Below are 72,089 nucleotides of genomic sequence, written 5' to 3'. Positions count from 1 at the left end.
CAGGCAGAATATGCCATTTGGGTGGGATTAAGATGACACCAAGAAATAACTATGAAATTTAGCTATTTCTTTTTTTAATCATCATTACTACCAGAGCATGAACATAGGCTCCAACAAGCACTTGGTAAGTGTGACAAGCCCCTCAGACTAAAAAATGACAGCTGAGATGTACAGACTAAACAACAACCACAGGAAAACCAACCAGGTAAAGAAAAATTCAAAATGTTGCCATCTTACATCACAAGGTGCAGGGGGCATGGCCTGGAGCTGAATATGGCGATTTCATTGTAATCTAATGAATCTGCCAGGTCATGTTACAGTGACAGTAAGTGTCTATCACTGATGACTGCAGATGTGTTTTAATCCTGTTGGTTGTACAAAAGTGACTTCACCCTGCAAGATGTCCTTGGAAGAGTGGCAGTGACCTTTAGGAGTGAATTTATATTTGGTAAAAATATCTTGGGGGCAACTATCAAGTAAATCTATGATGGATGGACAAGTGGCATTTCCTGATTTTATTTTTGATGCTATACAACTCAAACTGGGTCAAATCCCTCTTCTGTTGTTTCAGATTCATTCAAGATAGCCAAATCCTCACTAGTTTTCTTGCAAATCTTCCTCCTCCAACTGTGGTTCTTTTAAATGCCTTGCCATGGATATTTGCTTTGACAATATATTCATACATTTTTTATTTCAAAAAAACAATATTTCTATCCCCTGACTCTTCGAGGCACTCCACAACAACAAGTGCACAGCACACACACACACACAGATATTCTCACATACAACAATGTAAGGTCAACCCTTCCCTCACTGATATTCCAGATTTTTAATTGGCCGTGATGTACTAGTGACACCCCCAGAAAACAAATCACATTGAGAACAGGTAAAAAACACAGGTATATTTAAAATATCCTCATTTGCTGGCAAGGCCTGGGCCAATCCTAAACCCCAAACTTTCTCTCTCGCATTTACTTTGAATGTGTAAATGTGTCATAACACTGGTGTCCTGCTGTTGTTTCCCAGGTCATTCACTGCAGCGGCTACCTGAAAGTTCATCAGTACATGATTGACATGGCGCTGTATGAATCCTGTTATCAGACTGTGGGTCTGGTGGCAGTTGGTCACTCCCTACCCCCAAGTGGTATCACTGAGATAAAACTCCACAGCAACATGTTCATGTTTCGGGCCAGCCTGGACTTTAAACTCATCTTCTTGGACACGAGGTAGGAGAGGCTCTTGACTAAGTGGGTGGATACATAGATGGAAGCCATGATGTCATGATATCTGGACGATCCCTGTATGGAACATAAATCATAAAAAATATCACAAATAATCAATAGAAACTAGAATTACTGCCTCATGGTTGTATGTAACAAAACCTAATCAGTTCATCCTTGAGTCCAAGTGGACATTTGTGCCAAATTTGAAGAAGTTCCTTAAAAAAGCTCCTTAAAAACCATTTGTAATTACAAATAGGCTTTTCCTATAACACATGCTTACAAAAACATGTGATGAATATAAAATATGTACACCACATGAAATAGTTAGCTGTTTATAAATATGTGGACTGCTGGATTGTTATCTGAACATTATGATGTACATTGATGCCTGTGCCCTCTCTCCTGTGTGCTGGAACCAGGGTGGCAGAGTTGACGGGCTATGAGCCTCAGGACCTGATAGAGAAGACTCTCTACCACCATGTCCATGCCTGTGATGTTTTTCATCTACGCTATGCTCACCATTTATGTGAGTCATTGAAATCTTTAACTAGTCTTATGATGGGATTGTTTGTATTTTATACTTAACTAGAATTACCTCGTGGTTGTATGCCTCCGCCACTTAGACTAGTTTCAGGTTACATATCCGGAGTCATATAAAATATTAACCATTTGTGTGAAATTTTTATCATAATTGCTGTGTGAAATCTTGAGTAATGGCAAGTTTTGTGAGGTCACACTGACCTTGATCTTTGACCACCAAAATCTAATCAGTTCGTCCTTGAGTCCAAGTGAATGTTTGTATGAAATTTGAAGAAATTCTCTCAAGGCATTATGGAGATATTACCTTCACAAGGCCAAAACCGTGTTTAGTGAGGTCACTGTGACCTTGACCTCTGACCACCAAAATCACTTCTCCCTTGAGTCAAAGTGGACATTTGTGCCAAATTCCTTCAAGTTCCTTCAAGGTATTACTGAGATATTGCTTTAACAAGGCCAAAACCGGACAGAAGGAAGGATGGACAACCTGAAAACAACATGCCTCTGGCTCTGGCTGTCGCTGGCGCAGAGTCATAAAAAACAATGAATGTTGTGGCTGCATTATATTGTTAAACTTACAGTCAGGTGAGAAATCTTTGCCTTTTCAAGGAGCTAATGCACAGTGCCTTACTGTGTTGGATTTGACCTTTTTTCTGATCTTTGTTTTCCCTGTAGTACTGGTGAAGGGGCAGGTCACCACAAAGTACTACCGCATGTTATCGAAGCATGGAGGCTGGGTGTGGGTTCAGAGCTGTGCCACCATCGTCCACAACAGCCGCTCCTCCAGACCTCACTGTATTGTCAGTGTGAACTACGTCCTCACGTGAGTCAGCACCCTTCTCCTGTAGTTCTCCATATAAAACCTCCAGTAAAATCAGTACAAAGATATGCAGTGTTTGTCTGTTTGCACACAGTGACATCGAGTTCAGTGAGTTGCAGTTATCTCAAGACCAGAGTCGAGCCACTACGCCTGGTCTCAATCTTACTTCCTCTGAGGACCACCACAAACAACTGAGAACCAAAGCTGTTAAGATGAAGACCAAACTTAGAGCAGCTCCCTATCCTGAGGTGGGACTTCCACTTGGCTTACTGATAGGAAAATGTTTTGTGACCCTGTTATTTCTTAAGGAAAATACTATACTGGCTGTCATACATACATTCACATTTTTTGTGTTAAGGGTGCAATGTGTAAGATCTGGCCAAATCTGGCCAGAATTTTAGTTTAAAATGTTCAAAAAATGAACTAACACCATCACTAGTATGTGAAGGAGCCACAGTGATGATGTCATGACCAAGACCACCACCTAATGTATTACAGAGATATCTACTGAAATGAGGATGCTAACCAACTAGCCGCGTCCCGGACTGTGTTGTAATACGACCCAGACACACTAGATGCTGTGTGAGTCAGTGTAGCATCTAGTCTGCCCTCAGCCCCACGGGGAAGGAGAGCTTCCTCCTAAACTTAAAGCTATGCTACAGCTCCCGACTAAAAAACAAAAAAAAAAAGCTGCCAACATCATCACAGAAACGCAGAGATGTCTGAAGTGCCTAGAAAGTGATCTTTATCTCCATCCCAAAGAACCGCTCCGACAAGAAACCACGTTCAACGGCAAAGAAGCAAAACACAGGTAAAGTAGATGAGACTTTTCTTTTAGACTGGTGAGTAACATCTAATGTTGGTCTGTAGCGAAAAGTGTCATCAGTGCAAATGACAAACCGTACCAGCAAACACTTCAAGTGGCATAAATGTATGATGTTGATGTTTTAGTGATTTAGTAGAATGTAGCCTGTTCCTGCGGCTGTTGTCCAGCTAGATGCCTCAGTAACTTTTTTTAGAAGTAAGACAAAGAGACAGTTTGATCCAGAACCAGCAGGTTCAGGATCCACTGCTTAATACTGTATTTATTTTAGCATATTCATATCTATCCTTACTATTTATTATATACACACAAAATAGACCTAACATGTTTGATTATTAAGAACTTGTATGATCTAAACTAATTGTCACATGTTTGTCTGTATCAGGACCAGAATTTCTGTCCAGTCCTCCCCAGTGATGGACCAGCACCCTGCCTTTTCTTCTGCGTCTGGCCTCAATCAACAACAACCACATTACAGTAGCACCCTGGAGAGAGTTTTGTCAACACTTTTGTACATAGTTTTTTTCATTGTTTTATTTTTTTAATTCGTGTATCTATGTATATTTATCTTTTTGACTGTTGCAGTATTTTACCTTTTTATTGCTATTTCCTGTTAATATGTTTATTGGATACTGCACCACACACCAAGCCAAATATCTTGTAAGTAAAAATCTACCTGGCAATAAACCTTATTTTCTGATTCTGCCTTTGTGATGATGTCATCATCCCTTCCTCATGCCGCTACAGCCTGACACCCATGTGTCATGCAGTATCCCGTTGCCTTTATATTTTTATAGGTAAATAAAAACATACTGTTTGTATTACAAGTACTCATAATTTGTTTCAGTGCTACAACAATCAACAATAAATGCACATATAAATAATAAATTATAAGGAACATGGGGTAACCAACAACATGATTAACTGGACAGGGGCAAAGAGGTGAAACAACCGTCACATGAACGTGTAACACTGAGCCAAAACCAAAAGTCCAATAAATAGTACACAGTGTTGTGCCAGTTCACACTTAAAAAGAACTTGTTCAAAGTTCAGTTTATAGAGATGAAAATTAACTAGTTCACATTCATATACCTTTTTTTTAAATTTTAAAGTAAGTTCACAGTTCCAAAAATTAACTAGTTCACGTTCATTTGTCCCGTTCTTTTTTTTTTTAATAAATTGGCTATTTTTCAATAGAACCTCCTTCTACCCATCCATCACAAGCCCCAAATCATTGCCACTCCTAAACTAAATGAATTATTGTTTACCACTGAAGAATCACAGACATGAATTACATTTGAAATCCATACATAAATATAATCCATCCGAATCTTCATTTGTTTGTTCATAAAACTGCTTCAAATGGTCAAACAAACTGGCTTCAGCAGTGGTAGATGCGTCTGTACCGCTAGCAAAAGCCATGCTGGGCCGTGTCTATGGAAACGGCATGCGGCGTGCCGTAAAACTGTCATAAAACGTGAGCGCCGTTCTCTTTCGCTTTAGTGCACGCTGCTCACATTCACATTCATCATTTGTAAACTGATTTGTTCAGTTCAGCGTTCACAAAAAATATGAACGTGGTCAAAGAACGCCATTCATTGAACGCGTTCATGCACAACAATAATAGTACATATGGGCAAATTAGTGTCTTGAAAATGTGAGGATATCCTTTAATATGAGTTTTTCCCTGTTTCCGCTCTTTGTGCTAAGCTAGGCTAAACAAAGAGATCATCAGACTGACTTTGATAGCAAACAAGTATTATATCCCAAAACATGAGACTGTTCCTTTAATAGTCTATAGGCTATATCTTACATTTGACTAAAGAAGGATATAGAGGGAAAGCCAGTAAGAGGAGCTATTTGTAAGTTTTGCTATTGCTACTTATCCAAGGTTAGCATAAACAGCTGTTTACTTTAAGAAACATTGCGAGTTCAGCATCAAATGTCATTCCTTTACTCGCCAAGAGCTGTTTCCAGCATTGGAAAAGAACCCTCTTGTTTTTCTTCTATTTCTATAACCTCTTTTCTTCTACTGACATTAGCATGCTAACCAGCTAGCTCTGACCTGGCCAGACAGTGCCATCACTTTCCAATACCAAGTCACTGTAACGTCCAGGCTGCCCTGAAGAAGTAGCTGCTCAGAGGACATATTATAACCTCTTCTATTATAAACACAACAATGGCTGAAGCTCATGCTAATACTGGCAAGTGGATAACTGTTAATGCTTTAGTTGCCTATGTAGCATTAGCAAAACTTACAAATAGCTCCTTTAATGTAACATTTCTCCAAGGATGCCTGCTACAAACTGCTGCAAACACTGAAAGAGAAGTGTGATTTTGTAACATTATGTGTGCTGTTGTGTGTTTCTGGATAGCAGCAGGTCACTAGGCTTTTCCAGTCAGACTGCTTGAGCTGCTCCCCACAGAGGGAGCTGTTAAAGGAGAGACCGCCATACCCGGTGACCCCCTGCAGGGAGAAGAGCTCCAGCTTGAGCCCTGAAGCAAGCCAGACGTCTTGCAGCCCCACTTACAATCTGACCCTCCACTACCCCAACAACCACCAGAATCTGGATGGTCAAAGCCAGCTGCCTAACTTAGTTCCCTCCTCTCAGCTGGCTCAGCAGATCATCGGCTCCCTACACAGCAGAGGGCCTGTTGGATGGAACATCAGCAGCCCCCCAGCACCAAAGAAATACACAGGTACAATTTATCTAACAAAGTTCCCATGATAAAACCTCATTAACCTCATCTGTTTAAAAAAAACAGACATCAATACTGTAAATGTCTTATTATTTCAGCTGTCATCGCCTCTAGGGTCAATTAAATTATTGTGTGTTATATATCTCAACCATTTTTCCCATCTTTCTTCAAAGATATGAACTTGATTTCTAATCCTCATGGTGATCTTTTCCATTCCATGTATCTCGTTTACAAGGTCCATCCATTTCAAAGTTTTTATCTTTTAACCAACTTCTCGTAATTTGTTTAATTATTGCTACCCTTATTATTAGGAATAAGTGCAAATCATTCTTGTTGATCTCTTCTGGTATTTTCCTAAGTAATGTGACTAGTGGGTTTTTGTCTAAAGAAATACCAAAAATATTTGACATTTCTTTAATGGAATTTTCACAGAAGCCCATTATCACTTTACATGACCAAAATATGTGACTGTGGTTTGCCATCCGCTCACTGCATTCTCTCCAACATTTTGGAGTAGAATTTTCTTTATATTTACTTTGAATTTGTGGTGTCTTAAAGTATCGACTTAATACCTTCTGTGAATATTCTTTCCAATAGTTTGAGTTAGTTTTGCACATTTGTTCCCTATCGACTAAAGATATATTACATGACAGTTAATTTTCCCATTTTTTTTTAACATTGACATAAATTTGTTTATCTTGATGGTTAACATGTATTAATTTAGCCATCTTCGTAAAGAGTTTTGTTTCAACCCCACCGTCACACATTTTGAGCATGCATTTTATCAATGGATTTACATCTTGAATAGATCTCTTTTTTAAAACATCAAAAAGGTAGCTTCTCACTTGGAAGAATCTAAATAAATGGGAATTAGGTAGACCATATTGCAATGACAGCTGTTCAAAAGATTTCATTTCTTTATCCCCAAACATCTGTCCAAATTTACACAAACCTTCAGAAGCCCACATTCTAAAAGTCACATCAGTCTTGTTAGGAGGAACGTCTGGATCAGTTGCAATTTCTTTTAAGAAAATTAAATCTTCATTCAGTTTTTGATTCTGACAGATTTCCCTCCAAACTCTTTTATTAGTGACTACTATCTATTGTCTAGATTCTCCACATATTATTTTTTGTATCTAGAGAAAGGTAGAACCGTTAGTGGTATATCTCCATTATTTAATTCAATTTCTCTCTCTCTTGCATGTGAGCTTTCTAGCATCCACACTTTCGCAGATTTGGCAAATTTAGACCACCCATTTCTTTTGGCAGATGAAGGTATTTTGTTTTTATTCTTGGTTTCTTGCCATTCCATATGAATATCATTGTAATCGAATCGATAGCCAAGCAACTGGGCATCGAGCTGGTTCCTCTGCCTGAACCCATTCTGGCACGTGCGCTTGATGGCCATCTGCTGGGCACCATCACTCACCAGACCACGCCCTTGCAGATGCTTATCTCAGGGAACCACCATGAAACGATCCAGTTTCACAACATGCAGTCCCCCAGTGCACCTCTCATCCTGGGTATCCCCTGGCTCCGGTGGCATAACCCCAACCTGGACTAGGTTACCAGTGTCATCCAAGGGTGGACCACTGCCTGTCATCAAGTGTGCCTCCAGCAAGCCTCTGTTCCCTGCTCCTCCAGTCCAGCTCCTGACATCCTTGGGGTTCCTGCCAACTACCATGACTTCCGGGAAGTATTCAACAAAGCCAAAGCCACCTCTCTGCCGCCTCATCACCCCTATGACTGCGCCATTGATCTTCTACCTGGGACCTCGCCTCCTCATGGCTGCCTCTACTCTACTCCTTCGAGTACCTCCATTCTGCCAAGAGGCTGAATTCCCGCCAGGCCAGATGGGCCCTGTTCATTGGGCGGTTCAACTTCACTCTCTCCTACCACCCTGGGAACATCAAACCTGACGCCCTCTCTCGACAGTTCCCGGACAAAGGAGGAGAATCCGCCCCTGACACCATCCTTCCCCCCCTCCACGCTCGTGGCCTCACTCACCTGGGAAGTGGAGGAATGGGTCAAGTCAGCCTTTGTGGATCAGCCTGGGCCCAGTTCCTGCCCTCCACACCGTCTGTACATCCTTCCTGATCTCCGGTCCGATGTCCTCCAGTGGGCTCATGTTTCCCATCTCGCCTGTCACCCGGGCATTCAACGCACTAAGGACACCCTTCAACGACGGTTCTGGTGGCCCACCCTGGATGAGGACCCAAGAGGGTTCAACGCCTGCCCCATCTGTAATCAGCACAAACCCTCTCATCAAGCCCCAGCTGGCCTCCTGCTTCCATTACCTGTCCGTCGTCGCCCCTGGTCTCATATCTCCATAGACTTTGTCACTGGGCTGCCTCCGTCCAAGGGCCAGACCACCGTTCTCACCGTGGATCGATTGATTCAGCAAGACGGCTTACTTCATTCCCCTGACCAAGTTGTGGCAGCCAAGGAGACCGCTGAGCTTATGCTGCAACACGTCTTCAGTCTCCATGGTCTGCCGGCCGAGGTCCCCAGTTTGCTTCCATCTTCTGGAGAGAATTCTGCTTGCTTATTGGGGCCACAGCCAGCCTGTCCTCTGGTTTCCACCCCCAGTCCAACAGCCAGACAGAACGCAAGAACCAAGAGATGGAGACGGCTCTCTGCTGCATGGTATCTGTTCATGAGAGTCCCTTGGTCCCGGCTGCCCCTGCTTCTCTTCCACCTTGGATCGTCGAGGGAGGGCCCACCTTTATGGGTCTGCCGGCTCCTCCATTCCCGTTGTCGAGGGAGAGGTCTCTAATACCTGCTCGTCACATCCTGGACCCTAATCCAATCAGGGATTTCCATCACCAGCATCCTGACCAACCCTCCAAGACCCTGGTACCTGCCTGCAACCAATGTTGCAGGGCAGCCCCTCTTTTTCTCGATCCACCGGAAGAAGTTTCTCCCCCTGGAGAGGATCAGTCCTCGGCCGAGGAGGAGGACTCTCTCTTTGGAGAGGCACCGGCAGCCCCGGCCTCCGGGTCCACGAACTTTCTCCTGTCTGTGTGTGTGTGTGTGTGTGTGAGCTCAGTCACCAAGCTCCACTCACCTGACCCACGGCTCTCCAGCACCAGCCCCGGACCCCTTCCTCTATCCCCAATTTCCACCTGTGTGCAATATCTCTGCTGGTTCATAAATAAAGGTCATTACAAACTATATCCAGTTGTGTGCTGCGTTTGGGTCCATACTACACCCCTTTCAATGATGGGCCACCTATTTAAATCTTTTGATCGTTTGATTTGACTAATTTATTCTCCAAAGTTTTTTGAATACAAGTTGTCCAAATTCTTTGTTATATTAATTCCAAGACATTTAATCCTTTCCACATCCCAGTGGAATGCATATCTGTTTTTATTTCATCACTGATTGTACAACTGATCACCATTACTTCTGATTTATTTACATTCAATGTATACCCTGAGATGGCCCGAAATTCTTCCATTACCTTCATTAACACTTCAATTGATTGTTCAGGCCTAGATAAATTTGTATCATCTGCATACATCGACAGTTTATAATTTTCTCCTGCTATGTCTATACCTTTTTTATTTTTTGTTCTATCCTAATATATTCCGCCAATGGTTCAATGCATAGGGCAAAAATCAAAGGGACAAAGGGTCCCCCTGTCTGGTACCTTTTGAGATTTTAAACATGTTGGACATTACCCCATTAACTTTAATTCTGGCATTTGGCTGTTTATACATAGTTTTCAACCATTTTATAAAAGTGGTGTGAAAACCAAAGTTCATTAAGGTCTCAAATAAGGCCAAAGGACCTTATCAATGGCCTTCTCTGCATCTAAGGTAATCATTGTGACAGGGAGATTGTTTCTGAGCTCCTTCGATAATATTTAGTGTTCGTCTCACATTATCGACAAGCTGTCTTTGACCAATGAATGCTGTTTGATCTGGATTTATCAGATGTGGTATCATTTTTGTTAATCTGGTAGATAATATTGAAGTTATTAGTGTATGGTCTGTATTTAAAAGACTAATTTGCCTATATGGCCATTGCCCAATTATAAGCTTTACATATAAGTGGAACAAGATCATCCTGGAATTCCTTGGAAAACTTGTTGGTATATCCGTCACTTCCAGGCAACTTGAGTAATTTAAGCTTTTTAATATGATTATAAATCTCCTCCTCTGTTACCGCCTTTGTGAGTGTGATGTTCTGTTCTTCTGTTACTTTGGGTAAGTTTAACTTTTGGAAAAATTGCCTTAACTTATCTTTGCACACATGATTTTGGGCAGCATCATAGAGACCATGGTAGTATTTTGCAAATTGATTTGCTGTCTCATTTCGGCCCCCTATAATATTCGTGTTTTTTTCCTTTAGCTTCACAACTGTTGCCTTCTTTTGCTGTTTTTTGAGTTTATATGCCAACACCTTAGCTGCTTTCGGACCACCATTATATGTTCTTTGTTGTAAGATGGAAAGTGATTTTTCCACTTACATATTTAAGAAATCATTCAATGCTGCTTTTGCCTCTTTAAGATTCTTCAATACAGAGGTTTCCCCATTAGAAGTTCTGCTGTAATTTCAGCTTCTGAATATTGTTTTCTTCATCAGGCCCCATGCTGGCAGCTGACCGCAGGTTCCCTGATGAGATCTACCATGATTGTTCCAGCAACACGAACCAGTATTCTCCCAGCAGGCTGAAGAAAGAACCCTACAAACATTACACGCTTGTCCACAGCGAGGTGTCTGATGTGCGTCCACATTCTCATCCTCATGCCACCAAAGACAGTAAGCCTTCAAGCCAGGATGTCCTACTTAATACGAGAGGTACTGAGGGACTTCGAGGTGACCGAGACCTGGCCTGCCCTTTTCTCAGTGGCCTGGTACTGGGTAAAGGTGAGCAGGTTGGCTCGCTACAGCAAACAGCATTGAGCCAGCCTCTCCCTGTACAGATGGTGATGGAGCAGAGGAGGAGGCTGTGTATGATGGAGGCTCCCTACAGCCGCAGAGCTGCAGGATATCCACCACCTGCTGCTGGTAACCAGCAGCGTGACTCTGCCGCAGAGCTACAGGCCAGGTCTGCTGAGGACGACAGGAGAATGTTGCTAGGTATGGGGGTTGGGATGGGACTTCCCCAAGCTCCATACATGTCTTTGAACTTTCATCAAGTCTTAGGCAAACCTGGTTCTATTAAACCCCCCCCTTTTACCACACTGAGCCATATAACAGACAGCCAGGTTTACCATTGTAAAGACACAGCCTCTTACAGCTGCAACAGCCAGAGTCCTAGCTCCAGTTCATCCCCTGAGAGCCACAGAGAGATCTCACATTACATTGGCACATCAGTCATTATTACAAATGAGAGGTGACCCAGGAAAGACACTCAGGAGACTCCGAGTCCAGTCAGGGTAATTTCTTTTATACATTTATCTGGCACTCCTGCCGTGCTCATGTTGTCCATCATATAAAAGGTCAACTAGAACATAGAATATATATTAGATACAGCTTTTGCTAGAGTATTATTAACTTTTTTATTATTATTCAACCCAATCCCAAACTTAGGACCTTAACATTGTATGTATTTTGAACCTCATTTTGTACTGTATAACAGTCTACTTTTCATAGATGAACAGGAGGAAACTTCACACATCTATTCAGTGAGGCAGGTGCGTAGGAGAAGGTTTAAACATGGCAAACAAAGAAATCCAGCATACTGTCTGACAAACAGCAAACAATTAAATTGCGAAATTTTGGTCTTACACCTTCATCAGGCAAATTTGCCTGATGGAGGTCAGGCAAATGCCTCCTTTTTTCGTTTCGTTTTTGCAATTGCATTTTTGCTGCTAGTCAGATATTGTCTTACAAAGATTGCCTGAAATGTCTTCATTTCCCTGATCAAGGTCTAAGACCGAAACATCGCAATTAAATTGTTTGCTGCTAATCAGACAGTGTGTGGGATTACTTTGTTTGCGACTTTTCATACATGGAAATGCCTTGTCTAACTTGTAGTGAAAATCTGAAGTGTTTATATTATGTAAGTGTGTGAGAGTCCCACACAGCCTGTACAGGCTGCATTTGGAGGGCACACCTTGCTTGGGATATGAGTATCAGCAATGTTGTAATATAAGAGAAGTTTTGAATGGAAATGAATGTTTCGTAGTGAACTGAAAAATAAACTGAAAAATCTCACAAAACCTCTATTTCTGTTGAGTTTTTCAAATTTAAAGAGCTGTGTCATTTTTGCCCAACAAAGATTGAAAAGATTTAAACCCACTACCTAGACCTGGTGCGTTGTGACTCTGTGTATATGTTATGAGTAGAGACAACCCTTCACTATGATAAGAAAGGAGAGGAAAACAGGTAACAGACAAAAACCTAAAAATTACACATTATGATGCAATAGATTCTCCAGTTCTCATACTCAACTCTGTGACTGAGTTGGCATATGGATACTAGAATTGGCACAGTATCATGGAAACATGTCTGTCGAGAATAAAATGAAGCTTAGTCTAAAGTAAAACTGGTTTATTACAACTTGGGTTTATTTCCATAACTCTGGCCACTGAATCTGTTAGCTATGATAACGTCACAGTTATCATGCTAACATCTGCAAACATGGTGACATCACTAAAAAGAAATCAGACAAGTCAAAAACACAAGCACTCAGATGATCATACACATTAGAAACAAACTGACTGGGCAGATAAAACAAAGGTGAACTGGAAAATTATTGGAAAACATCCATTACAGTTTCCAGAGCCACTTCATGCTTTCAGATGCATTTATGGTATTGTCTGTAGTTATGCACAGATTTCTTGTGTAATGAGGGATTATTATTGACTGTCCAAGTGCACTCACTTTCACTTTGGCCTACAGATGATTTTTTTTTCTAATATCACCTTATTCCCAGATCTTCAATGTTGTAACTAATGTGTTGTAACTGATGGAACCAAGCGCTATCAAGGTAAAAGTCAATTTGTAATAAATTGTGTTTTACCTTTAACATAAGCACGTTCGTTGACAATCATTTCATGCTGTCTTGCATTATTCAGTTAGACATTTGACAGAGCAGTTAGCTTTTCCCCTCCTTGTTTCCTGTCTGTGCTTAGCTAAGACAAACAGCTGCTGACAGTAGCTTCATATTTACCATACAGTGGTGAGAGTTAAATAATCCTAATTTATAAAGAGAATGTAAACAATCAACAATAAGAAACCCTTGTTATATCAGATTACCACATCATTAGCCAGCTTTTGGCTAAACTTTTAAAATCAACTTTTTGAAGGTGCTACATGTAAGTTTTGCTATCACTATGTATGTAGATGATGTTAGCATTAACAGCTCTTAACTTACCAGTCTAGAAGAAACATTGTGAGTTCAGCATCAAACTTAATTTCTTAATTCGCCAAGAACTGTCTGCAGAGGTGGAAAGCAACGCCAATGTTGGGCAGCATAGCTCAGGAGGTGGAGTGGCCATCAGGTAATCGTAAGGTTCCTGGTTTAATTCCCGGCTCCTCCAGCGAGTATGTTAAAGTGCACATGAGTGAGACACTGAACCCCTTAACTGCAGCATCAGTGTGTGAATGAGACACACATTACAAAGCAGTGAGTGGTCATTAGACCAGAAAAGCTCTATTTAAATTTAATCGATTTGATTTAACTTGTTTTTCTTATGTTTCAGTTTCTATCACCTGTTTTCTTCTACTGAAGTTAGCATGCTAACCAGCTTTCCGTTCAATAATACTAGTGAGTCACTGTCGTTTTCTGTATGCCCTCAGTTCAGCATGAGAGGATGAAGACAGTAGTGCTGTTCAGTGGGCATATTCTAAACTCTCTTGACCATTATTCAGCATCATTAACAACTTCTCCACAGTCTCACACTACACAATAAACTGGAACAAATCTCTGAAGATGCTTGGGATTCAGGATGCCCCCCGCCCCTCCCCTTCACTCAGGCAACATAAAATATTTAGGTGTTTTTGCTTTACAGACACATAGCTACACTAAAGCAGTAGGTCATGGGCCAAATCCAGCAAATCCGACCAAACATATATGGCCTCTTTCAGTTTGCCTCAAAATGTTTGCATAACTTTTTCACAAATCTACTGCAGGTAACAATGTAAATAACAAGTTTGTGTAAATACCAATAAACATGTAACAATAAATATAATCAATAATTTAAATCTCAAACATTAGGGAGCAATCTAATACACATGTTGTGCGGTGTATAAGATGCAATTATTTTATTATAACATTTTTAATTAAATTAGATTAAATTTTATCATAACATACATTACCTGAAATCTGTTAATAGAGTCAGGTCAAGACCAGACAGTTCCACCATGAGCAGCACCTGGTGACAGTGAGGAGGAAAAATTCTCTTTAACAGGAAGAAACCTCCAACATAACCAGGTCTGGCTTGACCGGTTCGGTTGAGAGGAAAGAAATGGAGGAGAGAGAAGAAAGAGACCAGGAACAGCTGTTGATACGTGAAAATAATAGTAATACCCAGAGTTGTAATGGTGTTAATCTTTTCTTTTTACTGTTTCCTTCTAGTTCATCACAAAGTCCTAAAATGGCAGTCCACTAATCTTAGTAGTACATCAACAGTGTTTGTCTGCAGTCTGTTCCTGAGTGGAGCGCCTTGTCTGAAGGTGAGTCAAAGAAATCTGCTCTTCCCCCAAAGAGGCATGGAGCTGTGCTGTTAGGAGAGTCAATAAGACCCCAGCAGCCAGCCCACTAAAATTGTTTAATAGGATGTTGGGAGTACGGCACATATGGATCCACAGTGAGCCATTTGCTTAATCACCTTCAGACTGTTTTTGGCACAGAGAGACATTTTTACCACATCTGTAAACCAATTTACCCCCTTGTTGCTTAGCTGCAACTCTGTCTCCTAGAAATTATGTTTATATACAACTAGATAGATAGATAGATAGATAGATAGATACTTTATTTATCCCCTAGGGGAAATTCATGTATCCATTAGCTCATTGTTGATAATAATAATGATAATAATAATAATATTTAAAAAAAAAAAAAGAGTTAATAATAAATAAACAATAATGATTAGATTAGTCCACTTTAGCTGAGGTGTTGTATAGCTGCTTCTCTGTCCTGCCAGAATGTTTTGGAGAGGATGGTTGGTATTGTCTAAGATGGCCTCCATCTTACATTCCTCACAAAATTTGGTCTACATCATCGACACACAATGCTGACAAAGAATTATTTAAAGAATTTCATTTTGTCAATCCGTTTTGAAATTATACAATTTTAAACCTGTGTCATTAAGATCAATTTTACACAAATGCTCATGAATCAAAATTGGCAAATGGTATTGTAACGAAACACACACACACAAAAGAGTCTTGGGATATTCTGCCTCTAGGGGGCGCTACCAATGAAAAAAATATATATCTCAGAATTGGCTGCATGGAAGTATGAAACTTGGTTTGCACTATTTCTGGTCATTACTCAGTCCATGCATAAAGTTTGGTAATGACTGATTAAAGTTTGGCTTATTGACCTTTTACTAAAAGTATAAATTACTACACATTGAACCTTTTTAAACTTCTAAAAATCACAATAAATCACCTGTATGTCCTACTGAGCTGAGGTTTTTTCAGCACATCCACTGAATGATGATGAAAGTCTGCTTCACTGTAACCTATGGTCAATTCAAGTGCATCACTATATTTTTCTAAATATGGAAAATCAATTAACATCTGTATCTCCACAAGTCTCCATTCAAATGCTACCAAAATTGACAGACATTCTCTAGATGGTAGATTTCAAGTGTTTCAAGATCGAACAAACGTTGGGTTTGCAGCATTATTCATAATCTTGATGTAATTTGTATACTGTATGGGCAACATTTTCTTTTTTGCTCAGTGTTGGATTCAAAGTCACCAAAATATTTGATGGTACTACTGAAACCAGTAGAATGATGTGTGATTTTTTTCAGGACTTTCACACCAACATTTTGACCGTTTTAAGTGTTTTAAGGTTAAACAAACATAAATACCCCAGTTTTGCATGTGATTTCATTGCCTCAACTTGTCTGAAGAAGGCATGTGTAACACATGGTTAGCTAGTGGTGCAACCAGTAAGTCACCTTCTCTGGGAATACCAAGGTCGGGGTTCAATTACTTTAATGATAAATGATACAAAACTTAAGTCCAAACAGAAGAGAATCCGCAGTCTGGCAGGGATGGGGCAGGAAGTACAGGCTACTCTTATTATCCCGTAACATCCAAATCCTGATTCGAGTAGGGTTTATAAGATTTTAAAAACTTTTTACATTTCTTCTAAACCCTATAATCCAGTTCTCAATAAATACAAAGTGAGAATACCAGGAATCATATTCAGTTTGGAAGCGTGGTAAGAGTGTTTTGTTGTCCCTCAGCCTCTGCTTACTGCAGAGCACAGCCACTTTGTCCTCTTGAGATCAGAGCTCAACTTGTATTACTTCTGGGCCCCTCACAGTGCATGTTGATCAAATCCAGCACAGGATCATACAGGAACCTCTGGAGTGAATAGAGTATCTGGGCATTTTGCTCTCCCAGATTTCCTTTCCATTGTTTCAGTTTTAGCAGAATGTTGTCTGATATCCAGGTCAAGATTATCTTGAACTTACCTTTCTCTTTTTTCTCTGTTTCAGTTCCTCTCCATTTTTAGCAACCGTCATTACAAACGTTCCACTTTACAGTCCAGGAGTTTTAGTAGAGACGTGTCCACCTCACTCACTAATCTGCGATTTTAGTCAGCCTTCTCTCTGTATCTGGCAAAAGGTTTGTATATGAGTGTGTTTTCCAAGTATTTCTCTGTATTTGTATTTTCAGTCTTTAATCAGCAGCTGCATGTCTGATGTTCAGTAAAACACAGGACAAAAAGTTATGTGGCTCTGGTGCACACACACAGTTTCCACCATGAGCATGTGTGCATTTTGACCAACAACATGTGATCACCTGGTCAGGTTATAGCAACACAGTTTAGTGATGTTGTGTTTCCTGTTGCTGGTGGAGATTAACTCCAACATGATACAGGAGCTCAGTCATTGTCACTGTCCATATTTCACATACTTGATGGATGTAAGCCCAACCCCTGTGGTGATTATGCACCTGGCTGTGGCTACTTCCTGAAGCAGTACTTACCAGTGCAGACCCAGTATATATTTAAATCGTTTGAAAACTTCTATCTACACTGACTCTGCCCTTCGTGTTTGGCCGCTCAGGCAGCAGCTCCAGTCCTGAGAGGCTGAAAGGACGGGTGCCACAGACTGTTCTCACCAGGCTCGGTAATAATAGAAATGCAATGGAGCAGTGGAGAGTGGGCGTATTTATTTTAATGCTATTCTTGTCTGTTTTTTCTGTCACTGTACAACTTACACATTTAGATATGTTTCACAGCTAAATAGCTGTGCATTCAGACACCTTATGAGCTTGTCTCCTATAATATTTTACAGGGTGTCCTGTAGTATTTTCTGTAAGAGAGAATGTGTGGGTCCTGCTGGATAAGATCGAGACTTGCCTCATATAACAGCAGCAGTTCAGTTACTGATTGATATTGATGTAGTATAGTAAACTGTAAGTATTTGGACAGTTACACATTTTTTGGTCTTCATGCTCTGTGCTTCATTTAATTTGAAATAAAGTAATGGATGCTGCATTGAGCTTTAATGTGATAAGGTGCATATCAATATATAAAGAAGTCTGTGGGAGATAAAGCCCAAAATGTGGGGTTTCAAAAGTAACTGGACGCAGGTCTTCATCCACAGACATTTCAGGACACTAAGAAACTGTCTTTTTGACTTCATGCCATTTTCCCGTTGATAATCAGGATCTTGTTGTGACCAGGTAAGTGAACAAAACTTGCTAGTTCAAAGAAAAGAGGAAATATGTCTGTGGGAATCTTTATTTTGCTGAAAATCGTCAACAGCAAAAGCTGCAATGATCACTGCTGTCAACAGTGAAATCAGGGTGGATGTTCAGATGATAGGTAGAACATTTATTGCTTCCAGAAAGCAGAACAAGTTGGTCCCTAACCAGCAGGTCACAGTCAAACTGATGTACAGTATGTGCTTTTGACCCATCACTTTATGAAGCTGCCTTTAAAACCACTTATCATCAGGGGATGTCCAACAAATAACTCCAGCCAGTTCAAATGTATGTCAGGTTAGCATAAGGAGAAGCTAATGAAAATTCCTCTCTAAACCAGTAACACATTTAGTGATGTATTAATCAGTTTGAAAACCTGGATACATTCATTTAGCTATAAAATTTTCTAACAGACTAAATAACTCAATGCGTTGAGATGATTCAGTAGTTTGTTGAGTTTGGTCCTAGCGCTGCTTGATGACCACCAGGTTCTTCAGCATGTCAAAAGAGTTTCCATCAGGCTCCAGTGACACCACGCCGTGCTCCTTGCTGTGCACTTGGAGGAAGCCATTGTGGTCCAGACCCACCACCTCAGCCTCCGGTCCATCCTCACTCCAGAGATGCACCTGAGTCCCACTGAGGTCAGAGCACAGAGAGCAGCTGTCACAGTTCTGCTTCAGGATGCTATTATGGGCGTCAGGAAACTTTACAAGACTCTGCAACTGAGAGCTTTAAAGACCAAGACTACACACCACCTTCATAGCTTCAACCCTTACAGAAAAAGACTCCGCTCGTATAACCCAGACTCCACTCCCTGTCCTTTGGAACCACCAACTGCACTGCACTAATCTCTAACAGTACTGTGCAAAAGTTTAGGGCACGTTTGGATTCGTATCCCCACTGGGAGTGGTCCCAGTGGGGATATAATCAGGATTATAATGACACCAGAAATACAGTTGGAATCCTCCTTGGTGGGGGTAGGGGGTGGTGGGTGGCTTGCCTAAAAAACATCAAGCTACTCCAGCTATCTCTCATGATACAACTATTGCTGTTGTACATAATACACCAGGTTACCTAACTAAAACGTATTATTCCTCTGACATCCACACAGTGAGGTAAACAGACTTTAAATTTGGGACAACAGCGTTGGTATTACATGGGTACTTGCAATCCACAGATATCCTGAATTGAATTATCAAAACTGGTGCAGAAACACTTGAACAACTGCACCAGAACAAATTCCTAGTATGCATATAGCTGCTGAATCAAGGTTCTGATTCTGATTGTAAATGAGAGGTAAACCCTGAATCCAAAGCCCAGGGGGATGTTTGCAGTAGGCTACTCACCTGTGAAGCCATCTCTTATAGTAGGTGGGGAGGATGGCGTCTGGGCCTCCTTGTTGGAAGCTGTCGATGAGGAGCTCCAGACAACTGACGGTGCGAGCAATGAGCTGGGCACAGCTGAGCGGCTGCAGACTGCAGGTATGCTGTTTGTTGTGCTGCTGGATCAGGTCATTGATGCAAACTGTTGGGTTGCTGTTTGTCACATTGAACCCACAACCTGTTCAGCACATCATGTTCAAGAAATAATACAATGTTATTCTCAAACAACATGAGACTGGTGTATGTTGGATAAAATATTGCAGAAGACTGTACTATTACTATTGTTTACTATTTGTGACACCCCTTATCATAAATAGAGTAGGTGTAAGGTGATAGAGCATTACATTATTACCTAAGTATTTACCCGCTTTACTATATCGCACCAAAATCCTCACTAATAAAGCCAGCAGGTGGTGACATTCCCTCACATGAGCAGTCTGTACTGAAGGAAGGCTAAATGGCTAAATCGAAAAGTTTTCTAAAAGAAGTCTGCGCAGAATCCACATCCTCTCATCCTTGTCACCTCCAGGTGAGTGTGCTCTGCTGTGCTTGCTTACCAGCGGTACCTACAGTTTGCTCTGTTGTTCAGTCAGCCCACGTGAGGGAATGTCGCCACCTGCTTGTGCAGGTAGTAACTGCTACTCACCTTTGTGGATTTCTTTCTTAGTGAGTTGTGTGTATTTGTAAATCGCTCTGTATATTTGTGGATATGACTTAACATACCACAAATAAAACATACATGTTTGGGGATAGTGAGATATTTGTGGAGCATGGTACATTAGTGGATTGTCCTCTATGGGTTACAAATAATAAAGTCCAATAAAAACTTCCATCAACAACTTCATCCTGGGGCAACAGTTTAGGATTTATGGTTCCCCAATTTCTGAACAGTTCAACATGACAGTTGATATTTCCAGAAGAGCCACCATTATCAAAGATAATAATCAACCCAGAAGTGGTGTGTTAGTTCAACCATGTGAAGGAAGGGTGCATGGCGTATTAGTGAAAGAGACCTACCAGTTTATTAGCTGTAATAAAGGGGAGGTTGTTACCTATGAGCAGATGAAAGGTTGTTCCTATTACAGTGGAAGTCACCAGTACTCCCCCGAGCTTCATCAGATTACTGTAGTAGATGTCATTGGGCCATTTCACTGTCAGGTCTATGTCCTGATGAAGGTTCAAATATGTTCAATCATCAGCAGTGATTAAAATAATACATCTTCATTCATACTATCACTTTGTGATACAATATATTTTGATAGGACAGACAACTATTTTAATGTTCAGGGTGTATACAGTGTATGACGCTAATACAAATCCATAGTGTCGAGAGAGCTGGTATAGGGAAGTGTGTGGGCTGATACCTGGTATCCAGGCAGAGTGCGAACAGCCTCCACTACCGCAAGAGCAGCCAGATGCTGGAGGAAGGGAATCCTCTGTCCGAGTCTGGAGCTCAGCTCAACCTGGACCCCCAGAGTGAACATGGCACAACCAAGAGGGCTGAGCCAGGCGTTCCTGCCCCGACCTGAAGCAGAAGCAAACACAGGAAACATACAAGGGAATGGTAGGTGGTACCAAACACCAATAGCATACTTAGCATACATTAAGAGAAAACTTTGGTGTGTAATGAATTTGAGGTATAGTGGGGTCCAGAAGTCTGAGACCACTTGGACATGGGAAAGTGGGAATGTTGTGTATGCAGGTAAACAGTGTGCTAGAGCACTGACCTCGTCCCTGGCTTTGTCGACCAGCTACTGCTATTAAACCCACATCCTTTGGTAAGTGCAGAGACAGTCTGAAAGGAGACAAGAGAAATGATTATTACAATGATCATGATTACTACTTTCATAAGGAAAGAAATATAAAATTTGTGTAACAAGCATTTGAAAAGTAAAGTGAGCCGTCACTGCTACATTGCAGAGAAACAAGAGGACGACTTGTGACTAAATTTGAACCGAGGATATTGTGGTCACAGGGTATGTGCCTTAGACCAGGTTCCCAACCTTTTTGGCTTGTGACTTGTCCGAGAACTCTTGGTTAGGAACCACTGTCTGAGACCAATAAGACACCAGGACAACACAGGTTTTGAGACAGCTACGGCCACTTAACATTGAGGTCTATATATAACCAGCTTATTAACTCTCATGCACTTCACTGAAGTACTGTATTTCACAGTAAAAGGTCTGTCTCTGTGATGGTAATTGGACTTGCACTTATATAGCGCTTTTCTGGTCTTACTGACGACTCAAAGTACTTTACAATACTTTCACCCATTCAGTCACACATACATCACAATCACACACTGATGGAACATCCATCACTGTCCTCACTGCAGCTGTGTCTGAAAGGTGAAGGTGATGCAATCACTTCCTTCTCATGAAAAAGGCTCTAGAGCTGAAATGCTTAGTTGATTAATTCATTAGTTGATGAGTTGAAAGTTGAACTTTGTGTCTTTGGCCAACATTAATACATTTAAAGGGCAGTTGTGGTGCCATGACTATCCTGCAGGTTTTGATTATTAACCCAGTGTGTCAGTCAACATTTAAAAAAAGCTGATTTGAGAGTTGCAGGCTGTCACTACTGGAAACCAAAGAAAAAATGTTTGCACATTTTCTCATCTCCAAACGTAATTAAAGCTGATCCTCTGACCAAAATGCAACTGCCCTCTCTTGCTTAGTGAACAAAGACTGTGAGGCTGCCAAAGCAAGAGAGCAGAGCCTTTCTGCTATTGTGATGCAAAGCAGGTCAGTGATAACTCATCTTAAATGCAGTCCCAGTGTGAGGGAGCCCCGATTCCGTCCAGACAGAGCTTTGTAACAGACACAGGGACAGACTAACAGCTCAATCTAGATTCTGAGCACAACGGATGTTGCTGCGCAACACTATTAACTTTGTACTCAGTTTAAATCAGTGCTGAATGTATTTATCCTTAGACAGGTTAAATACAGGTGATTAGTAAGACTGATTATGAAGAGATGGCTGACATAGGCTCACAATCTTTTACATTTGCCTTTCATCCCTCCCTAACACCCTTACACTGACAGAGATGTGACATAAACCCACAGTCCTCCTCTGGAGCAGACATGTATTCCAAAACTGATCGGACTTATTATTTAACTTTATTTACCGAGTTAAACATAAATGAGAATCACTGTCTGACTCACTGAAGTGGTGGACGACTGAATGCTAGATCTTCGTTCTAACTAGCCCCTCTGGAACGGGAACAAACCAGCTGAGAAGACTAATGGCAGCCTACTTTAAGATTAAAGTCACACCTAGATTCTTTTCAATACGTTTTTAAAATGAAGTAACAGAATCAGGAGCAACACACGATTTTCATATTTGTGCCTGTTACCCGATCTGAATGATTAGAAGACAAACAAAACTTTTAAACCACTCAAATCAAACTATATGATGATGACAGAGATGCAGCACAGCTGGAGCACAGTGCAGCCAAAAGCTGTGCACAATTGGCTTTAGTCACATTTTTCACATTCACACACTAATTTTCTCTGGCATGAATGAAACATTCATACTGCAGAGGCATGGCTGAAGTAATTATGGGTAATAATTCCTCACTGCTCAGAAAATAAGTTGGCCCATAGTCTGTTTCATTTCAAAAATGTGGTGCTTGGGATAAAGAATGGATTAATTTAAAGGGTTTTCCACTGCAGGAGCCAGTTATGGACAGTTGATTACTTTCATTTCATTATCTTCATATGAGCAGACGACTGGAACATTTAGTTATATTATCTAAATTTTATCAAGGCAACTCAACTGGACACTTGTTTCACATTGAAGAGGACATACTTAAAAAAATGACTAAAATGATTAATTGATTAATACAGTAGCTGGTGATTAACTTTCAGGTGATTCACCAAGGGAATCTACCAAATGTTTCCCTGAGTTGTAGAAAAGTTTGTAGCTGTGCAACAGGAAAACGGAAAAGGCAAGCTGTTTGAGAAAGGTGATAAAAAAAACTACAGAAAAGAAATGTGTGATGTTTTTCTCCATTTCATCTCTTCATTCAAAAAAGACCAGAACAAAAGACAGACAAGTAGCAAATCTGCCTTCAAATCCCTGCTCAGGACTCTTTGCTTTAAGGGGCAACTAACCCACAGGGGTCACCATCCCAGGCACAGAACGCCAGAAGGATAAACACCCACCAAGCAAGTCATGTGTGAGAGAGGACGAGGAGGATCAATGGCCATCTGCTAAAGGCATGTGAGCATCCTTCTTGCACACTCACACTCACACTTACACACAGCAACGACGCAAGTGAAGGCCACAACAAAAAGAAAAAGATGCTCTGCTTTTCTCCCAGCATCCATGTCACTTGTCAAAGCCTGAATCAAACAGAAGCAGCAAGGTGTCTGTCGTTCAATTCTATTTATAGACGGATGTAAAGCTACCGATCCAGCACAGAGTGAACTCAGACATTTCCTAACATATACATAATCTGACTAACCAAACGTTGGATCCGATGTGGTCGATTAAGATATTATTTTTCTGAAAGCCATTTATCTCCCCTACCATTCTCCCTCAAAAACCCTCTCACTTCCCAGATTAAAATATCTCAGATTAAAAGATTATTTTTGCCATCGATGCTCATTTTTGAAACAGGATTTGCCGTGCATAAGCGCGTTTGCATTGATCATTCAGCAGCATCAAAAGGGATGATCAATAAGCAAGGAGCAACTAATCTGTAAATGTGATTAATTGAGCTAATCCTATTTACTGAGAAAGAGAAGAAATTATAATTTCCAAATAGCACTATTGGAACTGATCAATAAGAGAGGGCTCTGTTACCACAGAGCAGCTGAGACTCCAATGAATGACCTTGCTTTGCTAACAGCTTGTCTGGACCGGGCCTGTCTGGTCTGAAAGAGGGACTGGACAACACAAAATCAGCCATTAGACCGACCACACACTTTCACATGTCCAGTTTCTGTGTTTCTGGCTAAAGCTAAAACTAAAGCAAGTCTCCTCCTCTTAGTGATGTCACAGCCTCTAACAACATAAAACCATGCGTCCCTGGTCCATGCCCCCCCCCCCTCCACCATGTTTGGTGCAAATCGATTCAGTATGCTTTGTGTAAACCTGCTGACAAACAAACAAACAACACACAGGTGAAAACAGAACCTGCATGGTGGAGATAACAACGGCCAAACCTGTAACAATAATGTCCAAGTTGTAGTAAAAAACGAATTACTGCCTGTCTTGAAGGTGATTTAGAATAATATAAGTTTTGTATCAGGCTGTATAAAGGCAGCTGTTGGTGTATTTTTGCTTAAACTGCTTTCCTCCTTCCTCCTCTCATCATACTGAATGTGGTCTGTGGCTGTGAACGGATGAAACTGCTCCCGGCAGGTTGGTGCAGTCTTGATGAAGCTGAAATGAAAACCTCTGGACCCTGCATGACTTTCCCATCATGGTGACTCCAACACAGGACTCTAGAGTATAACATACCTTCCACTAGACATAAAAAGTTCATGTCGAACACTGCACCATATGTTCCCCAGAATAAGAAATGAAGACGTTTAGGCATCTGCTTACAATCTTATATAATTGCAGGTGGAGCATGCAAGGCCAATTGGGCCAATTTGATTTTTATGGTCAAACCTGTTGCCACGGTTGTGAGGAATTCATTTTCTCTGCACCAAACCCCCATGTATGTCCTGTGGTTTATATTTTTCACAGGAAACAGGGCTCTAATTTCATACAGTCTCAGCTTGGATATTGGATTGCTTGTGAAAACAAACAGAGGATGCCGGGGCTTTAGCCAAACAACTGGAACAGCTTTAAGCAGAAGAGTCCCTTGTTAAGGTTGTTTTTCTATTCAGATTAGTATGAAGGTGTTGCACTGCAGTAACTGTGTCCAACTCTGTTTGTGATCAGGCTCTAAAATATGACTGTTTTCATTTTAAAAGTAATAAAGACTCAGTTTCTTCATTGTCATGAAATTACAACTTCTATGTCTGAGTGTTTAAAAAACTGGGTAAATCCCAAAAAAACTTTCCACATGTGCAGAGACCTGGAAAACAGAGCCTGCATTACCCTAAGTAGAAGGGAAAATAATCAGAATTACATTTACATCCACTGATGCTGCTTTTATAAATCTCCTGATTTGAGGGAAAATAAGTGGGAGAAAGACACAGAAGTAAAAGTGGGCCTTTGGGTTTTCATGTCGAAGCCTGAAGCTCTTGGAAAAAAAAGTCAACAAGTAGGAAGTGTTGCTCCAGGCGCAGGGATTAAGTTTAACAGAGCAGGAAAAGAATCATTATGCTCTCAGGAGCAGCCAAGTGGTGTTAGAAAAGGACCTGTAGTCTCTTATCCCAACTAGTTCACCAATAAACACGTCCACACTGTTAACAGTCCTTAAGTAAACACCACAGCCTGTTCACTCACTCACTCACTCTCACACACACACACACACACTCTAAGAAAATACTGATATTCCATATGTGAAATATAGCAACATGTGCACAGACTGGGAGACTGTTTATACTTACAGAGCTATACATGGACACACCACCTACAGCAGGTGAGCGCGGTTCGTCTCCTCTGGATGTAACACATTATTATGAAAGTTGTTACAGGCCACAAGAGTAACCTCAACATGTGTGTGTGTGTGTGTGTGTGTGTGTATGTGTGCTGTATGAACAGTGCTGTATTTGAGTGGGACAAAATGATATGACCAATTCTTCTGATTGATTAATTAATAAATACTATATACATATATATATATATATAATAGTTAATATAATAGTTTATTTTGTCCAAAACTCAAATATAATAATTAATATACAATTAATATATATATTTAATATATTTGAGTGTATGTGTATATATATATATACATACACACACTCAAATATATTAATTATATATTTTATATTATGACCAATTCTTTATATTCTTTTATATTATGACCAATTCTTCTGATTGATTATTAATAGATACTATATATATATATATATAATAGTTAATATTATAGTTTATTTTGTCCAAAACTCAAATATATTAATTATAATATAAAATATATAATTAATATATTTGAGTATGTGTCTATGTGTGTGTGTATATATACAGTTATGCCTGAAATTATTCATACCCCTGTCAAATTTTGACTTAAAGTTACTTTTATTCAACCAGCAAGGTTTTTTTTGACCGGAAATGACACAGGCTTCTCCCAGAAGATAATAAGACGATGTACAAGAGGAATCATTGTGGAAAAAAATATTTCTCAGCTTTTATTTACATTTGAACAAAAAGTGGCATGTCCAAAATTATTCATACCCTTTGCAAACTGTCACAGTCTATGGGAAAATCCAAAGTTCTCTACCATTCCAAATAGTCCAAGCTGTTCTAAAGCATCCTAATTACCCTTATTCATTGGGAACAGCTGTTTTAATCAACTTAACAGGTGAAAAACAGCAGCTCTCTGCAGTTGGTTTGTGGACAGTCATGGCTAAGACAAAGGAGCTNCCATGTTTGACAGTGGGGATGGTGTTCTTAGGGTTGAAGGCTTCTCCTTTTCTACGCCAAATGAAGGATACATCATTGTGGCCAAACAATTCAATTTTTGTTTCATCTGACCATAAAACAGAAGACCAGAAGTCTTCTTCTTTGTCCAGATGATCATTTGCAAAGGCCAAGCGGGCTTTTGTGTGCCTTATCTTGAGAAGTGGCGTCCTCCTTGGTCTGCGTCCGTGGAACCCAGCAGTGTGCAGTGTCCGTTGGACTGTCTGCCTTGAGACGTTGCCACCAGCAGAGCCCAGATTCACCCGGATGGCCTTGGTGGTGATCCTTGGATTCTTCTTCACCTCTCTCACTATCCTCCTGGCCAGCACAGGTGTCACTTTTGGCTTCCGACCACGTCCTCTAAGATTTTCCACAGTGTGGAACGTCTTGTATTTTTTAATAATACTTTGCACTGTAGCCACCGGAACATGAAAACATTTAGATATGGCCTCATAGCCCTTTCCTGACTTGTGAGCAGCCACAATGCGCAGCTGCAGGTCTTCAGTGAGCTCCTTTGTCTTAGCCATGACTGTCCACAAACCAACTGCAGAGAGCTGCTGTTTTTCACCTGTTAAGTTGATTAAAACAGCTGTTCCCAATGAATCAGGGTAATTAAGATGCTTTACAACAGCTTGGACTATTTGGAATGGTAGAGAACTTTGGATTTTCCCATAGACTGTGACAGTTTGCAAAGGGTATGAATAATTTTGGACATGCCACTTTTTGTTCAAATGTAAATAAAAGCTGAGAAATATTTTTTTCCACAATGATTCCTCTTGTACATCGTCTTATTATCTTCTGGGAGAAGCCTGTGTCATTTCCGGTCAAAAAAAACCTTGCTGGTTGAATAAAAGTAACTTTAAGTCAAAATTTGACAGGGGTATGAATAATTTCGGGCATAACTGTATATATACACACACACATAGACACATACTCAAATATATTAATTATATATTTTATATTATAATTAATATATCTGAGTTTTGGACAAAATAAACTATCCTTAGACGTGTGTTTAAGATCAATCAACGCTGATAGATAAAAATATTTGTCAGACTGTTTGGCAGGAGTTAAACTTTAAAGGACAGTAACTGAGGCTGTACTTTGTAATTGCTTTGTATTGTAACTGTCTTTAGGGCCACAGTGGAGGAACAGCTTCATGTTCACCTCCTCATGTGTTCATTTACCAGAGACTCTGGAGGGCTCAGCTCAGAGAGCTGTAGAGATTAATGCCCAAGATGAATAGCCCCAACACAGAAAGTGACATCCACTATTTTCTTTTAAGATTAATAGAAATAGATAATATAAACTTAATGATTGACGCAATGTCAGACGCATCTGAAAATTTGTCTCACAGGATAAATGTACAGGACAAAGCTCCTTGAAGTTGCCACCTCATGTGATTTGGATATGAGAACAACTATTTTGATTCTTTTGCACAACTTTGTGCAGGAAAAGGAAAAAACTAGTGCTGGCACCATTTGAGAAATACAACATCATATTTTTAAGCACAGACTTGTTTGTTTCCACTAGTAATGCATCATCAAACTGTGATAAATGACCAATATTAATGTAAGTGGATACTTCTCATAAGATGAAATGACACAATAGCTTCAGGAATAATTCAGAATTTTGGGAAACACACTGAGCAGTGAATTTGTAAAATCACAACATGTCAACATCGGTGAGGTGCTGGATTCTGTTACTGGTGGAAAGAGTTGGCTTTGTTGTTCCATCTGTTTCCAGTTTTTAACTAAGTAAAAGTAAGTAAAGTGCATTCTCAACATGACTGACTATTCCTTTAACAATTTATATAAAGCCACTGAAATGTAGTAGTTGATGGGCCGACACAGATGACAGAGCCTCACTGTGTCTAAAGGTCTGCTGAGTGTGAAGCTGCTCACTACAAAGCCCTGAGATTCCAGTTTGGTGTGAGAACACTGCTGATCCCAGCCAGACAAAGCATTAATACCCTCAGCAAACACAGTCTGCTGACCATTCAGCCTCTGCACTCAGCGGCTCAACCTGTGTTTTCATGAGCTCCTCAATTTCAGGCAGCACTGACCTGCAGGCTCCTTCAAACCATTCCTGTCTCAATGCTTTATTTATCCGCAGACATAAGAAAAGCCCAGTCATTGTCATTTCAAGGCACTCTAATCACAGACTCATCTGGAATTCATCATCCATTTGACTATTTACTTATATGATTAACCATGTAACCCTAGTTATCAAAGCAACAATATACTTTGGAATATTGTAATTCTACTTACTTTGCTCTAATTGTCTATGAATATTTATGTCTTTTATATAAAATTATAAATATGACCCTGCTCTGCCAGACACTTCAAAGCCAAGTGAAGGGTTTCACACTCTGAAGCCACTGACTCTGTATTTTACTGCTTTTTGCATTGGACGCAAATGACCTTGTTTTTAATTTGCCTAACAAAGATTTCTTGCTGTATGTGATGTATTATTATGTGTCTGATACTGTGTGTATGTTTTACAAACTGAATTCATCTAGTTACTGCTCAATAAAAGAGGAGCTTACTTGTATATTTCACCACTGTTATAAAGATGAGAAGCAAAGTGAGTGTTGACAGAAGAAGCCATGACCTGCAACAACAGAGCCTGCTGGACTGGACAAGCATTGTTGCAGCTGATCACCAGGTCCAGACGCCCCAGTTCACTCACATTTTAAGTCAATTCAAGCCAGTCTCTAAGGTCCTGTAATCAGGTTTGTTGGTTGTTCCAGGCTTAAATCTGAGGGAGACTGTGGAGGCTTTTAAAATCAGCTCAGACCAAGAACTGCCTGTTCAGACTTGTGGGGAGCTTTTCATTTGTTTCTACTGGTGTTCTTACCTTTTTTTCAGTCTTATTGGATATCACAGTGTGGAGACAGAGGAAATGTCGATGTGGGGGGAGCAGGGGAATGACAAACAGTGAATGGTACAGACAGCATTGAGTCCAACAGGGGACTCACTCACGCCATTTGCACCAATGTGGTAATCAAAGTACTAAAAGGGGGGTAAACCTGGACCACTGTTCTGTGACATTATTATAAGAGGATCTGACGTCAATATAAGGACCAGTTTAAACTGTTCATCTCCACTCTGTCTGTCTGAAAAACTGCCTGACTGCTTAGTCTTGATGAACTTGAACGTCACTGGTGGAAGTATTCAAATCTCAATTCTTTAAAATGTACTATAATACAAGTCAAAGTCTTGCAGTATTTAAGTTATGAAATAATAGACAATGTGAAATAGACACAGTCAGTTATGTACAAGTAAGAAGCTTAAATAAGTACAAAATATATTCTAATATATTTCCACTATTGAAATGACACAAAAACTAAATAAAAACTTTGAAAAAGGAAAAATAGGACAAAATGTATCTCAATTTTTCATTAGTAAATAAAATGTGATCTGTAGAGAAATGAACAGATGAACTAATTACTACTTCATTGCAGTCTTATTCAAAGGATCTGCATTTGTGTATAATAATGTTACACTGTTGCTCCCGTTTGGTCAAACACCATCCTCTATCACCAGAAGCTCTCTTTACAGCTGACTGAGCTGTTTGAGCTTCTCCACTAAGAAGCAGCATCTTACATTTCAGTAATGACATGTCTCTCAGACAACAGTGAGTTTGTTTGGTTTATTATAACGTCAATATCGCATTATTCAGGTATTATTGCAAATATGTACTGTAAGGTTATCCTTAGTCTTATAATAAATGTTATAATAAACCAAAGAAACTCACCTTTAGCTCATTTTCAAACACCACTATAGCCGTCTTCATAACTTCAAAAGTCAAGAAGCATTGAACAACAAGTGAGCCCGGGCCGGGTCCGTCACTTTTTTGTGTCCCCTGGAAACACGCCTTTGTGTTGTTAGTTTTTGTTGCGCATGTGCTGTCAAATTGATGATGATGTTTTCTGAAATTGCAACGCGTTTGTGTATTGGCATGTGTTTTCATTGTTAAGTTGCAGTGTGTTGAGCTCTCAGGGCCACCACAGACTGTTATATTTCTCTGATATAAACTACTACTTTGCCTGTGAGTTTTAAAGTTGTGTGTATGGACTGGGCAAGCTGTAAAGGAATTGCCCTTCTTTGGATAAGTAAAGTTGTCTGAATCTGAACTGACCACACACACAACATGGAGCATGGAGTGCATGCCATGGACACCACAGAGGAAGCTGCTACTCTCCAAAAAAACATCATGGACCTGTAGTTTGTCAAAGAGCAGCTTGACTCTTCACAACACTATTAGGAAAGTGTTTAATGGAGTGATGAGGTTGAACTGTTTGAAGAACATGCAGCTCTATGTGTGGTGTAAAAAGGGCTCTGCATACCAACATGAAAACGTCCTCCCAAAGGTGAAGCAGGGTGGAGGGAGCATCATGATTTGGGACTTTGCTGCCTCTGAGCCTGGACAGCTCCACATCTTCGAGGGGAAAATGTATTCCCAAGTTTGTCAAGGTGCATTCCAGGATAATGTCAGAATGGCTGCCCACCTGCTGAAGCTCAGGAGAAGCTGCAAATGCAGCAAGACAATGACCCTACACGTCAGAGAAAATCCACATTCTGGAGTGGTCCAGTCAGAGCCCAGACCTTAATCCACAGAGATGCTGTGGACTGAGCTGAAGACAGCCGCTCACACCAGACATTTTAAGAATATGTGCGAGCTGACGCAGCTCTATACAGAAGAGTGGTCCAAAATTCCTCTGAACATTCAGGAGCTCTGATCAACAGCTACTGGAAGAGCTGGTTTCAGGTTATTGGAGCCAAAGGAGGTTCAACTAGTTATTAAATCCAAGGGTTCAATGACTGTTTCCACCAGCACTGTGAATGTTTAATGGATGTGTTCAAAAAAAGACAGAAAATAGTATAATTGTTTGTGTGACATTATCTTAGGGACACTGTGTTTGACTACATCTGTAACTTAGATGAAGATTAGGTCACATTTTATGACCGGTTAATGCAGAAAACCAGGTCATTCAGAGGTTCACAGACTGTCTCTTGCTACTTGTAATTTTAGACTACGATTCAAATTAAATCAAAATCAGGTAGTCAAATTTACACCGGATTAAAGGAGCATACCACCGAGTTGGAAATGGCCATCTATAAACTTTTGAGACTTTATGGTTGTGCAGAGACCAATGACAGAAAGAACAAAGAAATCTGAAGCACCAGAAGCCAAGATATCCTGACTTCTGGTCCTTAGTATAGGTCATACTCCAAACACTAGATCCTGCAAAGGATTTAAGTGACAAAGCTCCCCAGAGCCCACAGAGGACACAGGCTGAGGACTATTCATCATGACTAGGGAACCAGATTTTCATGTGTAAAAATGGTGTGTCCCTTTAACCCGGTCAGAGTCCATGTACAAGCTAAATGAGTGTTTGTTTGATAGTATGTGCTTAGTACACAACCTTGCTGAAATCTGCACCGAGGCACAGAAAACAAAATGTTTTCTTTGGTGTAAGACTGAAACACCAGTGATTCAAAATGCTACTTTCTCCCTGTCAGCTCACACTAGCATTTCTCTAAAACTGTTTTCAAACTGTCAATTCTACATAAAAGGTTGGTTTTTCCCGAACATATTCAGTATTCACACGGCATAATGAATACTTAATGAACACAAATGCTTGAAGAAATAAAACAGAAATTCCTTAATAATAACATTAATCAAGGTTTCTCCAGAGGGACATCTGGAAACTCAAATATTAACAGTGAAATCAAACTGCAGCAAAAGGTTTGGGGGTTATGTGGCCGGCTCACTCACCCTGCTTTAGTTTTTGTATAACCTTAATGACAACACTGTCTGTTCCAATCAGCTCAGTGCTGCTCCACAATCCATTTTTCAAACTTTATGACAGTTTTAATTGCTCCCACCTGCTGCCTGATCGACCTGCTCAACAGCCACTTTTACTCACATGTGTGGATGCAGACAAAGAAGTCTATTAGGAACAACTTGACTTGCTGCAGTGAGGTCACTAAGGCATTAAATTAGTTCCAGCCTGTCTACCCTCCCACCCCAGCATGTGCCTACACACACAAACACACACAGAAGTGTGTGGAGTGCCAAATGCTGGTTTCATTGTGTGATTTTTATGCTGTATTGTATCTTTCCCTCACCAGGCTGGTGTCAACTTCATTTTCCTCTTTTGTCAAATAGGCTGTTTATTGATTCATTAATGAGTGAGCATCTCAAAAAGCACATGACATCAGTTTTTGATTACTGTCTGTGTATTGTCTGTCATTCCACATACATACAACACAGCCTTTAATCGTGTGTGTGTGTGTGTGTGTGTGTGTGTGTTCAGGGACTCTGAAACGCCATACTACACACAGACATTCTTCTGCCTTTTATCTTTAATCCTCAACACGTGTATGTGCGGATGCTTTGTCAAACACAACACACAGAACATGTGTGTATGGACTAGTGATGTCACCAGAACCAACACTTGAACCAAGTCGATGTACTCTTGGTGGCTTGGCTAATTGATTGGCCCAGAGTGTCAGGCAAGGCAAATAAACAGCACAGGTGAAAGAGAACAGAAGATGAAGTGGAGGTGAGAGTGAGCTCATTAAAAAGGAGAAAATCCCTGAAGCTAAATTACAGATAGGCTTTTGCAAGCAATCATGCTAGGAGGGCCACCCCGAGTATGTCATAACCCTTTGTCAATACCCTTTGACTTGATTCTGTGTTTTAAAACGACTGTACAATTAATGCTACTGTGTACTACTCTGTACACCCAGAGTTTGATGATGATCATCACACTCAGAGCTCTGAGGTTAAACACTGCAAAAGTTCACAAAATGTATACATGAGAATATTGATTCCTTCAGGTTAAATTATGGACATGCAGTTGACTAACTCTTGAATCTGAAGACACCTGGCTCTTTAACTGTTTACAAAGTTTTACAGTGTAGGAATAAAACAAACAGATCTGTTACTGGGATGAACAGTCAACAGAACAGAGTATTTCAACAAAGTGGTTCCAGTATGAGCCATATTTTCTCACTGACCCTCACTGACTAGCTGCAGGTGTGTTTTCTGTGGTCACAGGTGTGTGTGAGGTTACAGCAGATTAGCCTGTGCACATCACAGCAGTCAGAACTATTGTAGTTTGGACTGCTCTGATGTGCATGTCTATGACAGTACCCTGCTGCCGGCCTCAGTGTGCAGTGTGTTACCCTTCTAACAGGTCCATGGTAGACGTGGCGATCTCAGCATACAGCAGGGTGTGCCCCAGTAGGCTGGTCTTCAGGTTCTTGCTGTAGGTCTCCATACTGAACTGTGCCCAGTTCTGGGACTCTGAAGAGTCGGTGACCAGGGCCAGAGAGCCCTCAGGCAGCAAAGGACCATCTTGGAGCTCAGAAAAGGACACCATCCTCAAGGAGGTCTTGGGCAATGTGAGGAGGCCATTTTGATCCGCTCGTGTCTCCATCCACCTCAGGAAGCTGGCCTTGGCATTCTTTGTGGAGGAAAGAGAAGCACAGAATCACAACAAAACCAGTGTTTGTTTCTTTTTATATCAAATATGGGGGCCAATTCTCTACAGGCAAACTGTCTAGAGCAAAGTCCACACTTGCTTTTACTGTGTAATGGGTTTTGCTTTGCATTAAAACATACACAGGCCTAGGCACCCACTCTGAGCATTTGTGATGCATTTCTTATTTTCAACAAATATATCATCAAAAGATCAAAGCAGCTAATGTGTTAATCTGAATCTGCTGTGTGAGGCTCTCAGCTCTAAACCCATTGGTTCCCACTCAAGATGTAATTATTGTCTCATTTTTAAAGAGGCACTTGTTCAGGACTATCTTCACTGTTCATGGTGATGAGGAAACATATCACGGTGTGCAACAGTGTGTCTCACTGATGCGTGTTCAGTAGTTTTTGACCAACAGCTCCATGGCACAGAGGAATAAACTACAATATACCACCTCGTATGGGATTTGTTGACAACATGAAAAACAGAATGTCACCAGATTTATCCTTCAGTGTTTAGACTATGACACATTTAGACACAGAAACATGTTTTGTGATAAGTATAAAATAAAGTAGGAACTGTTTGATTTCACCAACTCAGCCTGTGCAGTTTATTCAGGGGTTCTGAACACTTGGTTTCAATAAGTGGAACTAAAACCGCAGTGAGCATAGACACATGTGAAACTGCTGATATGTTTGACGTCTCTCATTAAAAGCTCTTAGGCCAGGACCACACTGGATGTGTTGCGTGTGCATCGCGGCTGCGGAATGTCTTGGTTTTCATTTCTGTGCACATGTTAACGGGGTAAATTGGACAAACTGCCTGTTTGCAGCATTTTAGTGATGTTTTCTGTCAAAAATAAATCAGAATTTAATTTCTAATGAAATGAAATCCAACATTCTAGTAGCATGCAAACTCTATGTAGAGAGATAGAGCTAGCAGTAGCAGCGACGCAGCAGAGACACAGCTGGTGTGAACATACATGTGCTTCTCTGCAGCAGTTCAGCAACGTCAGCCGTCATGCTCACACAACCCAGGCAGTTTGTTCCCAACGTTAGAGACAGTTCAGACTCATCTGTCCAAAATAAGATCTGAAATATATGTTGAATGAGTTAATCAGTGTGCGTGGGCAATGAGTGAGTAACAATTAGCAGCAGTCCCAGTGTGCTCTATCCCTGTCACTCCTCATTAGTCAGGTGTTTCTCCTTTGTCCTAACACATACAAATACTGTATGTTGTCATATAATTTTAATGCGGACTTCCTTCACCTCTCTCATTAGGTTTTACTTTATTCTCTCATTGTCTTTGGCTGTATGTATGTGATCTCATAATGTGAAGCACTGGAATTTTGCAATTCTGTCCATGATGTACAGCATAAATAAAGGTTGATGTAGATGTCATAGCTACTGGAAATGTGATTTTTCTTTGACTGAAGAGGGCCCAGAGTACCATTAGATGATACTAATATTTCACAGATGGATCATAAAGTTAAGTTGAGTCCTATTTCTCATCAAACCCTACCACAATATTTGCTGAACATGACAGATTAGTCCCAGTCCCAACACACACGCTATACACACCACCGACCTGATAGATCTCACTGATTCTATTCTGTTCCACACTTCACACACAAGATGTTCAAATCAACAAATGGGAATAAGATTTCTGAGATCTGAAATGTAACTATAACAACCGAATTCAATCTGCTTAGTGTTCATTTTTAGATTTAGTCCCTGTGAATTTACTCATATTTGGTCACCTTCATCCTTCTTAATCAGAGAAAGTAATTTTTTGCTTGAAGAGCAGCTTAAAACTATTCATTCATTTTCTGTTAAATTAGGTAAACCATTAATTTAAGTTGCTGTTTCAGCACAAAAACATCATTAAAATTTTCAAATAAGCCAGGAACTATTATAAGACTCATTGTACTGAAGGAAACCTCCACCCTCATACTTATGCTGGTCCACTCAAGACCAAAACATCCTTATAACTTCAGGACTGAATAAAAGCTACAGCCGCAAAGCCAACCATAGCGCACTAGGATTTGAGAAGCCACTCTGCAGATGTGTAGAGGGAAGCAGCTCGCAGCTCTCCTCCTCAACCTACACAACAATCTGGAAACAATTCTGAATCTTCAGTTCCATTAGCCTGCTGCTTGTTGGTACAAAGTGGCTGGGGCAGCAGGATCAAAGGTCACACAGTAATCCAAATATACAACAATGAAGACAAAAACAACTGCAAAACTACTGTTGCTACAACTAATGTTAGTTTAATACCGTCTTAGTTTTGATGGGAGGCCCAGGCTCTGTGTTCAATAGTACCCACTTCACTGCCACCAGTGGAGGATTTGGGAATGTCACCTGAGCTGCTTTGAGGAATGACTCAGGTACTTCCTGCTTCTCAGCAACCTGAAGCTCTGACTCCCCCTAGTGGTTGTTGTTGAATGAAACTCTTCCTATTCCATGATGACCACACCAATCATGCTAAACTACTACTTGTGTAACAGTGCAAAAGTAATTTAGTTGGTTTTGACATTCTCTTACAGATCCATACAAATATTTTACAAAGCAGACATTGGTACAATAAGAACCACTCCTCATTGGTTGAGCTGCTTGCAGCAGTTCGGTACCAGTTTTAAATTGTGTCCCTGTAGACACCAGTAATCCCCCTGATGGAACTGTGTTATATTTATAAGTCAAGTTGAATGACATGGTGTATCTTGTTGCTATGAGGATGATTCACTGTAACAACACAAATTCAAGAAAGAACAGTAAAGCAGTAAGTTTTACTCACTGCTTCACTGTGGATGATTTATTGCAGCACTGTTAGCTTCTGCTAGGTGTTCCAAATAAACTGCCTACTGAGTGAATATTGTACCTAAACACTTCAAATTACTTTTTTCAGTCATTCCTAATATATTCTTATAGCTTTTTAATTAGGTGGCCTTCCATGGACACATCCGCAAGATATAGTGAATTTCAATGTTTTCCAAAAATCAAACCACATGGTCAGTCACTTGACGGCTGATCAAAGACTGATCTACTGCCCCCACATGTTTTTATTGGCCTTGTGTTCACAGACCTGCTGTAAGCCTGCTGCTCATATATGCACATATATTTGCATCCATTTAGGGCAGCAAATTGTTTCCACATGTGTACTATGCAGAATATATGTGCTGTCAGTCTCACAATTAACTTTAATAAAAACAATGTGGTGTTCACCGTGTGTGTGTGTGTGTCTGTGTGTGTGTGTGTGTGTGTGTGTATACAATGAATGGTTCGATGATGGTGATGGAGGAACTGTTATTCGTTCTCAGAGGGGGCAGAATGTCAGCATAAATGTAAAGATAACACTCAATGTTCGGTTTTCATTCTCAGACCTAAGTGAATTTTCACATTCTTCCAAACAACAACAGACAGTCAGCTGTTGCTTTTACACATCAGACAAGTCTTATCCGACACTCTACTTCTGTCTGTGTGCTTGATGTTGCAGAGAATAACAGGTTGTGTTATGTGGACACTCCATTGGTTTGGATATGATGTTGATGAAAAGGTTTTACTCAACAAATCCAGTCACAGAAAATAGATCCATTACATCATCAAGATTGTGACTAACACCACGCTTGTTTCACTGTAACCTTTGTGACCTCAATCCTGCAGCCTGACAAAGTACTGACAGATGAGCACCGTGGCTCTTACCAGAGAGGTGGCCAGCAAGTGAACTGGGCTTGGGGCTGGAGTATGGTGTAGTTCACAGCTGAGGCCCAGAGAGATGAGGATTTCTGTCAAGACTTCATAACGCAGTGCGTTACTGACTTTCAGTTTATCAAAACCTTCCGATGATGAATTCTCAGGTGGGGTTTCCAGGTGGACCTGCAGACAGAGAACATAAAGACTAAAAAACTGAAGTGTGAAACATTTTCTCATCACTTTTAGCTTAATTAAAAATTTTCTAACCAAATACCTGAGATTAATTTGATGTGGGGATGCTTTACGTTATGGGACTGACCACTGCCTGAGCCGCTACTCAGAGCAACAACAAAACTTCACCAAAAAGTTCAACTGCCACACCTGCCACACTCACAGGAATGTACACTGACCTACCCAATACAACTTTAATAAGGCGCAGGCACAGATGTGACCCATTCAGCCCCCAACATGCTGCACAGTTCATGTGAAAATTAACTCCATACAACACTACTTATGTTTCTAAGCTGTTTCTTATATGGATGTAGTGGTATTCAGATACTTTACACAGCTTAAATTAAATCCAACCTACTGGCATACAGTGTGGCAAAAATTATTTTAAGATTTAATTGAAAAAATTTGATCAGACTAAGATTCAGTCTAGGTTAAATGCTTTTCAGGGTTGCAGTGTGGTGGTTTGAGGGCGAAGCAGCAGATGAAGAAGACTACAGACTGTAGGGTCTACAAAACCAGTGCTGCATGCCCAGCTTCTCCGGGGTCCAAGCAAGTCACACTTCAAAAGTCAGCAAGACTGTGAGTGAGATTAAAAGGTGAAATAATGGTTCATTATACTACTTGAGGTTAGATGTGATACATTTAAAATCAGATGATAAAACTTGAGTGTGAAAAATAATTCTTGGCCTGGGGCAGTAGTTTGACAATATAGCCTTAACACAAACCTGCTAACATTACCCTGCTATGCTGCAGGAGGGAATGATGCACTTCACAAAACAGATGGCACCATGGTGAAGGAAAATGATGTGCATACACTGAAGGAACATCCCAAGACATCAGCCAGGAAGTTAAAGCTCAGTCACAAATGGATCTTCCAAATGGAGAATGACTCAAGCATACTTCCAAAGGTGTGGCAAAAAAGGACAATGCAGTCAGGGAATTGGAGTGGCCATCACAAAGTACTGACTTTTTACTTTAATTAAAAATTTGTGCGCAGAACAGAAAAGGCATGTATGAGCAAGGAGGCCTCCAACACTAACTCAGTTCCACCAGTTCTGCCAGCAAGAATGGACCAAGATTCTGCAACTTATTGTCCAAAGCTTGTGGAAGGCTACCTGAGAAGTTTGACCCAAGTTGAACAATTTAAAATCAATGCTACCAAATACTAACAAAGTATATGTAAACTTCTGACACACTGGGATTATGATGAAAGAAATAAAATCTGAAATAAATCATTCTCTCTACTATTATTCTTAAAATGAAGTAGTGATCCTAACATACATGAGACAGGTGATGTTTACTGGGATTAAATGTCAGGATGTGGCCTTGTTTTTACTATATTCGTGGGATCCATAAACTGGGTACACTACACTTGTGGGGTCCGACAGCTTTGTGGGGACCAAGAGGCCGGACCCCACAAGTTTAAATAGTTGTTTGAGGGTTAAGACTGGGTGCATGACAGGGGTGCATCATTTTTTGTACAAGTTGTATTGTTCAAAATAGCTGTAACAATAGTCCACACACATTTGTATTCATTTAAGTTTGATGAGACTGTTGTAGTAGGTGTCTGAGTAGAACCCAAGACGGACAAATCTGGGGTCTATTCCAGAAAGCGGGTTTAGTGAAGACTCTGAGTTTGTTAACCCTGAGATGAAGGAAACTCTGGGTTTTTACATTCCAGAAAATCAGATCACTTAACTCTGAGTCAGTTACCATGGTAACTTACTCTGTGAAGCTAACCTGCTCGCTGGAAGGTTTTCTTCAACAAAACCTGAGTTTCTATCTGCCCCTCCTGCTGGGATTTAAGAAGCTTCTGACATACGTCACTTCCTCATCCACTGTCTGTATGTACGGATCAGAAACATTCATTTAAGGAAGTTTATTTTGAGAGATTAGATTAAAATCCTGATTAGACATTAGTTTGTTACCCAAAACCTGTCTTTACGAACATTACCTCTTTTATGATCAGTCAGTCAGTGAGAGGAGATAGCGATCTAAAATATTACATGTGGAAAAAAATCAGTGTGAAGCTTTAGACACAGATTCTGATCAATGAAGAATAATTTCTCATGTTCTGATTGGTCGCACTGATGAACAGAAAAAGTGAGGATGACAGTAGTGCAGCTGAAAATACTTTCACATTTAAAAACTGGTCTAACTGGTTAACTCAGAGTGAGCATATTCAGAGTTGACTGAACTGACTCAGATCAACTGTTTTGGAAAGCAGGTTTAATAAACTCTGACTTTAACCTCGAACTCTGAGTTGATGAACCCTGAGATGGAAACTTTGAGTTTTCGGTTCCAGAACAGCTGATCTGAGAAAGGTCAGTCAACTCTGAGTATGTTCACTCAGAGTTATCCACTTCAGACAGAAGTTTATAGATCTATGATTGTAACCTCAGACTCTAACCCAGGAAGAGCCACATGATTTTGGTGATTTTCAGTTGAAAAAGCATCAAGGTTAAAGTTGAGTGTAAAGTTTCAGATGTCTAGGCTACATTTAAAAATCTTGCTCAAGAGCATCAATGACTATATTTCAACATGTAGTAAATTAAGATACAATAACGGATATGCTGTTAAAACAGTTTTAGACTACCTGTAGCCTGTATTCAAACGTAGACATTTATACTACATTTAGTCCAGTTTTCAAATGTTGCACTCCTGTCATCCTCACTCAGAAATATCACATCATCTACGATATGATTATGAATGCATAATAAATGTTTCAGTGCAGAAAAACTGATTGACAACATGAAAGACATTAGTAAGTTACCCAAGACCTGTTTTTACTAACATTACATCTTTTATGATCGATCAGTCAGTGTGAGGACAGAGACAGTGATCTCTGATTTAAATATTAAGTTACACATGGAGGCCTTATCCTCAACTCATATTATAACACTGACACTGTGGACACCAATACAACTCCAAACAAGATTTTAATTGTCTCACAATGTTAATTCTTTAAATGAAAGCGCTCCAATCTGCCCTTTGATACAGACAGTATGAGTGAAAAAATGATGTGCCATATTAGAAGCTTCTCAAATCGCAGCAGGAAAGGTGAAGAGAGACAGAAACTCAGGGTTTTTTTGAAGAAATCCTGCCAGCGAGCAGGTTAGCTTCGCAGAGTAAGTTACCATGGTAACTGTCTCAGAGTTATAGTGATCTCAGTTTCCCTCATCGAAGGGGTTAAAAAACTCAAGCCCACTTTCTGGAATAGACCCCTGACTAAAGGACTAAAAGAAGTTCAAATACATGTGGACAGTGAAGGAATGTCAGCATTCTTGCTCAGAGAGAGAAGCTGATCGACATGGTCTCTGTTCCTCTGTTCTCCAGCCACTGAGAAACCCAACCTAAACCAGGTGACCTCCAAATATTCAACCAGGTTCAGGCTTTTAGTTCCTTCCTCACAGCAGTTATTTAGTTGTGAGTTAATTTGCTGCTCTGACCAGAACCAAACCTACATTTAAAGACAAACTGAAGCATCTCAAAGAAAGGCTGAAGATCAGATCAAATTTAGAAACAACTGCTATTGGAGAGCCACATGAGTTAGTCCACAGTCCCTCTGCCAGCAGGGGGCTGCTGTCATGCCTTGACCAATGTTTGACCTCTCGGACGTCTCAACTCAGAGTGAACTACTTAGAGATAAATGGAACATTTTCCAACATAGGATTAAACCATTAAATCAGTCCCATATTACTGATTAAAGACATAATCAATGAAGAAGCTGTCATGTGTGTCTTATCACATGTTCACTCAGCCATGACTCCTGAGCCTGACACTCTTCCACAGATTTCTGGACACCCTCCTTCTCAGTCAGCTCTCCTGCTCCTCTCTCTGGTTCATATTGTTTCAATGTATATATCTGTATTCTTCTGTTCATCGATTTGTCATCATGTAAAGTCAACTCTGTAAGTTTGTTAAACTCTCATTTTAATGTTTCCATAACCATTAGAGAGAAACATCCTTTTACTTTCCTTCAGTCGTTAATTACTCCTGCATACTTTAAGCAACAGGAACTGTTCAACCATCATAACAACTCTCCGATAGACTGCAATACAAATTCAGAAGCTGATAGCAACCATTATCTCAGCAGGTGGTAGTAACGCGGTATCTGGGCAGAAATGAACAAAGCTGAGAAAGAGAGAGAGAGAGAGAGAATCCGTAAACTCTGAAATAATGAAGCTCAATGAAACACACCACATGCTAATTATATAAGGAACTATGAAGAGTGCTGATGGCAGGGGTTCTGTTGGGTGTGGGGCTAGATGATGGTCTTCTGTTCAGTAGATGCGAGTGTGCCTCCCATTCATACTATTGACTAGAGTTAGTTCAATCACAGTTTTTAAGATCTGTTGGTGTGCGCACACACACACAACCTGGTCTAGTGCATGTTTAACCTGTGGCCTCAGAAGGTGGAGAAGCAGCCGCTCCAGGGTCTTCATGATGTGTGATGTGAGCGCCACCGGTCAGTAGTCATTTATCTCAGCCGGTCGTCCTACTTTAAGTACTGGAACAAGACATGATGTTTTGCACCATCCGTGCGTGTTGCCTTTCCAGGACGTAGTCTCTTGAGCTCCGCCCTCACCTCTTCTACTGTAAAGGACAGGAGACTTGACTCCAGTTGGAGGGAGTTGCAGCTGCAGTGTCAGGTTGTGAAGGAGATGTCATAAGAAAAGCTGCAGCTGAAGCAGTGGGAGAGAGAACAGGTGAGGCTGTGTCAAACCTGTTGTAGAACAGGTTGAACTCATTGGCCTTGTCCACATCACCTAATGTTGCCTGGCTGTTCTTGTCTTTATAGCCAGTGATGGTCCTCATCCCCTTCCACACCTCTCTGGTGTTGTTGTGCTGCAGCTTCCTCTCTACTTTCTTTTTGTAGCACTCCTTTGCCTGCTTTAATCTCCTCTTCAGCTCATGTTGCACACACCTGAGCTTCTCTCTGTCTCCATCCATGAAGGCCTTTTCTTTCTGGTTGAGGAGGGTCTTGATGTTACTGGTGATCCAGGGCTTGTTGTTTGGAAAGCAGTGTACAGTTCTTGCTGGTATTAGTGTCCATACAGAACAGACAGAACAAGACATTGCAATCTGTGTACTCAAAACAGTCTTTTAGACACTCACTGGCCTCTGGGGTCCAGTTCCTGAATGAGTGGGTGGTTGCAGCCTGTCTCAGTACACAGGGCTTGTAAAACTGCTGAAGAAAAAACAAATTATGATCTGATCTGCCAAGTGGTGTCAGAGCTGAAGCAGTGTAGGCCTCCTTGACATTTGCATACAACAGATCCAGTGTTTTATTTTCGCTTGTGGGGAAGTCAACATACTGAGTGAAGCCAGTCAGGTGAGAGGTGAGAGTGACATGGTTAAAATCCCCCGATATTGCAATGAATGCATCAGGGTGCTGGGTCTGTACTCTCACAACAGTCTTGTGAACGACGTCACACGCGACTGCAGGCTCTGCTCGTGCTTGAATGTAAACAACAATGGCAACAATGTGTGAGAACTCCTTCGGTACATAGTACGGTCTAAGACCAACTGCCAACAGTTAAATATCCCGACAGCAGATCTTCTCCTTCACTGTGATATGACCGGGGTTGCACCATCTATTGTTCACAGGAAGAACCAGTCCTCCCCCTTTATTCTTTCCACTTGCTCCAGCGTCTCTGTCTGCTCGTACTGCAGTGAAGCCGGGTTAATCCACACATGGTATGGGATGTTTAACTCCATATCTGGTAGACTTTAAAACCAGGAGTTCTTCCTTTGTGTACATTATTTTCTCCATCATCAGACGAAACAACGATGTAGAATAAAAAACATCAATCGACAAAAAATATACTAATATGTACAAATATATTTATATATGTGGACTTGCTGCCATTTGTTGCCAGCGTATCATTTGAATTGTTAAAGGCATTTAACAATTAAGCTCAGCTTCAGATTTTCCTCAGCAGCCAGCAATGCAGTTTAGCTTCAGTTTGGGCAGAAGCAGCAATCCCACTGCTTCTTCGGCTTCTTTAAACTTTAACTACTTCAGCATACTTTCAGCTACAGACTTCATTCAACCTTTAAACTGTAGAAAAGCCTTTCAGCTATTAAGCTTGTATTCAAATTTTTAATATCTTCAACAGTTTTTGAATTACCACAGTTTTAGTTTCAAGCTTTTTTTCTGATCACTTTTGAGTTTATAATGGGTGTGTATTGCATGGAATTTTCAGAGCTAGAGTGGATGACATCATCACTTGAGTAGAAGCCAAAATCACACCCAGATCTAAGTCACCTCTGTGTCTTCCAGCTAGACACAGATGTTGGAACCAGCTCGTTAAGAGACTCTTTGATCTCTGTGATGTTCATGAACACAGCCCACACACACACAAACACACACACACACACACACACACACACACACACACACACACACACAGTCACACACACCACACACACACACACAACACAACACACACACAACACACGACCACACGACAACACACACACACACACAAAGCTGTTAACAAGTCAGTGCTCATAGAGAGAGATTAAGCAGGTGCTACTAACGCTATCCGGGCAGAAATGGACAAAGCTGATTCTTATTGGCTAACACACACACTTTCAAATGTAACGTGGCAACACCGTTACTCAGAAACATTTTAACTGACTTTTTTTCTTCTTTTATCTGAGAACATTTTCACACAGTGATTTACTTCTACTGATGTCTTTTCACTAATAGTAATGACGCCGCTCACATGTTGACGTGCTGACGTCAGTGTGGTGTCCCATCTCCAGTCAGTTTCTGTTACTGGTAGACTTTATTGCTGCTCTTTCTGAACACAGTTAAAGTTGCTGTTTTCTATATCACAGTGTCTGACTACCTGCTGTACACACACACACGATTTGGATTAACCTTCAAAATAAAAGTCTCAACATGGTAAGAGGGAATTATTGGCTCTGTTGTACAAAACCTACTGCCAAACACATAAGCATAGACACTTACAAAATAAAAGTCTGAAAGAGTCAATATACATGTCTTGCTATGGTTGTAGGGGCAAATTTGGGTTTGAAACCATCAGTGTAAGGTTATTTTGGCCAGCCATGACAGCTTTAAAAGGCTTTTTGGGGAACATCTGCAGTGACTGAGGTCAGTGTCTCTACAACATGAATGAAACTGAAAGTAACGTCCTTTGTACAGATTGAAACGTGAGGAGTGAACTACACGCACCAAGCAGCAGGAACATTCAAAATTTCTCCAGGAATTTTCTAGTTCTTATTATTATTATTGCACACTAACCTTTTAGGACACCCTCCCAGGTGTCCCAAACCCTCTCACTGTTGACTTTATTGGGCACTGCCCTATATGCTGCCTTTACAAAGCTTATAATGGCCAGTTTTTGTTAAAAATCTGAGATGTGTTAATTCACCTCCATGTTTATTACTGAAGTCTATAGTTAGTGGTGGTGTTGTGCTGCGCCACATTATATCGAAAAGTGTTTCTAATGTTCTTCCCCCCTCATGTCTGTGAATGGGGCAAAACATAAGAAACACCTCTCAGTATAATGCAGTCCAGCTCAACACCTCTACAAACTACAGCCCCATTAACAAACATACAGTTGAATCAATAGCCTGCACAGTGTAAATCAAAACTGAACATTACTGTCTTTGTGATAGAAGAATTTATAGCTGAGATGTTGGATTCAATTTTACAGGTGTTCCTATAAAAAAGGTGACTGCGCTGTATGAGTATGAGACAAATTTTTGAATCTTGAAACATTTTAAACAATACTCAGCTCTGTAAACTATTACAATCATTACTTTAGTAATGTCATGTCTTTACCTGGCAGAGGACAGCTTCCCCACTATCCCCTCCGTGAGTCACCCTGACGATAACCATATCCCTCTGATGAGGAACGTCCCCTTTCAGCTCCCCCCACAGCTCCACTTCCCCTCCTCCCATAGTGTCCCTGGTGTAGACCTTCCCACTCGCCAACACGCTCAGTTCCAGCTCTGTGCTGTCTTCCTTAGTGAAGCTCAGCCTGCTGACCTTCTCTCTTTGGCTCTCCTTGACTTCCAGACAGAGCCCCGCAGGGCACAGGGTGGAGGCTAGCCCCAGGACTTTGCCACCCTGGCTCAAGTAGGTGAGGAAGTGGGTCTGAAGCTGGGGGGTCAACGTTTCCTCCTCCGCCAGGACCAGGAGCCTAGTGTTGTCCAGCCATGGATCGCTCAGAGCCTGCTGTGGTTGGAGGGGATATATTATGTTGTTTTCCATGTTTATACACTCTGATAGGAATTGACGAACTGTGTGAAAACGCTCCTGGCAACCATTTGTGTACACAAGAACATTTGGCGGTTTGCTATTGCAGTCAAATCTACCGCTTCGACCAAAAAACCCATCAGCGTCATGCTCAAGTTCATCCAGAGTCTCAGCCCCACTATCCAACTCTACTGAATTATCATCAGGAAGGTCTGTAATGTTCTCAGCAGAGGCGTATTTGACAGAGAGGATGGTGCTGTTCTCCATCTCCAAACATTCATGGCAGCTGGACAGATGGAGGTGGTGTCCATGGCCCTCCATGTGGTGATGATTCCCCAAGGAATGGTCTTCCGAGTCACCAACAGGTCCTAGATCATGGGTGCTCTGGAATGGCTCTGACCCTCGTCGTTTCTCCACCCTCCTCTTTGCCTCTGGGGTGAGGAGAAGGCTGCCTTTACGGCATTGTGGGTGCTGGTGGTCAGCTAACAGGTAATTAGGTAAAGGCTTAGCAACACCCTCCTCAGTCTGGGTGGAGCACAGCCACCGTGTCGTCACAGTCTTTGGGTTCTGTGGACGCTGCTTCTCCAACAGCTCACTGAGGGTGGATTCTAGGAGGACAACAGCTATAGACACAAAAATGCAAAAAACAATGTGAGTGCAATCTGACTTCAAATAAAAGCATACAGACAAGTGATTCTGGTAACAAGGCCTTAACTAACTGTTGAAGATGATATATGCCATCATGTTAGCAAACAGTTGTCTATTTACACATCCCGCATGTACAGCGCATTAGCACTCATCTGAAGTCATGATGAATTTAAGTTCAATATTCACCCTCCTTTTGTCTCTGCTCTGGTTTCCACCAAGTCCTGAGAAAAATATCTGGCTCTTCAGCTGCCACGAGATTAAGCATGTTCACCAACTGGTTGCAGTTTGGTTCTGAGCTGCGCTGTGTACCAGAACTATTTCCCAAAAAACAGCTGCCTGCTACTAGAGACAAGGTTGATGTGAGCAGTGTGTGAAAAAAAACAACTAAAAAGAGGTTAAAAAGCTCTGTAGAGCTGATGGGAATGGCAGAGTTGGTGATAATGCTGTCTGTGTTTGTCATTCCGGCCAACCTCTTAAAACTGTGGATAATGAAACTAAGATTAAACTAAGAATTAAAGTTTGTTACAACTTATTCTTGCTGGTGATCTGATTATTTTTCTAACTTAACTTTACAAAAGCCTCAAGATAAATTTACACAAGTGTAAAGTTGGTGACATGAAAAATACAACTGAATATAAAAAGGACAAATAATCTATGTAATTGAAGGCAACATACGGACTATCTTTGAAGGCAGAAGTCCATTGTCGAGCTGAAGGCGATCTTCAATAAATGCAACTCCCAGCCGACTGAAGTTATCCACAGTGGCCCGAGCCACCGCCCTGAACGGCTGGCCGGGGCAACAGGCAAGAGGAAGACAGTAGTCAGACCACTTCAGCACCTACACACAATACATACTGGTTAGCACACACTCTGTACTGATCCACAGAGTTCATTCAGTCCTGTCTACTGCACCAACATGTCTGGACCTTAGGGGTGTGTACTTGTACAGAGCATTGAAGCAGGTGGAGAAAAAAAATACTGATGGAGAAATGCATTTGAACCATTTGCTCCACCCTGAGCATCAAACACTACAGTACAGTTTTAGATGCAATTGTCAAACCAATTAACTAAAAACTGAATAATACTTATAAAGATGAATAATAAAGTAGAACTGTACTATAAGCAACACAACAGCATCACTTTGTGTATACTGATACAATGAAGTAGACAGTATGTACTAATGTTGACTGTTGTGGGTTACTAGGTTACGGCACACAACAATTAATGTTGTGCTATATTGTTCTCCATTACACTGACAATGCTGAAGGGGGTGCACCAAATATGAAATCCTTACTAAAAAGACAGCAAAATGTTTTCCAAGGATTATTACATTTGAACTAGGTACAAATAATTATAAAATGTATTTCCAGTCATTTTCAAGTTGCCTTTTTTCTGTGAGCTCTCAAACCTCAGACCACACGTTTACATGTCTCCATCTGAGGGTCACTCAATCTGGGCCTGTGTTTATCCAGCATTATCCAGCAAACAAAACAAACAGTTCTTGGTCTACACATTCACCTTGGGCAGGCATGTGCTCAACACACTGAAGCATGGCACCAGTGGAGTCACCATGCGGCCATTCATAAGGTACTTTGGCTAAGAACTCATGAACCATGACACAGTTGAAAGATTCATGGTACATGGGTTCTCCCTGAGCACGTTCTCAAGATATGCAAATATGGTAATGAATGCAGCATGCAATTGTAAGTAAATATGGGAGACATGTTTATATGATCCAACAGTTCTACTAATCTGCTTACCCTACAGATAGCACTGCACTCCAGATATAAATGTAATTGACTAGCTTAGCAGTTAGCTGGGATGAGCATATTATATACACCATTTACAAAAACATAACAGTTAATACACATGGAAAAGCTTTAAAAGTTTACAAAAAAATACACATAATAAATACACATGCATATACATAGATAATACATAGATACATGAACCATAGATTCATGAGATTAGGGAATAATAAAGTTCAGTGTTTGAAACATTAGTTTTGACAATAGCTGTGTCCCGATTCAGGGGCCACATCATTCAAAGGCTGCATTTGAAGACTGACTGCATCACAGCTGTGCGACTAGACTGTCCCACTTCACAAGCTCCTTTAAATGCGGCTGAGAAATGCGACCTTCTTTTCCTAGGAAACCAAGGCTCCAACAGACAGATCCTTCATGGCCCAACCTATCCCAATATTCACTGTGCACCATTAAAGAAAATAGCATGTTTCTCAGGTTTTTGTAAAAAAAAAAAAAAAAAAAAAAAAAAAAAAAAAAAAAAAAAAAGTTGCATGTTGTGACACAAGCAGAAATCCTCCATAGGCCAGACCGTCTCATTTTAGTCCGGCCGTCATGATCTATGGCCACACCTGCGGCCCCTGAACTGGGACATAGTTAATGTCACTTTTTAAGCAATGTGTAGTGCCTACTTTCTTATTTGATTTGTGATGAGAATGGTAGCCCACTCTGTGTCCTGAAGCTTCTATGATGAATGAAATATTCTCTATTTGTGGACCACAAACCAGAGAGGACCCCAACAGCACAGTCCATTTGCTGATGTCATCACATGCCTGGGGACAGTACAGACAACACAGAAAAAAAAATACTCAAATCACCACAAGGCTCTTAAACACTGATTAGTAGTTAGTGACAGTAGTCATCAAATGCTTCAGTAAAACAGTGACACAAAGAGATTCAGGCTGCAGCCATTTTCATAAAATGAGACAAATGATTTAATTGTGCATTTGAAAGTGTTAAAGTTCTGAAAACACAGTTAGTTAGACCAGTATGGCAGCGCTAAACTACACACAGCAACACATTCAGTGTTTGTTACTCTTGGTCACACTCATCTGATCAACATTTTTCTCCATGGCTCAAATCAAGTTGAGTCTTAAAGCAGTGCAGTCTCAAGCAGGTCAAGTCTCACAGCTGAAAAGTCCAGGACGGGTCTCAAAGATGAGGACATTTGACCCAAGTATGACTGGAGTCTAAAAAGGACATCTTTGACGTAAATCTTTGTGTTTTAGAGCTAGGTATTGAAGTCTGGTCCTTTCAGGTTCTGGTTCTGTTACAGTGCCAACTGACTTGTTTTCCATTCATTCATTCATTCTTTTGTTGTATCTTACTTTGTGAGCCAGATCAGAAAATAGGATGTGAAATTTAACTTTGAAAATGTCTAGAGAAGATCTGTAGTTTTAGAAATACTGACATTTAAATAAACTCTAAGCAAAGAGTCAGAGGTCAGACTCTTGGACTGACTGAACAGATCTAGTCTGTCCAAGAGTCTGACCAGAGTTTTGTCAGCAACAGTCTGAGAAATAAGCCAGTGTGAGGGTGTTCCAGAGAGCGGGTTTACTGAAAACTCTGACTCTGTAAAACACAACATAAGGGAAGCTCAGGAGCCGGCCACACAAAACACATTAAGTTTTCTACTTGAGTATGATACTTAAGATTTAATTTCTCCTTAGCTGAAGGAGTTACTTAGGGGGGTGGACAGAATCTCTTAAAAGGTTTCCTTAGTTAAGGAAAGTAAGTTGAGGCATTTGCAGCAGTAAACGAGATTTTACAGCAGTAAAATTCTACTGTTTCTATGGAGACCGTTAATTTGCTTCCATAGAATGCGGCAGGAATGAGTCCTAAAACATGGAAATTAGTTAGCATTTTAGCACCTCCAGTTCCCTTGCCCTGCAGTCTTTAGGTTTTTTTTTTTTAATGGGTTTTTGGTTAGATGACTGAAATACGGTCTGTCACAAGCTCAAGACATTTTCACATTTTATTCTAGAACTTAAAATACATCAGTAAATACCCCAGTCGTGATTTCTTTAAGCGTTTATGTCTCTTAAAAAAGGCCTAAATGAGAGGTTTAAATGAGACTACAGAGGTTGTCTGGGACGATAAACATCATCACATCGAACATGAAACAGATTTACTCACCAGTCCACCTTTGCAGCCTCATTGTGTTTATATTTGCTGGTTTACAAACCATTACTAACTTTGTAAGAGGAAAGGCTTTTGTGGAAGAGGTAAGAGCTAAATTAAACTACAAGTTGAAGTTTAGTGGTGGTGACATTGAAATCATGTGACCGTGGTATGATCTGTATGACTGGAAATATCGCCAGACTCATAGCAACTTGTTAGACGTGTGCAAGATAAAAGATCGAATCACATTAGGATCGCGATTCCATCTCTACCAATTCAAAATTGATTCATAGATTCCAAAAATATCAGTTCATATTTTTTAGTCTTGTAACAGCACTGGTTTACATTTTTTTCCCTGACATTATATAGATGGCACTGTGTCAGTTTCCCCCCCAGATACTTGGCGTGAGCAAGAAGAAAGTGCAGTATGGATGCAATAGAAAATGTGAAGGAGAATGTAATTCAACTTGCCCCATCTTTAAGGAAGGCAAGAAGAAGGAAGAAGTCACACTATATGTTACCCTATGAGCATGAGAGAGAAAGACGAGTGCACAAAAAAGCAAGTATGTCCCATGTTGCTAGCCTCTCTCTCGGTCTCTCTCTCTGTCTCTCTCTCTCTCTTTATTCATGGATCATCTTATGGATGACCTGAGTGATGACAGTAAGATTACAAATACATTTTATGGGTATGTATTGTCATCACAAATAATGCATCTCTCTCATTCACTGAGAAACCAAACTAAATGACGTGTTCTGTCTGTATGTCGATCTCTGCTCTTAAATCAGAGTAGCTCCTACACACAACAAGTAGAATTGATTACGATCAGCTGCTCAAAGTGTGAGAGTAATACTACAAATAATAAGTCATTACCTTAATAGGAAACAAGTCAAATATCGTCTTGAAATTTGCAAAGGCATGAGCTATTTGCAATCACGGATGATGATGATCACGGATCACCGATATGATCGTCCATTGGCACAACCCTAATATAACATCATATACTATATGAACTATTACCAGGCTCTGGGTGATGCAGCTTTACTCAAATAAGAATGAATATGTCATGAAATTACAATGAAAACAGACAGACACATTCACAGGGGAGCAAGCAGCTACTGAGATATCGTGTCCAAAAGAATGAGATGCAATATGCAATATGCCTCAGGCTCTGGCTGTCGCCAGCACAGGGACATAAAAACACCTTCATCTCAAAAGGCAGAGGAGGAATCACTGTACCTGCAGTGTTAAAAATGTGACTGAATATGAACTACTCACCAAAGACACAGTTAATAGGAGCGTTTTGATAGTTTAACTAAATATTAGTATACTTAAGGATAGTTACGCCTTCTCCTCCGATTTTCAACAGCTGTTGTAATTTTGAGCATCCACCAACACATTTTTCCGACAGTCACCCCAAGAGGGCCCCACTGCAGACTTCAACTACGGGGACACCAGATCTGTGACATATGACGTATTCTTGTTTGCCAACTCGGATGTTAGCATCTCCGTGGTTCCCTCCACAAAAAGCCAATGGGATTTTTATGATGTCTTTTGGATTATTACAGAAAATAAACTCTGACAAACAACAGATTATGATACTGACATGTTTTGTTAAGCAGGATAATAATTATGATGAATAATGAACACCACTTTATGATTGTTGAAGCCTAAACACAATCAACACAAGTAAAAAGTACTATAAACCTACACATAAAACTACACCACAGTCGCATGACTTCAACATCACAACCACTAAACTACAACTTGTAGTTTGATTTAGCTCTTACCTCTTCAACAAAAGCCTTACCTCTTACAAAGTTAGTAGTAGTTTGTACAAGCACGAATATAAACACAATGAGGCTGTAAAGGTCGACTGGTGAGTAGATCGATTTTCATGCGATAACGTTTACCCTCTCCAACAACCTCTGTAGTCTCATTTAGACACTTGTTAGCAACCTGCCTTTATTAAGAGATGTAAAACCTTAAAGACATTACGACTGGGGTATTTACTAATGTATTTTGTCAGAAAAAACATGACAATGTCTTGAGCTTTGTTAACCACGGACCTTATTTCAATTATCAAACCAAAAACTCATTCAAAAATCCAGAGACTTCAGGATAAGGGACCTGAAGGTGTAAACCATCAAACTAATTTCCAGGTTTAAGGACTCATTCCTGCAGCACTCTATGGTCCAAATGTTCACTCTCACAGACTTTGAGGCGTGCTCCCGGTTGAGCCGTTTATGCATACTGTCCACACTGTCCAGTTCATAGCATTGTGACATTAAAAACAAGGTTACCGTGGTTCTCAGGGGATGCCGGGATGTGTAAAAAAAAAGCAGTAAACAATTGCCAACAGAAGATAGAAGAACAACAACAAACAAGCATGAAAGGAAGAAACCCTAACATTAGCATTACAAGAGAAAAGAAGTCTACCTCTAAGTATAAACAGAGCTCAGTGGTGATTCACAGTCAGAACTGTGTGTAGTTATTTGTCCTAAGATGGCATGATGATGAATACCAAATCTTTCATCAGATCTGATTCAACACTGTTTTGTTTACAAACAGTTAAGGAAGGGAGGGAGTAAAAAAAAAATCAAAAGTCCCAAACCCACAACTGTATGCAACATGTTTTGGTGTCTTCAAAGTAACGTGATATGTAACAAAGTGCTGTACCATTCCCATTTATACCATTTTGAGGCCTTGCAGCCTCTCACACTCACATCACTTACCAAGTGAAGTAAATTAGGTCTGTGAGGATTCAGGGCTTAGGTCTTTTCTGTTTTGAAATTGAATGCTATTTAAAAACACTTTAGGTAACATTATCTAGGTTTCTTTTCACACGCATAAGAAAACAAGGTACACAAAGTTTAGTAAAATATATATAATAGTTGAGCTGTGTCACTGTAAACGAGTTTAAACGTGACATCGCTGCTTTGAGGAGATTGACACATGTAAACAAGGCTACACAGGCCCAGGCTGTACCCAGCTACCACAGACTATCTGTGACATCATGTCATTTCACAAACAGCTTGCTCCGGTTTCCAACCTGAGGCTCCGTGACGTAGACGGCCTTATCTCCGAGCTGGAGGAAGACAATGTCCTCGGGTGGAAGCGGACTGGGACACCGGCGGGCGGCTGTGTGGCATCCAGTCGGCGGTGCTGTGGCCGAGCTGGAGCAGACGCTAAAGCTGAAGCTGCTGCTGTTCAATCTGGATAGACTGTTGCGGATCAGGACCGAGTAGCACTTGTGAAAGCGCACCCACATGTAGACGTAGCACAAAGTTATTAACATCTTAACCAGCAGCCGGGAAGGGGGCCATCGTGGCTGGTCACCTCGGCGTGTAAGTTAACAGCAACGGACACAGCACTGCGGTCCGCTCAGCTGTCAAGGTAGCAGCACCGACTTCCGCTTTCTTCTTCTGCTTGTTTTTCTTCTTCTTTGGTGTTTATTGGCAGTTGGAAAACTAGATTATAGATGCATTGCCGCCACCGACTGGACTGGAGTGTACATAAGGCGATTATGCAGGAAAAAAAGCAACGAAACAAACAAAAATTGTTTTGGCTAAACCAGTTTAAATTAAATAATTTCACCATATACCTTTCTTGCAGAGTTCCCCAAGAGACCTGACAACAAAAATTTGTGTTTTGCCCTCCTTATTGACTAAAAGGGGTATCTTCTTCTTTCTTTCTTTTTGGGCAACCAGCGTTAAAGCGGGGGGGGGACCAAAACAAAAAACCCCCCCCCCCCCCCCCAAAAAAAAAAATAAATAAATAAATAAATAAATAAATAAATAAAACTCTAATAATGTAATAAGCTCGTTCTTGACAGTACTTTTGGCAGTGAAGAATTACATGCTTAACTGATTCCTCTACTTGACAGAACTCACATAATCCTGAGGGATGTTTTTATTTATAATGTGCAGTGTTATATTGAGTCGGGTATGTCCTACCCTGAGCCTTGTTAAAATCTCTCCTCCTTGGTGTTCCTTTTAGCTGTACTGCATAAAGGTGTCGTCCTGTTTTTCCTGTATCCCAACTGTGCTGCCACTCTTTAATGATGTTTCTTCTGATTATCCCTGATTATCCTCTGATTATTCCTTTTAAGTGAAATGTCCATGACCTCCTCATCTTTCAGTGCCTTTTTTGCTAATGAATCCACAGTTTCAATGCCCTTAATCCCTCTGTGAGCTGATATTCACATAACTGGAAAGAGGGATTAATGATCAAATTAAATATCATATTTAATTTGATCATTAATCCCTCCTTCCAGACCATGTCATATGCCTTCTCTATGTCAAAAATAACTGCCATCACCGATTCTTTGTTAACTTGCGCTCTCCTAACCTATTTCCAAACATCCATGGTACCTCTACCTTTCCTAAATCTGCTCTGATGGATAATATCAGATAATATAATATGTTAATCTTTCTGTAATCATTCTTTCCATTGTCTTTCTGATGTGTAATGGCAGTGCTATTGGCCTGTAGTTTATTAGATTTGATGGGTTTTTCCCTGGTTTCCTGAATTGAATAATTACTGCCTCTTTCCAAGTTATTGGTTATTCTCGCACTTCCCATACTTTTTTATAAAATCCTAAATGCCTAAATGTTTTAACATAATATAACAAATGTCATCCTTTACAGTTGGTGTTAGTTTAGACCTTTCCTTCAAAGTAAATGCAGCATACATTGTACCATTACTATCATCCTTCTCCTTCCTCTTCTCCTTTGAGGATTATTGGTGGTTGGCAAACAACAAATTGATGCATTAGCGCCACCTACTTGTGTGGAGTGTGAATCAGAATGTCAAGTATTCACATATTCCAAAATAAAAAAATACATACATTATAAAATGACTTCACTTATGTTGATCTATTAAATCAAATTGTACTTTTAACTTACTTTTTTTCACTTTTAACAAAATTTTACTTAAGGTTAGATTTTGAATCAGATACCTTCTGTCTGATTGATTTTTCTGACACTGTATTATGCTCCACTGTGTCTCTATAGCCGACGATTAGGGTCTGGACCTTCTTCTGCATTAAACAAGCCAACTACGCCGCTCCTTTCTTTTAGAAAGCGGAAGACACTTTCATGGAAACACTTATCTATACAACTATAAGCACACAGGCTCTTGGCCATGAGGCAGATAAAGCTACTCTTCCATCTGCAGCAGCAAAGAGTTTTTCCCATGTACTCTGTTGTAGGGCTCGGCCCCAGGCTTGTTGACCTGTGGCGGAGGCAGAGAAATCACATTGTAGCACAGATTGTCCACTTGAGAACAGCACATCCCAACATTCACGGATCACATTCATCCCCAATAAACCAGGCCAGTCTGTGAGGCAATGATCTTGTACGCCAATTACTCCAAAACCCTTTTTACTTCAGTTCTGCAAACAGTGAATGAACATAAAAACGTTAAAGTAAGGCTAACATAGGATGGCAAATTACCGTTAAAAGTGCACTGCAGCCACCTTGAGGTGGGAAATGGTACAGCAGTAATCGGAGGCTCCCTCAAAATCCGTGTGATTTTTAATCAGCAGAAATACATTACTATCTTATACCATGGGAAAATTGGGGGGAAGGTTTAACAGTGTCGAAAATTGGATACCGCCTAACCCAACCGAGATGACATATTATGAGCAATAAACATTTTAGTGGAACTGCTCTAACAAACATTGTTATATAGGCTATAAAAAAAAACAACCTTCCCCCTTGCAAAGAGAATGACTTCCAGAGGTTTTATTTCGAGCTGAGGATGACTTGATGCTGTAATATCTGAACATGAGGCCAAAAAATGCTGATCAAAGTAGTGAACAATTAATAAAAATAGTAGATAGTAAAAATTGATATATTATTACTGGCAGCCTTAACAGGAATACTCCTTGATATCAATAACAAGATTGTATAACATTTTCCCTCACAGTGGACCTCTTATTAACACTTTGTATTGAACAAAATTAGAGCTACAACAATAACAATAACAGTTTATAAATTGGACTAACATTTATTTAAAACATTAAGTGGTTAAAAACACTGTAAGCATATTTGTTAGCTACATTTAAAAAAAACCCAGAAATCAAAGTATAAACTGACTATTCCTTATCTAATTTTCAAATACACTTATTTATTGGGTTAGGGTTAGCTAAAACTTACATGACTTGATTACAAGTTTTATGATGATTGAAATATTCAGTTTATTTTTGTTTTGTCAGTTAGCGATGCTGCTGTTGTTAATTTTGGAAACTGTAGATTGTGATATTGAATAGTATAAAATTATAAACTGTAGACAAAATACGAGAAACACCTCAATATAATCCAAGTCAACAGTGTCATAAATTAGTCTAAAAAATTAGTAAAGTATATCTCTAAAACTTCAACCTGTTGACTACTAAAATAATGAATATTCCTTTGTTTACTTTTTTTGTCATAAACTGTATGACAATATATTTACTGCCAGACTATCTTATCTCCTTGATGTAAAGTATAAAAGTCTAAATATTGAAATAAATATCGATAGACCATACTGCTGCACTACTCAGTGTTTTACATCAGATCCCTTGAAGAAAGAGTCGCGTAATCTCCGTTCACTCCAATGGACCCTTTTTTTTACAGCAATGGAAGAAGAATATAGCGTTTGTGAAGCACATTTCTAATGTGCATTGTAAATCTCATTAACATGTGCATTAAAAGCATATTAGTGGATTTCCTCCACTAAATTTGTATATTAGACAAAGGTACTGCATATGGATAAAGTAAGCAACACATAACATTAAACAGGAACAGCCTATTCTCGTAATGCCATTTCATCCCATGTAGTGGAATTAGAGTAAAAAGGCTTCTAAATATGATTTTTCTGGGTAAAGTTTGTTAAATATTAGTTTAATATAACACTGGGTGTGTGTGAATATCCATTTTGGAGTAGGAGCTAATGTTACACAGTAATAATGAAGAGACCCTTTCTCAACGGTAAACAAACATGTAACATGAATGTATATGGGCTCTGTGATTCTGGTGACTATTACCTGTCTTTAATAGTTCGCAGCTCAGCTGATTGAGGGAAGATGGAGAAATATTGAAAACACAAGGTAAGTATAAAAGGTGAGGTTATAATAGGCCAGCAATTTTGAAAATTAATGGAGATTCACACTAACTACAAAAAGTATTATACTACTTTATTATATGGGTAATCTTGTTGGTGTATATTAGTTAGCTGTAGGAGCACTAGACACTGTGTGGTGGAGGATCAGTGAGAAGAAGCAGGTCAACAAGGTATGTTTCAAATAAACCAGCATCCAATCATAGTAAATTATCATTAGTAAATTATACTGCTATATTATATAAGGAATCATACCAGGGGTCAGTGGACAGGAAGGAAAGTAACTGGGTAAGGGAAGAAGCCTGGGATCACAGGGGTAGAGCAGATCGCAGACATGCTCAGGGGCAAAACAGAGCAATTTGGGAGGATGGCCCGGAGGCCTTACGGACAGGCTGTTCAGTGGGACCACTGACTGGGAACCAGAATTAGGAGTCAGCTGGGACAACATCGAGACACACAAGGATCCCTGCTTCACGTCCTGGATTGTGGATTACCTGACAAGACGACCACAGTACGTCAGACTGGGTAACTGTGTCTCAGGGATAGTCATGAGCAGCACTGCGGCTCCACAGGGGACTGTTCTGGCACTGTTCCTGTTCACCCTGTATACGGCAGACTTTAAATACAACTCTGAGTCCTGCCATATCCAGAAATACTCAGATGACACAGCTATTGTGGCGCATATCAGGAATGGGCAGGAAGAGGAGAAAAGGGATCTGATGGCCTTCAGTGAATGGACATTTAGGCCAAGGCACACAAAAGTGCTGTGGATTTCTTTTCTTTATTTACAGAGTGCTTAACCAATCAGTCAATACTTAACTCACCATCAATGTGAGCCCTAAGCCCGTTTTCCAGAGACAAGGTGGTCATAGCGTGCGACTGTGTGTGAGTGACAGGCACAGTGTGTTGTTAACGTCCAGTCTGCTGCGGAGCCTTGTGTTGGTGGTGGTCAGAGCAGAAAATTGTATATTCAAACTAAAATTAAATCAGTTTATTGAACATTTTGAATGAATATAAATTCCCTTGTGATATGTAGTAAAAAGTTTGACACACAATGCAAATAACATAATGCCCAGTTTGGCCTAGCCCAAGGCCCGGTACCGGTCCGCGGCCTGGGGGTTGGGGACCCCTGGGCTATTTGACCAAATTTAGCTGAGAAACTTCTATGGGTGACTGTACAACTTTGACCTCTAGACTGAGTGGTGCCTATAGCTCACTCATCATCAAACCCCAACCTCTAACAGCACATGTACAGCTCATTGACAGGTATTCTTGAGCCAAGGTTTATTACAGTACGCCTGTAATAATATGCTTTCTGATTAATACACCTGTTCTCAAATACTGTTATCTGTATCTCTGGGTTTGTTAAATGCTGGGAATGTGAACAAGATACTAAATGTGTCTGCCTGTAGTGCCCCCCCCCTGACGGATGTAGGACCCTGCCTGCGTAGATTCACATCAGTGTTGGCATTTACAGTAAATTTAGGTGTAATCAATGTCATGTCATTTTAGACTATCAGAGGATAGATCATAGTGACAAAATACCCCATGCCAATTGCCCCTAGTAAACAACTTATGCCGCTGGGTGAAAAGGGGTATGCCACTATGAAACAGCCTATGCCGCTGGATCTATAGTTGCATGCCGGTAAAAAAAAGGCTTGAGGAGGTGGATCAGTGTAAAATCGCATAATCGGGGCCCTACGAAACATAATTGCAAATGAATTAAATGGAGGAATACATTATTCCAACAGTTTGTTGATCAAATACATCAGGCTATGAAAAATGTTGACAGCTCTGGGTTTATGAATGTGAACAACTTACCAAATGTGTGGTAGCCTGTAGTCTATCGCACTCCTTTTGACAGAACAGTTGGTGTTCTGAGTCTCTTTGTCTTGGTTTGGTTGCTCTTTGAGCATATATGGAGCATTATTCTTTCCTTTATTCTCTCTGGGTCTGCTCTCCACCCAGACATCTTTGGTGGTTGGGTTTCTGCGTGTGTTACTGTCATAATAATAATAACTGTCATTAATGCTTGAACCTCACAGTTGGATTTTGCTTTGGGGCCCTTTCTAGGTCTGTACTGCTTTAGGGGGTTTAGTCATAGGTGTGGCTTTTAACTGCACAGCCGTTGACTCAGACACCTGGGACTGCAGCATTTCAATTTGGACTCTTAGGTCTCGAACTTCAGAGTCTATTAACTTGGTTTCATCCTCAACTCGCACTTGCCTAACCACAGGTTTAGCTGGGCTGGGAGCAGATTTCCTTCTTACTGATTGTTGATCCTCTTCTTGTCGAATTTCATTCAACAGTGTCAGGAAAGAGGGTGGGTTACTCTTCCTCTCCCTCAAACGTAACTGTAGGAGCATTATATCTGACTCAGTGGCTCCCCTGAGGAGCTGCTCCACACGGGCACTGTCTCTTTGGCTAGCAGGTAGCCCTCCTTTCTGCAACACTTTGGTTAACAACCGCTCCACCTTTCTCAAAAAATCAGAGTCTTTCACTTGGGCTTTGGCATAGCGCTCTGAATGAAAAGTAGAGGTCCTCGGGGGTTTCAGAAGTCCCAAAAGCTTTCGCAAGGGCCTCAATATATTCCTCAGGTGTAGCTGCGGTTTGGGAGCACTCAAGTCCACCCTGATTCACCTTGCTGCTCTCTCCCCTCTCTGTTTTGTCCCACCCCTTGACCAATTGTTTTTAAGGAGGCTTGATGTCTCTCCAAATTGACCTATAGAGGCAGGTAACAAAAACTCACAATAAAACAAACAGGATAGTCTGTCACGCCTCATGTTGAGGGATGTACATTTCATACAAACTATTAAAAGATTTCAATCTGAAAGTGACTCTAAAAAGGACAATTAACTGTTGGATTTATGTACATTTTAATTATGGGATTTAATAATGATAATGATGTCACAATATATGCATTCTTATTTTAAATATTTGTATTTATTATTATCACCCAGGTTACGCTACAGATAAATCCAACATGCCAAAAACTATGCATGTATTATTTTGTTGCTTTTGCTGTAAATTTCTGTTGTCTGTCAGCCCCGTCTGGATATTTAAGTTACCTTTTTGTTTCTCCTAGTGTTCTTTGTCTCATACTTCCTGTTTTATTTTGATACTCACCTCTTGTCTCGTTTGCTCCTGTGTCATTACCTGCCCTAATGTGTTGCACCTGTGTCTCATTGTCTCCCCTCCTCCTGAGTATATAGTCTTAGTCTTATAGTCCCCTTCCTTCCGTGCCAGTTTGTCTTATTCCCTCGTGACAGCGTTCCAACATTTTTCCTTGTGAGTTTCTTAGAGCCAATAGTTTCCTGACATGTTTTTGCCTTTTGCCTGCTGATTTGGACACTCTTGCCCTTCTGACTGATCACCTGTGTACCAACCTCGTTCTGATTAAAAGGACTGATTTTTGAACTGAGTCTGTGTCTGGGTTTGAGTCCAAGCCTGTGGTTCAGCATTGAAATTATCGGTTAGTCAGACTGGCTACTGGCTAGGCTAACCAATGCTATTTTAGCACAAAGTCAGTATCAGTGTGAGAATAAGAAATTACTTTACTGTCATTTCAATAGCATCGTACATATGGCAACAATGGAACAAACTAGACAAACTTAAACATTTCTTTATTTATACCACTGGGGATCAACAAATGTCGTTGAGAGGATCAGCATAAACCATACTAATAACTCTATATCGTCCACCTGCCCTTGTTCTTATCTGAGTTCTCAGACTTTTTATCTAAGTTAGTTCTTAGTACAGTTACAGTCATTATAGTGGGTGATTTCCATATTCATGTAGATGTTGACAGCAATGGCCTCAGTTCTGAATTTAATTCACTATTAGACTTAACTGGCTTTTCTCAACATTTAAATGAACCCATTCACTGTTTTAATCACACTTGATCTTGTTCTGTCATATGGCATAAGAATTGAACGTTTAACAATATATCCTCAAAACCCTCTTTAATCTGACCATTTTTTAATTAACATTTGAGTTAACATGGATTATACAGCATTTGGAAAAAATTCTATTACAGCAGATGCCTATCTGACAATTCTGTAAAGAAAGAATCCCATTGTTATATAGTCCACTGCCATGTGTCAATACAATGGAGGACAGCTACATCCACACAAGTTGATGATCTTGCTGATAGTGCTGCAGCATCACTGTTTACAACACTAGAGACTGTGGCCCCTCTGAGAAAGAAGGTATGAGAGAGAGGAGGCTAGCTCCGTGGTACAACACTCTAAAGCTGATTTCATGGAAGCTGGAAAGGAAGCGGCATTCCACAAATCTGGAAGAATTTCAAAAGGCTTGGAAAGCTTATAGTCTACTAACATACAAAAAAGCCCTCCATAATGCCAGAACCTCCTATTATTCATTGTTAATAGAAGAAAATAAGAACAACCCCAGGTTTCTGTTCAGCACTGTAGCCAGGTTAACAGATAGGCATAGTTCCATTGAGATGTCTATTCCTTTAACCCTAGTAATGACTTCATGAGCTTCTTTACAAATATAATTGTAACTATTACAGAAACAGTTCACCATCTTCTCCCCACAGCTGACACAGATGTACTGTCCAGTACAGTAGCTTCGAAGTCAACTGTAACTGATCTAATTTATATTTAGACATACTGCTTCTCTCCTGTAGATCTCTCTGAGCTAACTTCAACAGTTTCTTCATCCAAACTGTAGTGTACCAAGGCCTCAATTTTATAATTCAAAATCCTTGTTAATAGGGGGCACCACTCCTCATCATTAAGAAGAACTTTATTGAATTATTTTCTCAATTAATATAATCAGTCTAATATCAGAAGCCGCGACTTCTCGATTCAATAGATCTCCACTCTCTACTTCAAAGGAACACAACAGGACAACGATTGAGTTTAAATAAAGCAATTATACTACTAACTACAGGGTAAATGCAATAACGATCAAGATGAAAATTGGAGCAGAAGAACAGGATAAGCAAGCAGCAATATAATTAACTGTGTGATGAGTTGGCGATGGTGGGAGAGAATATTTTGCGGCTATTTACAATACAGCTGTACAAATAATGATACTACTATAACAATACAATGAAATTTGATGATTAAATATTATTATAATTTGACATCAATCCTGTCATGAGCAGAATATCAATATCTCGCCTACTGTGAGTTGCATTGTTGCTGCGGAGACCCCGGGCTGCAGCCCAAAGCTGCTGATATCATGGTAATCTTTGACAGCGGACTCTTGGTGGAACCTACTGGAGGCATCGTCTTTTAGCAGTTTCAGCTTTGGTGAAGTCATCCAGCAGACTTTCTGTCTTGGGTACTCTTGATTTCTTTGTAGGCTTCTCTGCAGGCGGTCGTGTTATCTGCCTGCGTTTCTTTAAATAAAACTCTAATGTACTTTTGCTACGTAACTTTAGAGGAGACTGGTGCCGGTCAGATGAAAATGAGACAAAAATTTTTCAAAAAGAAATCGTGATACTAATTAAATAGTTACAAAAATATTCTGCGGCACTTCTGCTGTTTTGGTTTAGTTGGTTTTGGCTTGGCTTGTAAAAATCAAAGATAGAAAAAGTTACTTGGAGCACGTGGCAGAAGAAAGAGCAAAGACAACCCGGATACAGTTGTATATTCCCTGGGGGCTGGCACATATTTTTCAGGGACATTATCCATCTTCTCCTTTTGTCTCAACTAGAGAGGAGACTAACTTTGTATAAAATTTTGAATTGTTTAATCTGGAGTTAAGTAAAACTCACACATCCGTCTTCCACCATGACCATAAAACATTAAATGACACACTGTCTCACTATAGGTAGGCCTACTAAAAATCGATGCATTTTACCACATGCATAGTTCAGGTTAGCTCAGGTTAGCTCAGGTTAGCTCAGGTTAGTGCCTCCCCTGAAGTCCTCTGGTGCCCCCCAGGCGAGGTGCGCCTCACACTTTGAAAACCATTGCTTTAGACAATATTTTCAGGCAGCAACAGATAAATATCCATTGTTACACAGACGACACCAAGCTGTATTTATCTATGAAGTCAGATGAGACCAAACTTCAGGCAGCAATTTAAATTCAGATAAAACTGAAGTTATATATGATAATATGGTTACTCTGGACGGCATTACCTTGGCCTCCAGTGCTACAGGAAGAAACCTTGGGGTCCTTTTTGACCAGGGCACGTCTTTTACTTAACACTTAAAACAAGTCTTTAGGACAGCCTTCCATCACCTGCGCATTATTGTGAAAATCAGAAACATCCTGTCTCAAAAAGATGCTGAAAAACTTATCCAAGCATTTGTTACCTCTAGACTGGACTACTGTAATTCTTTATTATCAGGATGTCCCAATAACTAAGTGAAAAGCCTCCAGCTGATTCAAAATGTTGCGGTGCGAGTATTAACAGGAGCTAGGAGAAGAGATCATATCTCTCCTGTGTTAGCTTCTCTGCACTGGCTCCCTATAAAATCCTGAATAGAATTTGAAATCCTCCTCCTCAGCTACACAGCTATTAATGATCAGACACCATTATATCTTAAAGATCATCATAGTTCCCTATTATCCCGGCAGAACACTCCGCAGAGTAGAATGGGAGGCATGGGAGCTGTGGAACCAGCTCGGTATTACTATTACTATTTTCACTATATCAACATATCAGCAGTTTATGCAGCTGTTCCTGGTCTGTTTTCTATGTAATCTATTTTGAGAGGTGTTTGTCCATCATATGAATGAGGATAGACTAAATATTAGAAACACCTGAGACTCTGAGATACCACTAATCTACACTACACAAATAAGGCCCAGCTGCAGACTATAAAATACGTACGTACAAACAATACAGTATGTGGATTAATAAATGTTTGTGAATAAAATATCACCCCTGCCTCAGTTCATGTTGTTTTATGAATGAATTATATCATTTACAGCAGTGCCGATACTGAGACCTACAGCCCAACAGATCTGCAGCCACCTCTTTTTCTTAATTTAACTTATTTTCCAGTTTGAAATTGAATTACTCTCTATACATGCATGCATATGGGAGATTGTATAGCACTTATTATTTGAAGATGTCCTCATTTTTAAGTGTGATTATCATTGTATGTGTATTGTATATATTATGTAAGTATTTTTTTGTACATGTTTGAGGCCCCAGTTTATTTATTGGCTCACAGACTGCAGGGCTCTGTGGTGGTCATTGTTTGAATGAGGACACAAATGGGCTGATTTTACAATCTGCCTATTGTACACTTCTCATTCGACCTTCTCTATATGGCACAATGATAGGCAGTGTAAGAGCAGACCTATAATAATCAGACCTGATAACCTGAGCCACAGCCTTCCAAATAGTGTAATGGTATTTGTAGTCCCCTAAAACCTAACCCTAATGTGTAGAACACAGTAAATCTTTAATGTTCTTGTGAGATACTCTGTCTTGCAGCCTATAGTTAAAAAAAAAACAAAAAACAAAAAAAACAACAAGAATCTCCAATGATGAAGCTTCAGGCTTTAAAAGCTCCATATAATTTTATTTGTTCATGTGCTAATGTCGTTCCTTTCCTTCACTGAATTTTCTGTCTCACTGTCAACAAATAGGCTAAAACAAATATTTTATTATCCAACTGCTAAATATTATGTTACTGTCTCATTAAATGATGGTGCATGGCAGATCATTCACTGGATTTTTGCCTTAGTCTAGACCATCCATGTTGCAGAGAGGCAGATGAGCAGGCGGAGAGGGGGAGGAGCCTCTTGAGCACTTTCCTCACTGACTGTAGCTCAGAGAGAGAGAGAGATGCAGGGAGGAGAGAGGGAGCCAGTGAACGAGAGAGCAGAGTCAGAGTGAACAAGCACAGAAGCAAGACTAGTGAAGCAAGCCCGATGAATGCGGCTACATTGTCTCAACTCCACACGCTTTGTACCCCAACTGTTCATTCTGCTTCAGTGCCAGCATCAAGCAAGCGCACACTGGTATACTCATTTGCAATGATGTTTTCCTGGCTGTTTCTTCTTCTTCTCTGCTGCTTTGCCAGCACAGGTGAGTGAACAAGGCTTTTTTATCTTTCTGTTTCCCAGTCATGGTCTACAAGTTTGGATGCAGGTTGAAGCCACACTCTGTACGGGAGATCTGACCAGCAAGCAGTTTTTCAGGTCTCTCTGTAGTGTGGCATGATGTAATATCAGCAGAGCTCCTGGTGGATTGGTCTTCTTTGTTTTTTTCACACTTGAAACCATCCACTCTTGTGTCTTGTGATATCTCATTATGTTCTCAGTGGGGCAGGGTGATGGTTTGTTCAGATTCTGGGTGATGAGGGAACAGGTTTGGGTATTTTACAGCGTGTTGACCACCTGAGGAAGCCATCAAGAGCACGGTGTATAGAAGCACAATGACAGAAGCTGCATTATCTGCTTCACTGCATAGTCGGGAAGTTTTATAGACAGTTAATGAATGCATTTGAAAATACAAGACATATTTCTAAGTCCTTGACACTGTTTTTTAATTGCTACACATTCTACAGTGCATGTGTATATAAAATAATATGCATAATCTGGTTTGTTCTGTGATTTAAATCAGCTTTCATTTGTCAGTCTGTGTTTGAATAGACTGTATGAGGATGTTTTCTATCTTTAATTTCTCTTTAATCTTGTTGAACTGTTTCATTAAATTGTGAAACAAAGGAGTAAATTAAGTAAGCGTGCTGAGTGTAAACACTTTCACAGCCCTGACTGGTCTTATTGATGTTTGTTGGCCCCTGCTGTGGGTAGTGATGACTTCACAGTTCAGGTCCATTCACTGAATCTAAAATGACAGAATGAATGATACAGTGAATGAATGATGGCTTCATATGTGGTATATGGGTTTACACTGCAAATTTTTCCACCAATGTGTAAATATATTGTGACTGTTGTGATTATTGATGCTGTATTTACTTATTACATTTACATATACTCATTTGTTAGACACTTTTCAGCCAAAGTGCAGTAGGAGACCTTGGTGTAAGTACTAAATGCTACTATTTACAATTTTTCACAATTGCTAAAACACATTTCTTGAAAGCTTTTCTCAAAACTGTAAATATAAAACCCATTTGTCAAACTACATTCACCAAACCTCTGACTCTTCTTGCAAAATCAAACAATCCCCTCAAAACAGTTTAACCCTGCTCAAAATCAAATAGTTTTCAGATCATACACAAAGTCAATCAAAATAAAAACACTCCAGAGCATTCATTACACATTACATAGTAGCTCAAGAAATGTTCGCACTTCGTAATAGAGTAAAGGCATTTTAAGTTTTCTAAAAAAAAAAATAACAACTCAGTAACAGTTATAGTATCTCCTTTAAGAACTGCAAGCGATGAAGTATTGACTGTGTGGATTCAGCACAACAGTAAAACTGGCAAAGTGGACAAAGACCAATGAAATGAATTACATTGTAAATGTAACTGCAAAATCAAACTCAAGGAGTGATTCATCCAGCCTCAGCATCACGCCTTTGTGCTGGGTCAGGCCAAAGGACTTCATCTACATCACAGGCTTCTCCAGTCTTGGCAGGACTCACACTTACAGTATGTCACCACAGGCCAATGGAGGGTTTCCCTGGTATAGGGTTGTCAGTTGTACACCTTCCACCAGAGTAACAACAATAATGGACTCTTCTCCTCCTTTACTGTATGTGCACAGTAAACTTTCAACTCTCATTTAGTATCCCTTGGAATGAACTGGCAAAGCATTGCAATATGCTTGGAGGTAAGCTGTCGGACTCTCTACAGACACAGACAGGTGGTGGTTTGGTATTGATGACAACAGACCACTCTCAGAGTTACAGACAAATAATGTTGTTGTTGTTCCATCAGTTAACATTACCATCACTGACACAACAATGGATACAGTTCAGCAGATTTCTGATCCATTTGAAGATGATGGAAATCATGGTATAGATTTGTTTTGCAACCTTGTGCAATTTCTTGAAGAGGCATAAAATCAGCCATACTGAGTACAAAAAAGGAAACAAAACCCCTCTCTACAGATATTTATGATTTAAAAAATAGACTAAGAGTACATTAACATTAATGGAAAAGGTCTACACAGGATATTTACTTACTGTAGTTGTGTAATGCAAAGCAAAATGAAAAACACAGTTTCCTTCCATTTCATGGATCTTTGCTGTATATAGGCTGTTAAGACCATTATCAATGTGATTTTGTGAGCTGAAACTTCCACATTTACATTTCACAACCATATTTCTTACATTAAATGTTCTAAGAAATTGTTACAAAAAAATTATGAAACACGTGTAAAACCACATTTTATTGAAGCTTTTGGCTCTGGAGAACTCAATAAATTGACATTACTATTACTTATTTTAACATATGTCATCCTTTGTTGAATAGGATGACTAAAACTAACAACATCAACATTAATACAGCATCAGTAGAATCTGTGAGAATAGAAGTCAGGAGGAGCATAAAAAGCAACACAAAAGCAGCACTGTCGTAACCATCTAAAAGGTTGGATTGTCCAAATAGTTGTTTTTGTTCAGGTTGAGGAAGTTTATCTCCATCCATGATTGGATATCTTTAAGACAGTTCAGTGGAGCCTGAATAGAAGCATGGCTGTTTGTTTGTATGGGCAGATAGATCTGTAGATCATCTGCAAAACAATTAAAGGAGATGTTGTACTTTTCAAAAATAGACCCCAGGGGAAGCATGTATAGTGAGAAAAGAATGGGGTCCAAGATGGAGCCTTGAGGTACCCCACAGCTAAGTGGGGACGCAGCTGAAGAATACTGGCCTAGGTGGACAGAGAAAGTCCTGTCTGACAAATAAGACTGGAACCATTTAAGGGCTGTACCTTTAATGCCAACACACACGTCCAGACGTGTCAGAAGAATGTTGTGATCTACTGTGTCAAAAGCAGCAATGAAGTCCAAGAGCACCAGGACAGCCGAATTACCAGAGTCAACAGTTAAAAGCAGGTCATTGAAGACTCTTAAAAGAGTTGTTTCTGTGCTATGGCTCAACTGGTTCTCAACTGGAACCAGTTCTCAATTCCCATGCCTAGTGAGGAGGGGGTGTGTGACACTGGTGAACATGTGAAGGTAGTGTTCGGAAAAGGCAAGCAAGTTACTTCCTATTAGATATTTGTGCCTTATAGGTAGAGAATTGTGTGTAGTGTGTAGGTGTTTCAAAAAGTGTGTGAGTCATAGAGAACTGAGTCAAAGGCTGAGAATTACCTTATGGTTTTGCAAATTTGGTGTGTGGTTTTGCTCGAGTGACAGGTTTCAGAAATTGTGTGATATGTAAAGTTTTTGTGTCTAAGCAGTTTAAAAAGAACTGAATTTTCTCCATTGTTTCTTTAAAACTTCAACCTTCAACAACCTGTGTACTCTGAACCAGCTTATATTGGTTTCATCACATCATTAGCAAAAAGTGTGTACAATTATGAGTTGTGTGAAAGTTATGACATCTGTGCTGTAATTGCGTTTATTGTCATTTCTGCCACCTGTGGTTACCATTATGCATCACGAGTAAACCACAGTAGCAGCATTAGTGACTTGAATTTGATTCGGGCAGCCATAGGTAGCCAGTGTAGGTCGATGAGTAGTGAAGTGACATGTGACCTTTTGGGTTGATTGAAGACCAGACGGACTGCTACATTCTGGACCATCTGTAAGGGTTTTACTGTGTGTGGAGAGGCCCGCCAGAAGAGCATTGCAGTAGTCGAGGAAACATCCCGAAACACTAATTCACGGCCATTATTTTGCCTGCTCTACAAATAAGCAGTGACTGATTAAACTGGACCTGGCACGATGTAACTACCTGTACAAATGCATTAAAAAAAAATTTTTAGTTACTGAAAACTGAACTCACACAGCCTGATTCAAAACACTTACAGCCTGAGCTTCCTCTGTACAAAAACACTGTGAGGTGAAGGGGAAACTTCGTAAGCTAAGCGTAGTGTTAAAGTTGAGTGTTTGAATTCAGCTGTGTATAAATTGTACTGTAAAACCTGCATAGTTAGCATAGGCTGAATCCACTCACACACACACACACATGGACACACACTCAGCTGTGGCACACCAACACTAATTTGAATCTGACACTGGCAATAAAGCCTTTAATAAGGCTCTGAGTAGTTCTCTCCAGGCAATGTACATCAACCCTCCAGAGGACAGCAACTTTATTGCTTAGTTTTATGAGTGTGTGAGTGTTTGCTGGTGTCGGAGCAAACTGAGAAGTGCAAGTCTGAGTTTCCACAGTTTCCAAAATGACTGCCTCATTTGTAGACGCAATACTTTATAGCACTGTGCTCCTCAGAGCACCACACAGAAGTTCCCCTATGCTGCAGATAATCTGCAGCATTTAGGAACACACAGGTGAGATTGACTAGCCTCAGAGTTAGTGGTAATCTCTAATTACCAAGGCTGCACAGTGTGATTCTCAGTCCTTTGGGCATTAGGTCAGAATCATAGGAGTGAAACATCGTCCAGGCTGCACCTGTCAGAACCTCAAGCATTGTTAATAACCAGTACTCAAAACTGTAAAACAAGCATCATGTTTTAAAGGTTTTATATTGTATAAACCGAGATTTCCATGTCTTATTTGATTATAAAGCAGGTCTAGGTTCTATATTAATTCTGTGAAAATATCAAAGTGCTCAGTCCTCAGAGAAATGCACACAGTCTGTATTCAGACACTGAGACACTGAGGCTGTATCTGAAATCACTCACTCCTCCCTTCTGCTGCTTGACGGCTTTGTTTCTGTAGCTGGTGACATATACACCACCATCACACTGCTGCTGGTAGACATTCCTTCCATGCACTGGCCTTCATGTTGATGCATATGTTTCGTCTGCTGTCCTAATCACTCCCATTCAAAATCCCACACGATGTAGCAGCGACAGAAGGGTAGACTGCTCCTTCTCCTTCTCTTGGTAATCCACTCAACATATTCCACTTGTTGTTCCAGCTGAGGGAGGGGCAGTGGGCTCCATCACCCCTGCACTGTGGACAGTCACCCTGACGCCATCAGATGATTTGGTTCTTAAAACCACAAATATATCTTCTCATGGATCAAAAGTTGGATTTTTTTTAAAAAAGTTTTTCTGGATGTGTGTGTTTTACAGCGTTTGTTCCAATTATGTATGTTTGACACAATCACATAAGACATAGGAACAACATTATTGCGCACAAAGTCTCAAGCTTTGGTTAAGAATGTTGATCATGCCAAGGCTGTTGGAATAGATGACAGTTGACCTTTGACTGTCTCATCAGGGTCAATGATGATGAAGGGGTAGGTTTTAGCTTTGGCTGGAGATGGATCATAGAGAACCATTCTCTACCTTAGCAAGGCAACAGAACTGAGGATGGACATCCTGACGTGGATATTGTGGTATTGTGGTTGCCCGAGAACTTCACATTCTGGTGCCAGTAAGTGAAACACAAGGAGGCTTTTAAAGCAAATAGCCAAATAGGCACCTGGCAACCAAGAGCCAATGATGTGAAGCAGTGGAAGTCGAGTCAAAAGAGTTTGGATTGTACTAACTTCAGTCTGTCTCTGTCGGGTACACCAGTTTCTGTTAGCTACAGCAGTGTTTATCTGAGAAACACTGTTATTGTTATTAATCTGATGTAACTGATTCATAAAGGTACTGAACTACAATCAATTGATTCTGGACTTTGTTAACTGAAATTCTCTACTAACTGGAGAACCAGTACTAGTAATGGAAATTGTGGTGGTTAGCAGGTCAGCTGGGCAATGGTCGGCTGAAAATGGTGAGATAAGTTGGCATAAGGAAATGATGAAGAAAGAAAAGTGATCAAGGACAAAAAGAATATGGATGTATGAGTGGAAAGAGTGTTATTGTGGTCCTGCAAACATGTAAACATTTCAGTTTTATCACAGAAGTA

General features: G+C 40.3%; 2 protein-coding genes across 3 annotated transcripts in view; one reads left to right on the top strand and one right to left on the bottom strand.

The window, feature by feature from the left end:
• The window catches only part of sim2 (single-minded family bHLH transcription factor 2), a 14,417-nt gene extending 11,830 nt beyond the window's left edge, over positions 1-2,587 (top strand). The window contains 3 exon segments of the mRNA XM_022762741.1: positions 1,027-1,226; positions 1,643-1,749; positions 2,436-2,587. Of these exon segments, the coding sequence (XP_022618462.1) occupies positions 1,027-1,226; positions 1,643-1,749; positions 2,436-2,587 (459 nt within the window).
• Positions 2,588-17,977: 15,390 nt separating this feature from the next.
• hlcs (holocarboxylase synthetase) lies at positions 17,978-54,494 on the bottom strand. 2 transcript variants are annotated; one of them, XM_022762760.1, is made up of 11 exons: positions 54,138-54,494; positions 49,599-49,739; positions 47,840-48,002; positions 46,100-47,139; positions 38,059-38,232; positions 34,062-34,342; positions 21,066-21,133; positions 20,703-20,863; positions 20,391-20,505; positions 19,303-19,516; positions 17,978-18,592 (listed from the first exon to the last, which is right to left on the bottom strand). In XM_022762760.1, exons 1-11 carry the CDS (start codon positions 54,381-54,383, stop codon positions 18,421-18,423), a joined length of 2,775 nt encoding a protein of 924 aa, XP_022618481.1. In that variant the 5' UTR covers positions 54,384-54,494; the 3' UTR covers positions 17,978-18,420. The 2 variants fall into 2 exon arrangements, with proteins under 2 accessions (XP_022618481.1, XP_022618482.1); XM_022762761.1 differs by lacking the exon at positions 49,599-49,739.
• Between the last annotated feature and the right edge of the window lie 17,595 nt (positions 54,495-72,089).

This window comes from Seriola dumerili, unplaced genomic scaffold, assembly GCF_002260705.1.
Source record: "Seriola dumerili isolate Sdu_G_001 unplaced genomic scaffold, Sdu_1.0 BDQW01000449.1, whole genome shotgun sequence".
NCBI lineage: Eukaryota > Metazoa > Chordata > Actinopteri > Carangiformes > Carangidae > Seriola > Seriola dumerili.
The sequence above is the reverse complement of the archived record's forward strand: the minus strand, read 5'-3'. Positions and strand labels throughout refer to the sequence as shown.

Excerpts from the sequence above, each read along its gene's own strand:
- hlcs (XM_022762760.1), bottom strand. The coding sequence starts at position 54,383 with ATGTTAATAACTTTGTGCTACGTCTACATGTGGGTGCGCTTTCACAAG. Across the intron at positions 19,517-20,390 it reads AACCTTTCATCTGCTCATAG|GTTGTGGGTTCAATGTGACA; the intron begins GTAACAACCTCC and ends TGTGCTGAACAG. Across the intron at positions 18,593-19,302 it reads TATAAGAGATGGCTTCACAG|TGGGACTCAGGTGCATCTCT; the intron begins GTGAGTAGCCTA and ends CTCTGACCTCAG.